General features: G+C 39.7%; 5 protein-coding genes, 1 non-coding gene and 1 pseudogene across 11 annotated transcripts; 4 read left to right on the top strand and 3 right to left on the bottom strand.

Annotated features, from left to right (window-relative positions):
* Nucleotides 1-11,222: 11,222 nt before the first annotated feature.
* LOC102704537 (guanosine nucleotide diphosphate dissociation inhibitor 2-like) lies at nucleotides 11,223-16,835 on the top strand. The gene is made up of 13 exons (XM_006657540.2): nucleotides 11,223-11,406; nucleotides 11,783-11,845; nucleotides 12,027-12,110; nucleotides 12,474-12,581; nucleotides 12,674-12,846; nucleotides 13,542-13,653; nucleotides 13,991-14,071; nucleotides 14,150-14,212; nucleotides 14,627-14,728; nucleotides 15,507-15,631; nucleotides 15,754-15,964; nucleotides 16,047-16,121; nucleotides 16,473-16,835. Exons 1-13 carry the CDS (start codon nucleotides 11,320-11,322, stop codon nucleotides 16,527-16,529), a joined length of 1,341 nt encoding a protein of 446 aa, XP_006657603.1. The 5' UTR covers nucleotides 11,223-11,319; the 3' UTR covers nucleotides 16,530-16,835.
* A 2,031-nt stretch (nucleotides 16,836-18,866) lies between these two features.
* Nucleotides 18,867-19,463, top strand: LOC107304644 (annotated as a pseudogene).
* Nucleotides 19,464-23,816: 4,353 nt separating this feature from the next.
* On the top strand, nucleotides 23,817-27,235 carry LOC102704821 (phosphatidylinositol N-acetylglucosaminyltransferase subunit A). Of its 2 annotated transcripts, XM_006657541.3 has the most exons (9): nucleotides 23,817-24,109; nucleotides 24,190-24,335; nucleotides 24,630-25,202; nucleotides 25,484-25,638; nucleotides 25,907-25,997; nucleotides 26,079-26,195; nucleotides 26,349-26,452; nucleotides 26,674-26,764; nucleotides 26,839-27,235. In XM_006657541.3, the coding sequence occupies exons 2-9, from the start codon at nucleotides 24,210-24,212 to the stop codon at nucleotides 26,935-26,937; spliced, it is 1,356 nt and encodes a 451-aa protein (XP_006657604.1). In that variant the 5' UTR covers nucleotides 23,817-24,109; nucleotides 24,190-24,209; the 3' UTR covers nucleotides 26,938-27,235. The 2 variants fall into 2 exon arrangements, with proteins under 2 accessions (XP_006657604.1, XP_040381923.1); XM_040525989.1 differs by lacking the exons at nucleotides 23,817-24,109; nucleotides 24,190-24,335 and adding an exon at nucleotides 24,401-24,416 and having other exon boundaries at nucleotides 26,839-27,233.
* Nucleotides 27,236-28,658: 1,423 nt separating this feature from the next.
* LOC102705265 (protein MAK16 homolog A) lies at nucleotides 28,659-32,616 on the bottom strand. 2 transcript variants are annotated; one of them, XM_015839408.2, is made up of 10 exons: nucleotides 32,526-32,616; nucleotides 32,289-32,444; nucleotides 32,080-32,189; nucleotides 31,458-31,576; nucleotides 31,276-31,373; nucleotides 30,232-30,319; nucleotides 30,009-30,140; nucleotides 29,830-29,917; nucleotides 29,529-29,641; nucleotides 28,659-29,185 (listed from the first exon to the last, which is right to left on the bottom strand). In XM_015839408.2, the coding sequence occupies exons 2-10, from the start codon at nucleotides 32,345-32,347 to the stop codon at nucleotides 29,141-29,143; spliced, it is 852 nt and encodes a 283-aa protein (XP_015694894.2). In that variant the 5' UTR covers nucleotides 32,348-32,444; nucleotides 32,526-32,616; the 3' UTR covers nucleotides 28,659-29,140. The 2 variants fall into 2 exon arrangements, with proteins under 2 accessions (XP_015694894.2, XP_006657606.2); XM_006657543.3 differs by having other exon boundaries at nucleotides 32,289-32,435; nucleotides 32,526-32,575.
* Nucleotides 32,617-52,409: 19,793 nt separating this feature from the next.
* On the bottom strand, nucleotides 52,410-54,166 carry LOC102700163. 2 transcript variants are annotated; one of them, XM_006658395.2, is made up of 4 exons: nucleotides 54,043-54,166; nucleotides 53,907-53,960; nucleotides 53,735-53,786; nucleotides 52,410-53,168 (listed from the first exon to the last, which is right to left on the bottom strand). In XM_006658395.2, exons 1-4 carry the CDS (start codon nucleotides 54,126-54,128, stop codon nucleotides 52,962-52,964), a joined length of 399 nt encoding a protein of 132 aa, XP_006658458.1. In that variant the 5' UTR covers nucleotides 54,129-54,166; the 3' UTR covers nucleotides 52,410-52,961. The 2 variants fall into 2 exon arrangements, with proteins under 2 accessions (XP_006658458.1, XP_015695043.1); XM_015839557.1 differs by lacking the exon at nucleotides 53,907-53,960.
* Nucleotides 54,167-56,012: 1,846 nt separating this feature from the next.
* On the top strand, nucleotides 56,013-56,094 carry TRNAS-AGA. Its single transcript has one exon. It is a non-coding gene; the product is annotated as a tRNA-Ser (tRNA).
* A 578-nt stretch (nucleotides 56,095-56,672) lies between these two features.
* On the bottom strand, nucleotides 56,673-61,840 carry LOC102705544 (FAD binding protein). 3 transcript variants are annotated; one of them, XM_015839377.2, is made up of 9 exons: nucleotides 61,431-61,840; nucleotides 60,639-61,262; nucleotides 60,243-60,333; nucleotides 59,745-59,812; nucleotides 58,951-59,091; nucleotides 57,965-58,006; nucleotides 57,447-57,580; nucleotides 57,178-57,276; nucleotides 56,673-57,092 (listed from the first exon to the last, which is right to left on the bottom strand). In XM_015839377.2, the coding sequence occupies exons 2-9, from the start codon at nucleotides 60,805-60,807 to the stop codon at nucleotides 56,964-56,966; spliced, it is 873 nt and encodes a 290-aa protein (XP_015694863.1). In that variant the 5' UTR covers nucleotides 60,808-61,262; nucleotides 61,431-61,840; the 3' UTR covers nucleotides 56,673-56,963. The 3 variants fall into 3 exon arrangements, with proteins under 3 accessions (XP_015694863.1, XP_015694864.1, XP_006657608.1); XM_015839378.2 differs by having other exon boundaries at nucleotides 60,639-60,990; XM_006657545.3 differs by lacking the exon at nucleotides 60,639-61,262.
* Between the last annotated feature and the right edge of the window lie 3,300 nt (nucleotides 61,841-65,140).

Raw genomic sequence — 65,140 nt, 5'->3', positions numbered from 1 at the left:
TCGTTTTGAAAAATATGCGCATGAAAAAAAAAAAAGAGATCTGGGTTAACTAGCTGCACTGTAACGCGGCCTAAGTTTCTTACCAAGTCCTTTCCAAGTTGGTTGATTGACTGATTGGTCGATCGTCGTTTTGCATAGCTTGGAATTATATGATGTTGCTTCTTGTCTAGGCTTAGCTCACCTAGCTACGTCCAGGAGTTGTTTTTGGAGGAGATGGTGAACTTTAGTATAAATTATGGGTGTGGAGCCTAACTCTTATAGTAATTCAAATACGTACATGTTAGCTACAGGAAATAGATAAACGTAATTAATCACGGGGTAGTGACAGCCTTTAATTTGTGCTTTCCTTGTAATCATCTACGTTGGCTTTAGTGTGTTGGTGTTACTGATCAGGGTAGTATGTACCTCATTGATAGCCAGGACCTGCCCTTGTGCTCGAAATAGACAACTCTTTGTAGTAGTTCTAAGTTTGCCAAGTTCTACTCATGGTGAATTCTTTCGACTCTGGTAATTAACATTCTATAATTCTGTTCAACTAGATTTGCTTGTATGCTGTGTCATTCGTGGCTTCAAAATTTCTTATCATTTTGGATTTTGTACAAATTTCCATAGACAAGGATGGTAGAATTAAGAAGGATTTGTTTTATGCCATCTGTGTGTTCTTTGGTATATAAACGTGATATCCGACAGAAATTTTTACCGTCCTTTAGAAAATACTTTGAGTTACTAAATTCTTAATGTAAAATTTTAATACCTAATACCTAAATCTACTGAAGTTTGTTTAAAAAAAATACAGTAAGTCATCTTTTCAAGTATGATAAAATTGCCATGCCTTGAAATACTCCTTGGCCAAATAATACGATACGAACTCTATGGGCTTGCGGAACTTTCTTCTAAGAGAAAAACCAACAAGTATTTTTGGCGCAATTGTTGAGGATACAATTGATTTAAACTACTTTTTTTAGCCTTTTTAACATCATTAAGAAACACCTCGAGGTACCATATATTTTTCAGTATAAAAGTTTAATAACTCGAGGACTAATGTATTTTAAGATATCAAAATTTTACACTAAAATTTATTGGTATCTCAAGGTACTGTAAAAAAACCTTCTTTTTCTGTTTTTTTTCTCGGTTGAAATTTATCACACTCTTTAGTGGATTTAAAGCTGTTCTTGTTTCCTCTTGTTCTGAAGATATGATAGATTTATAGCCAGATTTTATCTCCTGGAAAACTATACGAGTCACTTCAGATCGTTAGTGAAGAAACCAAAGTACCAGTATCAGCCGTGAAGTCTCATCCGATGTCTGTGGACACTATGGTATGGTCACAATCAGAACAGATATGTAAGTCTTATTTGGCACAAGATCCAAATCCTATATCTTTATTTGATCTAAGGTTGTAAGTAAAACTAGAATTGTTTAAACTTTTATATTTCATCTAAAATAAAAAAAAATTCTATCTATGAGCGATTTATGGTCTTTAAAAAGGTACAACATATAAGCAGGTGTGAACTGAGGGTCGGTTTGGGAAGCATAATATTCTAAGTAGCCTATGAGAAGCTAGATTGTCAAAATCTAGAAAAGTTACATTTTTCAGCTTCTGGCTTCCCATTTGATCGTTTTATGGATTTTATAACTTTAGATTCTTAAAAGCTAAATATTGTTTAAAAGAGTTTCTTATTCTACATATTGCTTTCAGATATGCCCTAGCTCGGATCATAAATACAACATGGGCTTGATCGGAGTTAAAAATTGAGAAAATCTAACTAATACCATTGACAAACACTTAATTCTAATAAATGCCATCGACGAATGCGAGTTCTAAAAAATGTCATTGTATAAACGAATTTGTCTAAAAAATGTCATCGCCGTTAGAGTTCCGTCCAAATTTTCCGTTAAGTGCTATAGCATGAACAGTGTATTTAACTGTAGAAACGGACAGAACCCTAACGGCAATGGCATTTCTCAGACAAATTTGTTTGTACAATGGCATTTCTTCGAACTTGTATTCGTCAATGCCATTTTTTAGACTTAGACATTTATCAATGATATTTTTTAGATTTTTCTCTTAAAAATTTCATGGGCTTCGTCAGGGACTCTACCCATCGGCTGCGTTCGTTTTAGCCGGTCCGGCTGAACTACTACTCGTTTTTTGTTAGCACGTTTTTCAAACTACTAAAAAATATATTTCGTGCGAAAAATTTTTATATAAAAATTGTTTTAAAAAATCAAATAAATCTATTTTTCAAATTTTTAATAAGTAATACTTAATTTAGAACGCAGCCGTCGTGGCTCTCACTGCTAGTGAGAGATAGAATCATGCGCTGAGAGAGCTCACTTGACCGGTGCTCTATGCATGCTGATGTCGGCTGTGAGGCCACCGGCTCTAAGATCCAATTGTAACAAAACAAGAGATGACAAATCTTGAAGGTGGTCGGTGAACTCGATGATGCATATTAATTTGCTGTGACGAGGGTGGATTCGTGGAATTAATCCAAGGCTGGAACAACGACCGGCCGGAAAGACAATCCTTGCGGCAGATACGCAAATTCAGGCTAACAAGTTCCTAAAATTTTTTTTTCCAAAAACATCACATCGAATTTTTAGAAATCTAAATAAAACATTAAACAGAGATGAACCAAAAAACTAGTTGCACAGTTATAGAAGAAATCTTGAGACGAATCTTTTGAGCCTAATTAGTCCATAATTAGTCATAAGTGCTACAGTAACCAACATGTGCTAATGATAGATTAATTAGGCTCAAAAGATTCGTCTTGCAGTTTATAGGCTAGCCGTGAAATTTGTTTTTTTCATTCGTGTCCGAAAACCCCTTTCGACATCCGGTCAAACGTTTGATGTGATATTTTTATCAAAAAAATTTTGGCAACTACACAACACCTCATGTTTCTAGCCTCCGAACTCCAAGGTACCTGGCCCGTGGAAAAACACGCCCGGTATCTGGCGGTACCGATTAAACTCTCAATCTGTAGCTGAGATTTGCACCTCATCTTTTCTCTTTACTTATATTTGTAAGATAAAAAGTAAACTTTCGACCTTAAATTCAACGTTGATTCGAGGGTTTTCGGTTTTCACCATAGTTTATTATTCGAGCTTAACTTTTAGATCGCTAAGAATAATGTATATAAAAATGTTATTTATAAATTATTTTCAGTTTGTAAATATTAAAAAGTCAAACAATCAACGTATTTGGATATCTTCCGATCCTTACGACGCGTCCTTACGTTGTAAGGACCGTAAAATTGATATACGTCCACATGTACGTAGATTTGTGAAGTTAGAAATACCCGTACCGAAAAAATCTCAGGTATATATACCAAATAGGACCTTATTCTCTATCAAACTCGCCAAACTAGCTTATTGCTACAGAACTAATATACCTGTGGATGAGTAGAAGCCAGTGATGCGGTTGGACGAGAGGTCGAGCTCCCTGAGCTCCGTGAGCGGCGCGAGGACGGCCACATCGATGGCGCCGTCGATCTTGCCGGACTCGGTGAAGAACGGCCTGTCGAAGAGCACGACCCGGCCGCGGCCGTCGCACGTTACCCGCGGCCAGGCGCAGCAGTCGGGTTCGGCGGCGGTGAGGTTGCCGGCCCCCCAGTCGTCGAACTCCGCCGGCGTCTGGTAGAGCGCGTTGAGCCGTATGAGCGCCGCGGCTTCCTCCTCGGGGCAAGCGCCGGAGCCGGCCGCCGCCAAGGATAGCACCACCGCGACGGCGGCGGCGCACGAGAGGGTTCCCAAGACGAGCAGCCCCGTCGGCAGACACCGAAGCACCCGCGGCATGAGATTATATTTTGGCTTGGCTGGGCATGCATGTAGTGTATGTTTATGCTCGTAATTAAGCTAGTTCTCGATGGAGGAAGACTCGAAGTCCATGGTCAAATTAAAGCTCACATGCTCGCTGGAGTGGTGGACGACGGAGAAAATTTTAATTATACAGTTGTAATACTGGTCACTAGCCGGACGCTGGTGGACATACATGGCCATTTGGGCCACCCCGCACGACACCGCACGGCACGGCACGACACTGCCGGGCCTTCCAGTTTCTCGACGGCGCGTGTTGCAAATGTAAACGCTCCATGCATTCCAAGGAGCAGCGACCAACGACTTATAGAAACGATTAGGTTTAGGGTGAGCCCGTTGGTGTTGGCTTAGCCCAGGAATCAAACTACCGGGGAGCGACTTACGATCTCCGGCAAAGAGTCACGCGAGTGTACACACACGAGCAGCAAACAAGAGAAAATATACACTGAAAATACACACTGGCGACGAACACCACTTTGTTTTTTTCACTGTATTGCTTCTACCACTTACAAACTGATGAATACACGGCTTTTATAGCCTCGCACACAGGCACACGACTAACAGCCCGGCCACATCGTAAGCACGATCATGAGCCACTAACTCATGCACGATCTGCGCGCCTCACGCGCAAGCATCGCTCCTCCGAGCTGACCACAACACGTACGTGCTCCACTAACCTGCATGTAGCTAACTAATTTGCCGTTACTCCTTTTATTCTCTAGACTGACTTAGTTGCTAGTCATGCATGCAACACATGCATGCACTTATCACTAGCAATGGCTAACTCTAGATGCAACCTGAACTAATCACAGCCTACATGACACACATGCATGCATTTACTTCTAGGATCTACGTGAACAGATCAGGTGCCTATCTACCATCAACTAATACAAATATTTAAAACACGTACAGGTCAGGATTAGTGCTAACAGTTGGGGTTAGGATTCGAAGAGATCATGGATGGATGGAGAGCTCACCTGCGTTGCCGGGAATGGTGTAGAAGAGCCGATGGGCCAACGGGAATGAGGGGAGGCAGGAAGAGATTGGCGCCCGCGTGCGTCGTCCACTCTCGTGCCAACCAACGGCGGCGTGCGTCATGCCCTCGATGTTCGGCGGCGGGAGGAGGAGGAGAGGGCTAGCCGGCTAGATGGCCGATGGGGCGAGGGCAGGCGGCGGGCGGATCATGCGAGGAGATCGATGGAGAGGAGGAGGTGACGGCTGAGATGCCTAGAATTTTGGTGCCCCTTTTAGAACGAACTTTTATTTTATTTAATAAATAATGTAAAATATATATTTTTATTTCTAAAATTTACAAATCTAACCTCCTAGAGAGCGGAAAGGAGCCGGAGACAGACGATGACGCGGCGCGGATGTAATTTTGCAATTTGGCCCTTGCGCCTAGGAACTTTTTGATTGAACTATGGTTTGATATATATATTTATAACATATGTAAACATTTAATCATAAGTACTGTGGTCACCGCCACTCTCTTCTATTATAGAGACCAGAGGTCGAATCCTTACATGAGCAGAGGATTCGACATCTCCAATCTGAGTTTTGCTCAAGTCTCAAATAAACTCAGCAACATATTCAAACAAATTCTGACCATCGGTTAAATTCTTAGAATGTGACAGGCCAATCGGCTATCGAGCCGATAGGTAACTAATAATCCAACTGACAAGACGAACAGTAAAACAGGTCGATCGACTAAAAAGCTTGGATCAGCTAGAAACTTAATAGAAATAGACTTAAATTAAATATCAGACCAACGTAATCCGCCAAGTTACCTATTAATATTAGTCGATCGGACAAGCCCTTATAACCAGATCGAACCAAACATCATAGATTGGACTTAACCAACACAGTATGCAGTCGAGCACGATATAATTGTAGGAAATTTGAAGATCGATAAGGCTCATAAATAAACTAATAAATTACTTTGAATAATTTTAATTAATAATGAATGCTTTGCTGCGATTGGCTAAATCCAATTTGCATGCAATCCTCATAAGCCGATGCAATATAAATAACTGCCGATCTAACCGAATCAAGCTGATTTGTATAAAAATAATGCAGTAAAGTGATCGGCTACTCCATTGATATAAATGTGATAAACATGTAGATCGGCAAATATCATCTCAGCTATAGACGGCGGACAAATAACCAAGATCTATAAAATATCGAGCGTATATCACTAAGAATAATCATAGAAGATCGGACCCAACCAAGACAGTTCAAGATTACGTCTAGCAATGTCAGGCGAGATACTAAACAGATCTACATTGCTATCAAGCCAAAGAGCCAATGACTGATAACTTATCGACTGGTACACCGATAAAACAATGAATAAAATACGTCGATCTGATATAAACCATTTGATAAACGCAATTTACTAGATCGGACCGAACCAAGACAGTATTAGATTGAATATGTCAAATAGCAAATATCAATCTAACGTAGATCGTCCAAAGTGGTCGACCAGATCAACTCAAAACATAAAAGTGATCTAAACTGAAACTAATATGATAACTAGCAATCACACAACCAGATTAGAATATCGGACCGAACCAAGACAGTTCTAATCTAGCCGATACGATTAGCTTGGCCCGATGGAATGTAGGACTTACCCTTCCACCGGAGATCGAGACGATGTAGCCCGTGTCAGGTGGCAAGTTTCGTCGGAGTTGAAACCTCGGTTAGAAGGATGGCGATGCGCCGAGAGTAATTGATCTATTGATTGAGACGTAGATGATTTACAATGACCCCACGCATACATATTTATACCCTCGGGTGGATGCTAGTCCGTGTTGGACACGAAATACGACTCCTAATAGATAAAAAGAAATAACAAACTCTTATGTAGATTCTATCTTTAACACCCAAGTCTCGATCGGACTCTAACTCTCTTAAAGAAAAAGAAAAAAATTTAAACTAACTCTAATTAACAGATAAAATTAAATTACACAGATTCTGATATTACCGAATCTATCTGTAACATTCTAGGCCCAATCGGACTCTATTTCTTATCCGATCTAGACTTCATCGGTTGAATCTGAGTTATATTCCGCCTGGTCTTCTATCCGATTATCATGTTTCCTGCTCGATTCGGTCTTTAATCACAATTCAATCTCCAACGGCAATTATTCAAATTCTAGTGTTAATAGTTGTACATATATGTATCAAATCGCGGTTTAATCGAAAAGTTCCTGGGCACGAGCGGCAATTTTGCATTTTTGCATAAAACCTCTTGCCACCCTTACAAAGGGCGGCAAGGGGCCAAACGCAAAATTCACCCGGCCGCCGTTATTGTATTAACCGTTGTCCGCCGCGCCGTATGTCACGTAGGCTTTTCCGCCCTCCTAGAGGACGACGGAAGGTTAGATATGTGATTTTTTAAATGAAAAATCAATTTTGTGAATTATTTAATAAATAAAATTAAAAATCCAAAATATTTCTTTTATAACGGGCCAGGCCGATGCGAGGGGCGTGCCGTAGGCCTGGGCGACTGTCCTGTCCTGCTACTGCTAGACATCCAACAGTTGGAGCATGCCGTATGACGCCAAGGCCGTTAAAGTCATGCTCGTGCTGGCCTAGCGTTCCTGCAGTTTGGCCCAAGCATGGCATCTAATGTTTGGATACAGTAATTTTTTTTTATAGTTGTTTGTCACATCGAATGTTTGACGTTAATTAGAAGTATTAAATATAAACGAATAACAAAACTAATTGCATAAATAAATGCTATTTTATTAGACAAATTTTTTAAGGCTAATTAATCTACGATTAGTAAATGTTTACTATAGCATCACATTCGATAATCATGGACTAATTAGGCTCAATAAATCTGTCTCGCGAAATAGTCCAGAGTATGAGGTGGGTTTTATTAATAGTCTATATTTAATACTTCTAATTAATGTCCAAATATTCGATGTGACCGTGACAAAAAAACAGCGGAGATCCAAACACCCCAATAGTCACGGGCCGGCCTACACAACCAAGCTTAGATAAGAAAAATAAGGTCCTACATGTCTAAGCCTTATAACTTATAACTAACTAGCCAAAACAAAATAATATATCCAATATGTAGGACCAAACTCACAGTTAGTCCAGCCACAATTAACTGACTATAACAAAATCAGCTGTCCAAATAGCGAAAAATTCAGTCAGAAGTTCAAATCAAAGGAACCAAAATACTACACAACAACCTCAATGTAGTCCTAGGCATGTGCGATACACCAAAATGAGTAATTAAGCCGTTTAGAACATAAATTCCAATTTAAGTTGACTAAAATTAACCTTACATCGGGATCATACAGTGTAATTCGATTAACGGTAAGCCACAGGCCATATTTAAGTAGTAATTCACAAATAATTAAATTATTTGGGAGAAGAGCACTGTGCAACCTATACTGGTTTATTTGAATGAATCCAAATATTACATTCCCACTAAAAAGTTATTATATCGATGGATCTAGGTACAGCAGACCATAATCTTCCAACCATATTTTGCTTGCACTTACATCATACTAATTAATCTATGGAAGCAATAAAAGATATCATATTGATGGATCTATGGAAGCAAGAAAAGATAAAATCGCACAATCTTAGGATTAGGATATGTGTAAGAAGATCGTTGGTGGGGATAGAAATTTGAGCGATTACACTTTTACCTGCAATATTTAATTTCATCCATTCGTTTTTCCAACCAAAGGTGCAGATCAAATGCTACAGTACCATCACTGCAACGATGCACTTTTTTTTCATTGTGTGAACAGAGGCTCCAACAGTCTAATTAAGACCTTAGATGCAGTTTGGACAGTTCTCATGTAATTGCTTAAGTTATAGTCATACTGGTCACTGCATACGAACCAAATCACAATATTTAATGTGGACAGAAAATAATGGCCAGTAAAATATTCCTTTTTTATTTAACTAACACGGTTAAGTTTGGGATCACAGTGTTTTTTTTACCATGTCTTATTTAAATTTCTTTGCACTAACTAAATACTTGTGCTTTTGCTACAGATAAACCTATTGGTTTTTTAGAACAATCCATCCAATAGATGTCTTTACATCCTAAAATTGCACTTTATAGATGAAATAAGATTGATCCAATATGTAGAAATATTTTGCAACATTAAGTACACTAGCAATATACCCATGTTGATGTTACGGTATCATAATATTTATATTCACGCCTCATTTCAATTTCATTTTAGTTAAATTATTTTTTAAAAATAGGTCTAATTATACTTTAAGTCGATTCAAGTCATATATCAAATATACATCTACTAACGTATGGTGACATTTGATAATAAAAATCACACAATTAAAAGAAATATTATGTTTTGGACATTGCACAATTTTATCTATCCATAGCCATATTCAAACGAATTTTATAGCCATATGTGTACCATCCACTGCTAGTTATATAGCTATGCTAACGCTACGGTAATACTAGATAATGTAAATTAAATAATCAAATAAAGATTTACGTTTTGGACAAGAAGATTGTTTTCTTCTTTTGCATAATTGAATCTATCATTGAATACAAGAGATATGCACACCATCCACAATGTTTCTAGCCACTCCGCTTTGCCACATTAATATTTGGGTGTTTGTTTGTTTTTAATTTTCCTAGCAGTGTAATAAAAAAAATGAGCACCAGCTGCTGACGGTGGGATAAACGGCCAACACAAGACACAGCTGGCACGAAGAAACTCAAAACAAAACACAGCTGGCAGGGGCCAAACGCAAAATTCACCCAGCCGCCGTCATCGTCTTCACTGTCCGCCACGCCATGTGGCATGTAGGTTTTTCCGCCCTCCTAGAGAATGGTAGGATAGGAGGTTAGATCTGTGATTTTCGAAAGAAAAAATCAATTTTGTGAATTATTTACTAAATGAAATTAAAAATCCAAAATATTTCTTTTATAATGGGTCGGGCCCACACAACCAAACTTAGATATGAAAAATAAGGTCCTACATGAGCAAGCCTACACTGAGTCCAGTTATAACTAACTAGCCAAAACAAAATAATATATCCAATATGTACGACCAAACCCACAGTTAGTCCAGCCACAAGTAACTGACTATAACAAAATCAGATGTCCAAGTAGTGAAAAATTCAGCCAGAAGTTCAAATCAAAGCAACCAAAAGACTACACAACAACCTCAATGTAGTCCTCCTAGGCATGTGTGATACACCAAAATTGAGTAATTAAGCCGTTTAGAACATAAATTCCAATTTAAATTGACACAAAATTAACCTTACATCTGGATCATACTGTGTAAGTCAATTAATGGTAAGTCATAGGCCCTATTTAAGTAGTACCTCTCCGTTTTAAAATATAAGGCTTTCTAGTATTGTGATAGCAATGAATCCATATATATATATATATTCATCAATTAATAAATTTAGACAATACTAAAAACTCTTACAATATAAAACGAAACGAAGGTAGTAATTCATAAATAGTTAAATTGTTTGGGAGAAGAGCACTGTACAACCGATACCGGTCTATTTGAATGAATCCAAATATTACATTCCCACAAAAGTTATTATATCCATGGATCCAGGTACAGCGGAATCATAATCTTCCAACCATATTTTGCTTGCAGTTACATCATACTAATTAATGTATGGAAGCAATAAAAGATATCATATTGATGGATCTATGGAAGCAAGAAAAGATAAAATCGCACAATCTTAGGATTAGGATATGTGTAAGAAGATCGTTGGCGGGGATAGAATTTTGAGCGATAATACTTTTACCTGCAATATTTAATGTGAACAGAAAATAATGACCAGTAAACTATTCATTTTTTTAATTTAACGTTGCTAAGGGCATGTTCACGGTACAACTTATTATGGGCTCTATCTCAAACCACGTCAGCAGAAAAAACTCCTTATACAAAGGATAATCTTTTAAGCCGACTCTTCATAATTACTGGCTAATTACTTCCCCGTTCACGTTCTATCTGATCAGTGCAAAAAGCATATTTTTTTAGTTGTCCCCTCGTTTCACGTCAGCGAGCATGCAACGATAGAGACGATAATAAGAGCTCTTTGTACATGCCATACCTGTTGGATCACATTTTTTTAACTATTTAATGTTATTTAAATTTCTTTGCACACATGTAGAATTACAAGTCACCCTAAACTAACTTACATAAATAGACAATTACAAATTTATATATATTTTTAATAAGACTAACGCCAATAAAAAGTTATTTAAAAAAACCGTAGGCGGAAGTCGGAACGGCGAACAGGTCAAAAGGAAAGCAAGGCAGGGCGTGCACGCGCGTCGCCGCCGTGCGCGGGAGGGGCGAAATTTTCTCCGCGGCCACTGCACTTTGGACCGAGCCGCCCTCCTCCCCTTCCCTTCTTCCCGCGAGGCCTCCCTCGCCTTGCGCTTCCCCCCTCCTCTCCTCTCTCCTCTTCTCCAGACCACCTCCTCCTCGGCTCCGAGCTCAACTCGACGCCGATCAACCCACCGCCATGGACGTCGAGTACGACGTCATCGTCCTCGGCACGGGCCTCAAGGAGTGCATCCTCAGCGGCCTCCTCTCCGTCGACCGCCTCAAGGTCTCCTTCTCCATCTCTCGCTCGCCCGCGCGCACGGATCGGAGTGTTGGTTTCCATTTCTATTTGGTCGATCGATCGATCAGTCCCCCTCCCGTTTCTGATTCGTCAACCGTTCCCCTTTTCGTCCTTTGTGATGCCAGAGTTTACAAATATTTTTTTTTGGGTAAAATCATTCGAAGAAAAGGCTGATCTGGTCGTACATTGCTTTGTGATATGATTAACAGTGAAAAATTGACGATGATGTGGAACAAACAAGCGACTTTTTTTGTGTGTTTTGTACGAACGATATCGAATTCGCCTTAGCTTTGTCATGGGGATCGAAAAATATCATTGTCAGAGAATGATGTAAAAGTGTATCCATTTTGTGCATCACCAGGTGCTACACATGGACAGGAACGACTACTATGGTGGAGACTCCACATCGCTGAATTTGAATCAGGTGATGAGGCTTAACCCTCCCTACCCAAAATCTGGCAGCTTGAATCTATCAATTTCGATTTTTCGGACGTGCTTAGGGATGCCAAATGTTTAATATCCTCATCAAAACTAGTTTCAACTCCTTTTATGTGGTTACATATCAAATTAATGGAATTATCTGATCAAGCCATTGTCTGCACCAGCTTTGGAAAAGGTTCAAGGGAGAAGAGACGCCACCGGCGCACATAGGGGCTAGCAGAGACTACAATGTAGATATGATTCCGAAGGTCAGGCCTGGTTTCAATACACACACATATATATACCCCATCATCATTATGTGTATACATACATATATACATATTAACATACAAAAATGGATGGTTTTTGCGCGAATTCCCACAATCCAGGACAACAAACTACACATAATGTACCCCATCATCATTATGTGTAGTTTGTTGTCCAGCATTGCGAGGAATTCGCGCGGAAACTTATTGGAACTGAGTTTTTTTACTGTTGCACAGTTAAATGTTCTTTAATTGCAAGTGCATATGTAAACATTTGTAGGATATGCTCTGTAGAACTGCGTGATGATGAGTGTGTTCTTACCTCCTTTCTAGCTACTAATATATAATGCATGTTCTTATGACTAGTTTATGATGGCAAATGGTGCTTTGGTTCGTGTACTTATTCACACTGGTGTTACCAAGTACTTATCGTTCAAAGCTGTCGATGGGAGCTATGTCTTCAATAAGGGAAAGGTTTGATTTTTCATTCTAATGTGTGCATACTACATACTGCAATTGGTATGTCATATAACACAATTATACACATATGCTATTTTGGATCACAGATCCATAAGGTTCCCTCTACTGATATGGAAGCTCTCAAGTCTCCATTGATGGGACTGTTTGAGAAGCGCAGAGCAGGGAAGTTCTTCCTTTATGTGCAAGATTACAAGGAAAATGACCCAAGTACCCACAAGGGATATGACCTTACAAAAATGACCACTAAGGAACTTATCTCGTGAGTACCTATTTTTACTGCTGCTTTTGTGTCCCTTTTTGTCTCACATAGAATAAATACATAATTTACTTTTGATGAAAAGAAGATTTAATTTGTCTGAAATTTATATTTGGATCCTACATGTTTGCTGAGCTCTGTTCTATCTTCGGTACACATTTCCAATTATGATAATGAAGCACCTTAGAATCAAATATCAATGGCACCCTGCCAAAAAAAAAGAATCAAGGATGGGCCTCAATTGCTTTCTTTGTATTCTCTGTTCAAAAAAGCTGCAACGTGGTACTCCAGTTTGGGAGCTATAGGCATAAGGCATCCAGAACACATTCAGATACATCAATTTGATTCCTACAATACGATTCAGAACGTCCATCGACATGAATCATGCATAGTTCCCCCTCATCGTAATATAAAAAAAATGCCAGTTGCACACCTACACCAATTTTATCGTCAGAAAACCATCATTGATACACCTTCAATTCGTTTAAAGATAAGCATAACAATTAGGTAAATTTCATTCATTAGCTGTAAATTGACACAAGAAGTCAACAAACTTATTCATGCATTTCATTTTTCTTGGTCTATGATTCATACATTTTCTGATCTTTTTGTCTAGCACACTATTTTAAGAACCTAAATTAGTTGTGCAATTTATTGATTCAATCTATTGAGACTTCTTCTATCATTTCTTTTTCCAGAAAATATGGTTTGGATGATAATACTATAGACTTTATTGGCCATGCAGTGGCTCTTCATAAAGAGGATAACTACTTGACAGAACCAGCAATTGACACTGTAAAGCGGATGAAGGCAAGTCTTTCTGTCTTTCGACTTCTAAGTATTAGAAAGTAAGCTCAGATCAAAACTAGTCCTGACAATCTGATGAAATTATAATCCCTATATCACATCATGTTTTTGCGTACAAATGATGAACAGAACATTATACTGGGTTGTCTACCAGTCTATGACGTGTGAACAAAACTAAAGTCATGATATGTCAATTTCAACCACTAAACAACTTCTTGTAACAATTTGGAAACTAGATCCTTATACCGCAATGCTACATATAGTTTACACTTTATGCCTATCAGATCATTTCGCTTCTACCCAGGTATTGTCTGTTACCTAACACTTTGAATTATTGCAGCTTTATGCAGAATCAGTAGCTCGTTTTCAAGGAGGATCACCATATATTTATCCCTTGTATGGCTTAGGAGAGCTGCCACAGGTCAATACTCTTACACTTTGTCATCGATACCAGCAATCGTAAATGGTTGATATAATGATTTATTTTTCTTTGATCCAGGGTTTTGCAAGGCTTAGTGCTGTCTATGGAGGGACATACATGTTGAATAAGCCAGGGTGCAAGGTACAATTTCTTAATGATGAATTGAAATGTTGAAAATCCTAAATAATTTATTTGGTGATCTGGGATGGTAAATCAGAGTGTTAGGATTTAAAGGTGCAAAAGCAAAAAAAAACAGGAATATTGATGATTATTGCTTTGAAAATGAATAATAGATCAAACTATCAAGTCAAAAGAAAAATATTATGTTAGCATAATCCAGACTTTGGATAGTTCCACTCTTTATTTGATTACACCAGTTATAAGAATAGTAGATGCTAGTGCTAATGAATTGTAGCATGACAAATTAATAATTGTTGTAGTTCTGTTCATGTAAACCGGGAGCATAGCCCTACATTAGTTCTCATGCTGTAAGGTTAAATCCATTTCATTGGTAAATATGTGATTTTCTGATCAAATATTTGTGGGCATATTCAGGTAGAATTTAATGATCAAGGAAAAGTTTGTGGTGTTACATCAGAAGGGGAGACTGCAAAATGTAAGAAGGTTGTCTGTGATCCATCATACATACCTGATAAGGTAAACAACACCCTTTTTTCCTATGTTCAAACAAATAGTTGTACTCAAAGGGAGTATTATCTCAGTGATTGCCTTCCAAATTAGTTAATTATGCCATACTTCTATCAAGATTGTTTGCAGAAAGAGACTGCTGTCGGATAAAAAACGTCCTTTTTTGCACTTGAAAGCCATTAATTACGTATTCAGCATCTAGGAGGACTATGATGTAATTTACTACTATATCCGTCCCAAAATATTTGTTTTTATAGAATTCAAATTTTGTTCCAAAATAGTTGCCACCCACTCAGTCCCAACCAAAAATTCAAATTTCTCAAAATAGTTGCCACTACTTGTCCCATCAATCAACTAAAAATTCAAATTTCTCCCTATTATACCCTTAACCACCCACTCAGTCCCAACCATGCAATATTTAATAAGAGGTACCATAGTCTTTTTTTTCAACCCTTAATATATGCCAAACAGCCTAGAAATACAAGTATTTTTGGGATGGAGGAAGTATCTCTCATGTTAGCCTCCTCAGCTCTTCTCTAAATATAAAGTCATCCTAGAACATTGAGGTACTTTTGTACATTTTCCAGTTTTGTCTTATCTACATAAATGCTACTGCTCTCATGGATAAATGACTAATTCTTTGCATTCTGAGTAGAATTGAAGAGTATCAAAGCTATTTAGCTAATTTCTTAGTTCCTGTTCACAAGTCCAAAACAACTTATATTTAGGATCAGAGGACATTCAGTTTTTTAACAGAACTAATGAGAATCATCTTATGTTATACCAGGTTAGAAAAGTTGGAAAAGTCTTTCGGGCAATTGCTATCATGAGCCATCCAATCCCAAATACTGCAGATTCTCACTCAGTCCAGATCATAATACCACAAAAGCAACTTGGTCGCAAATCAGACATGCAAGTATTCCATATATCACCTATTGTTTTATCCATGTCCAGTTGTTACATTTATAGATTATTCTTGGTCTATTTGTTATTTCTATTATTGTAACAAAAGAATGTTCACTGGTGCATACCAGGTATGTTTTCTGTTGTTCCTATTCTCACAATGTTGCATCAAAAGGGAAGTTCATCGCATTTGTGTCAGCACAAGCAGAGAGCGAAAACCCTGAGGCAGAATTGAAACCAGGAATTGATCTTCTTGGGCCAGTGGATGAGTTATTTATTGATACATATGACAGATTTGAACCTGCTAATGATCCATCTTCAGACAATTGTTTCATCTCAACAGTAAGTCGTGGAACAAGTGTAGGTTTCACATATGGCCAAAAATGCATTCAGAAAGAAACATTTAATTCAATTTGTTTTTCAGAGTTATGATGCCACAACACACTTTGAGTCCACTGTGATGGATGTTCTTTCCCTTTATACAAAGATCACAGGAAAGGTATATTTTTCTTCTTTTCAACTTTAGTTGTCTGCACTAGAGTACAGAGCCAAGTTTCTAAAAAAGGCACCTAGTTAATTCACAATTTGGTAAGGATATCAGCATATAACTCTTAGCATCATATTCAGACTGCAGCAATCAGAGTTACCGTATTCCAGGATTGCAATAATTGAACTAATATTGTATTTTTCGTTCTGGCATCGACATAAAAACATTAGTATTTTTAATGTTTTGCATTTCCTTTGTTTTGGTAGTGGTTTCTTAGTTCAAAAAAGAATTCCTTTGATTCAACCATCTTTTTCTCAACTCAGCAACATACTTATGTTACTCCACTTGCCATTTTTTTTCCAGACGGTTGATCTCAGTGTGGATTTAAGTGCTGCGAGTGCTGCTGAAGACGATATCTAATACTTGTTGAACTGTCCTTTGGTGCACAAAGGAAATTATTTGTGCATTGTTTTGCTCTTTGCGTTAGGTTTATATAAGATTTCTCTCTTTTATTCCAAACTATAGCGCCTGAGTTTTTCATCTCTTTTCTTCCAAACTATAGTGGTTGAGTTTTATTGGTAATTTGATAATGATGTATATTCTAAGATAATAGCAAATTAGCAATATTGTCAGAGCTGATACGCCAATATGCCATGTTTAGCCTGCCAGTAAACAACTGTTCCAGTTGTTCAGTTTATTTAATTTCATTCTCAAATGTTGTGGATAGTGCCCTGTTCTATATGGCTGCCCTATTCTTCAAGAAATATATGACCACCACGTTCTTTTGGTATATAGTAATCCAGTGAATATGACTTTGAGAGATTGTGTTAGAAAGAGGGAGGAAGAGGACGACGATGACATGATGCTCTTTCTTTTCCCTGTCCTTTCTCTTTTGGGTTCTAACCGAGGAGGGGAAAAACAACAACGTCATAGCCTTGAGATATCGGGTGCGGAGGAGGTCCGTCGGTTGCTCTAAGGACACGTGAGGAACTGTTTGATAGCTTTTTGGATGGAACCCTGGATCTTCAATTATTTGGCCGATTACCATCGAAGGAACGAACTTGTCCTTGATACGAAAATCAAGAATTGAGTAGAAACTTGGATTCTTTCTTTGGATGCTTAGCCATAACTCTTCCTATGAGGATCTCCGGATCCAATTTCACCACAGCAATGATACATTTCACCACCACCTAAAGCACACCTTCAAGCATGTTATGCTAGGCCTTGCTTGCGAATTCATGAAACCTCCTAACCGCAATCTGGTCCATCCAAAAATTGCCACAAATCCGAGATTCTTTTCTTTCTTCAAAGACTGTCTTGGTGCCTTTGATGTCACCCACATTCCTATTTGGTTAAATACCCAATCTAGTCCCTTAAGTTTTATCATAGGCTCAATTTGATCCTTGAGCTTTTGAGCTTTTATTTTGTTCATATGTGTCCTCTAAGTATTTGTTTTGGCTTAAAATCATTCTTGGACCCACATAACGTGCCACGTGGCTAATCACACTCAAAATTTATATTATAAAATGTCTCTTTTGACCTTAGCTTGAAATTGCAGACACTAGAAAAAATAAATAGATAACATTATATATGTACTCTCCATTATTTTAGTAAATGCACATGAGGGTTTAGCTAATTATTGCATATCTTGGAAGTAAATAATCATTTTTCATTTTTACATAAATGATTGTGCATTACCCACATGTACAAAAATTCATCATACACAAAAATTATTAGATGTATGTATATACAATGATGGGTATATCGAATTTACTAAAGATATCATTTTACTGCATAAATAGCAAGGCATATTTTTTCCCTTGTTCTTACATATGTGAATGAGGGGTATAAGAGTCATTTACCATGAAAGATGTTGATAAGGTTTAACCATGTGCTTCTCTAAGTGGGTCCAAGGACAAGTTTAAACAAAAAAAACTTTAAGGAGTAAAATGGATAGATTGAAATGTCAAGGACTAAACTGAGCCTTAGGTGAAATTTGAAAGATCAATTTAGCTATTCACCCTTCCTATTTCAATTGCCTCTGAAAAAACTACCCCTTTTAGAAATAGGAAGTCAACACTGAGCATCAATGTTATGATTGCTTGTGATTTTGACCTTACGATCACGTATGTTTCTAGTGGATGGGAGGGTTCTACTACGGACTCTAGAGTGTTGAGGTCGGCTATGAGCAAAGGATTCAAGGTGTCTCCAGGCAAGTTTTGTCTTGTTGATGGCGGGTATGCAAACACTTCTTTTCTAGCACTGTATCGGGGAGTCAGATACCACTTGAAAGAGTTTGGGGCTAGACATAGAAGACCACAAAATCCTAAAGAGTTGTTCAATCATCGACATGCGCTACTAAGGAATCATGTGGAAAGGACTCTAGGAGTGCTTAAGAAGCGCTTTCCTATTCTTAATGTCGCAACATTCCACAAGTTGAAGAATCAATTCAAAATACTCATTGCAAACGTTATATTTTACAATCTAATTAGGAAAATTGAAGGAGATGAGTTGTGGTTGGATGATCAACCAGATAATATCGACTCAACAGACTTCCTTGATTTGCCAAGTAGTGATTAGGACAATTCAGCTAGTAGTGAAGAAGGCAACACATTGAGACTCAATTGCTCAAGAGATGTGGGTCCAGTATCAGTAGCAAGTACATTAGTCATGAGTCATATAATAATTGAATAAAGCCATGTATAATATAAGTCATCATGTAATAGTTGAATAAAGTTATGTATATATATGACAACTATGGTTGAAAGTGGTTCACCAAAACTCAGAATGATTCCAAAGGGGTCTCCTAAGTTTGATAGGATGCTATTTGCGACAAGTACTAGGATGAAGATAGTCTCTCATCAAAACAAACTTGCTAAGAAGACCGCAAGCTCTCCGAAAGGTATGGTATTTATTGTTTATTTATGATTTCTCAATACTCATCACAATGTACATCTATTATGTCTGTAAATGATTATAACGATACTTCCTTTTAGGAAACCAAGTCAAGTAGAGGGCAATTTGGAACGCAGAGTTGGAGAAGTCACTTGTTGAAATCCTTTTCGAGTAAAAAGACAGTTGTTATAGAGGTGATAATGGTTGGAACACTGAAGGATGGAATAGAATGGTGAAGGAATTCCACACATGAAACAAATACGTATCATTCACCAAAAGTCAAGTTCAAGAGAAGGAGAGTTAACTGAAAAGAGATTACACAATGTTGAAAGCGGTCAGACAACAAAGCGGGTCTTCTTTGAACGAGAAGAGATGCATGGTCGAGGGATCGCCAGCTATGTGGCAAATAACTTGCAAATTGTAAGTGGATTTGTGATCAATATCTTCCTTTGCATGTGATCTGTGATTTCTTTGATGCCATACAATGATTTGTGATTTTCGTTTTGCATGTGCAGACATTCCCAAAGATCAAAAAGTTTCACAACAAGACCAACTTTCCCTTGTATGATGCACTTGGTGAGCTATATGACGGTAAGTTTCTGTTGTCTATTTCCTACATTTCCAACATGTATAACCAGTCCAGTTTCAGTAAGCAAAATCATACTTTTGGGCAGGAGATGTGGAATTTCTTTTGAAGGTAATTAATTATGGTTAAATTGAAATAGGTGACTTATTGTGTGGGTGAAAGGTATACAAATAATTTGTGATTGAGATTGAGATTATGTTGTTGCATTGCATGCAAATATGCAGCAGCAAATTTCCTTCTTTTAATTTTGTTCCTTCAATTTTGCATTGTCCTCTTCTATCTAGTTCCTTTCTACATGCCTTTCATTCAACTAACTCAATCAGTAATAAATTTGTTGGGGTTGAGTAGTACAGCTGTGAAGAGTTCTTACTGCTCCACTTTGGCCTTACACTTGAAATGGGTATAATGTTATACTTCCTTCGTTTCATATTATAAGATTTTTTAGCTATTCCTAGATACATCTATTGATCAATATATAGTAGTTGTATATATGTCTAGATTCATTAGCATCCATATGAATCTAGGCAATAGAAAGTATTACATTATGAAACGGAGGTAGTAGTATTTTAATACATGTTGAATTCACCCCCACTAAAATTAGCAATTTAAACCGTATACTGTTTCCTTGTTCTTACATAGGCTATCTTGCTGAGGGAAAATACAACTGCACCTCCCTTGATCCAATGGAAGATGAGGAACCGCTGAGGCTAGTACAAGAATTGGAAGATGATAGTCAATAGCAAGATGATGTTGTGTTGCTCGAAGACCAAAGAAACTCAAGAGTGGAAGAAACATATGTTGTGCTGCTTGAAGACCAAAGAAACCCGAGAGAGAAAGAAACTCAAGCTAAAGCTTCAAGAATTGTGACTGAAGAGCGAAGAAGACAGGCTTTAATAGCAAAGAGGAGACAGCAAAAAGAAGATAAGAAGACTAGTAAGAATTCAAGAGTGGAGAGCATGACGGAGCGATACCTTGAGATGAGGAGTAAACAAGGCGATGAAGAAGTTGCAACTAGAGAGAAGGAATGTTCATAAGTAGCAGATCATTCTGTCAAGAAGTGTGTGTCTATGTTGAGCTCAATGGATGTTACCAAACAAGAGAAGACACATGTTTATGTAGTTTTTAAGACCTCAACAAATAGAGAAGTCTTTTTGTGTGCCTGCGAAGATGACTTAGAGGCTGCTTTAATTTGACTGAGAAATGAAATGACCTAGCATCACCAAAGGTTAGGTGTAATGGTATTACCATATTTCACCTTTGATCCCAACTCACAGTAGCAAGGGGAGTTAGGAAATGTTTGGATCCAGGGACTTTTTTTTAGTTCTTGTCACATCAGATGTTTGGACGTTAATTAAGAGTATTAAATATAGACTGATAATACAACTAATTGCATAAATAAAGGCTATTTCATTAAACAAATTTTTTAAGCCTAATTAATCCACGATTAGCAAAGGTTCACCGTCGCATCACATTCGCTAATCATGGACTAATTAGGTTCAATAGATGCGTCTCGCGAAATAGTCCGGAGTATGGGGTGAGCTTTATTAATAGTCTATATTTAATACTTCTAATTAGTATCCAAACATTCGACATGGACTAAAAAAAGTATATGAAAACGAACGGGGTCTTAGTGTACTGTTGTTTGGTGTTTTGCTTTTATTAGTTTTAGTCTGAAGTATAGTGGGCGTGTAAGACAATAAAGTTTGAATGGCTTCATTCTACCTCGAACCGAATGCACTTTTTTCTTTAAAGAGGTGGATTAACAAAAGGAGTGGATTGACTTCCAGTGAATTCACCTAGATCCATTCAAACCTGGCCTGGAAAAGGTTCCTAGCCTGGATTGAAAATGAGCATACGGAAGAAGGCCTTAGTCTGTTTCTACAAACTACTGACCGTAAAATGTTTGAAAGAAATATTTACTAGCAACTTGCTTGTTTTGGCAGGCTCGTCTCGCTTGAATAGTTTCTCTCTAGCTTGAAAAAAAGCAAACAGGTAAACAACTTCTTAGCTTGGTGTGCCAAACAAACCGATTATTTATTTGCTTCGACAAAACTTCTCTTCTTCTCCTAGGGTCGTTTATGTAATTAAAAGAAAATTCTAAATGGATTAGATGTCTTCCATTCCGCTGTAGATAGGGAAACATTCTCTTTTGTTCGTATTTTATTGATAAGAATAATAAGATATATGACTATTCTATCTACTACTTTAGTAGCTTCGTCAGATACCCGATATTTATTTCTAATTATTTTAATGCTAGCTATTTCTTCTGTGTTAAAATATTACTAGGCTTATGTTCTTTTACTGACGAAGATAAAAGATAAAAAATACTTGATTTTTTCGTACATAGTATAAAAGATAAATTTAGCTAATATAAATTTAATAATCACAAAGATAAGATGATAAACTTCTTTATAAATATTTTATAAAAAATAAACCTTCAAAAAATACACACAAACACAAACGCCTAGAAGTAATCAAACTAAAACAACACAACCTAAAAAAAAATCTAGGGCCCGTTTGATAGAGCTCTGAACTCCAGATCCTAACTCCAAACTCCAACTTCAATGAGAGCTGGAGAGCTGATCAAAACTGTTTGGCTAGCTTGGTTTGCTCCAGAACTCCGAAAAGAGAGGATACCTAGTATATTGACAATAATATCTTTGTGGATCATATGGAGTCACGATTAAGCCATAATTCAATTATATTTCTTTTTCATATAATTAAATACCGATTATTTTTTTAATTTGAAAAACACAACTATATGGTTACAAAATCATATATGACAGTTAACATATAATATAAATGTTTAGTAATAATATATAGTACTACATGAGTGGCAAATTTGAGTAATTATAATAAAGTAACAAAGGGTAGTGTGTCTTTTTGACGTGGAGTGGAGCTGTGGAGCAGCAAAAACTCAGCTCCATCCCTGTAGTTCATTTTTTAGGGCATGTTTGGCACAGCTCCACTCCAACATTTTTAATTCTGCTCTAACCTTTTTCTGCCAAACGCGTCCAACTCTAGAAACTCCAAATCCAAAAAAATCCTGGAGTTGGAGGCCAACTCCATATTTTTCCTGGAGCTCCTCAAGGGGTGCTCCAAAAACCAATCTTATCAATCTAAACATGGAGTTGAGGGGTAATTACCCACCAATACCAACCATTACACACATACCCCTTCGTTAAAATAAAACCTCCCCTCCCCGTTGTCACTGTTCATGGGGTACTATTCATCGTGAACAGTACCTGTCCCTTCCCTGACCGCCAAACCCTATGGCGCCGCCCTTTCTGTTGTCATCGGTGGCCCTCCATGGATGGCGGAACAGATCTCCTTAATCTTCATGATCCCTCCAATATACATAATCGCTATCGTAAAAGGGCAAAAAAGTCATATCTCAATAAGCTCTCCTTTTCCTAGAGCTAGATACACGAATTTACCAAACATGTACTCGGGATCCTAGATTTGCTAATCCTAAAGTTGCAAATCTTGGATTTGTTGATCCTGGAGTTGATTTTCTGGAGTTGGAGTGCTCCCAAACAGGCCCTTAGGAGCAGCTCAGCCAGCTCCGCTACAAAAAAGTAGAAACTGTACCGTTTGGTACAACTTCGGCTTCAAGTAAATTGGAGTTAGGAGCTAGAGCTGTGCCAAACGGGCCCCTACTATCGAATGGGAAAACAAATGCTTTTTGAGCTCATTTGTTCGAGACGAACCAGACCGAATAACGACTGGTTTGGTTTTTGGGAACATATCAGGTGGAAACTAGGGAAGCTGTGTAAACTTGCAAACTCTCCATTAAGACTACACGTTCTCCATCCGATGGCTAGGAACAGAGGTGTGCTAATTTTGTAAAAAACTGCCCGCTAGCCCCTCTGTCTATTCTGCTTGTGCCGGAGTTCATGGCGTCGCAGGCGAGGACTCCATGCTGACTTGCTGGCGTGCGGCTGTGACTTGAGGGCCAGGTCGGCGGCGACTCTCGTACGACGGCGGCAGTCACTCACAGACGGGACGGGATAAACGAAGGGGCGCGGCTCGCAAACAGGCAACGTGCACGCTGGGGATTAGGGGGTGATTTGCAAAAAAAATATAAGTATGGCTAATGGCGGGCGCTTAAGTGCAAAATTGGGGCACCTCTGACCCTAGCCATCGGATGGAGAACCTCCCGTCTTGATCGAGAGTTTGCAGGTTTGCACAACTTTGTTGGTTTCCACCTGATACGTGCCCTTGGTTTTTTCCGGCTTCGGTTTTAACCGAAGAACGGATCTGATGAAGAAGTCCTTGGCCACCACCCTCTCCCTCTCCCGCCGCCGCCGGCGAGGGCCCTCCTCCCCACCTCGCCGTCGATAATCCGCGCGCCCCTCGCCGTCGACCTCCCGCCGCTTCCCTCTCCGCTCCACTCGGCGGAGTCGTCCCCGCCCCGCGCCGCCGGGGAATAGCCCTGGTGTGGACGGCCGCCTCCCCCCCTCCCTCCCGACCTGGTCTCCTCGCGCGCTCGATCGGGTTTCGAGGGGCCTCCACCTCGGTTCGAAGCCTTGCAATTGCTCTTGCTCCGTTCCATCTATCTTACATCGGATTGCATTTGATTATTTCGGGGGATTTCAGGTTTCCAGGACGGTCACACCATGGATGCGCAAGGGAGAAGAAAGCACAGGGTTTTGATGGTGTCAGATTTTTTCTTCCCAAATTTTGGCGGCGTGGAAAGCCACATCTATTATCTGTCGCAGTGTCTCCTCAAGCTTGGCCACAAGGTCCTAATGCCCTGGATGATCTGTTTAATGCCTTGTTCTTTTTCATGGTTACATACATAGGGATGCTGGATCCATGGATGAGTATGCTCTTGATTCTGCCGCTGGTTACATGTTGTAGTCAGAGTTATTTTTTGGATAGTGTTAATTAAGTTGTCAACAAAGATCTGAGGATGCTTCGTGTAGATATCTTGACACAGTTGTTAAATGATGGATAGAGCTATGCAACGTACTAGATTAGCGCTACTGGTTTTGTTGCGGGAGTTCTAAACATTTTTTTGTTTGTTTGATTCACAGGTTGTCGTCATGACACATGCGTACCGGAAACGTTCTGGAGTGCGATATGTTACAGGTGGCTTGAAGGTTTATTATGTGCCATGGAAACCATTCCTGATGCAGAATACATTGCCTACGTTATTCTTGACATTTCCTATCGTAAGGACCATTCTTATTCGTGAGAAGATCTCTGTTGTGCATGGGCATCAGGCTTTCTCAACATTGTGCCATGAGGCACTGATGCATGCTAGGACGATGGGGTACAAAGTTGTCTTCACAGATCACTCGCTTTATGGTTTTGCTGATGCTGGAAGCATTCACATGAATAAGGTGCTGCAGTTTACTCTTGCAGATATTGATCAGGCCATATGTGTCTCTCACACAAGCAAAGAGAATACTGTCCTGAGATCGGGGATATCTCCACAGAAGGTTTTCATGGTTCCTAATGCAGTCGATACTGCAATGTTCACCCCCTCTCCTGAACGCTTGAGCTGTGATGAAATTGTTATTGTTGTGATAAGTAGATTAGTATATCGAAAAGGTGCTGATCTTCTTGTCGAAGTGATTCCAGAAGTATGCCGTCTATTTCCAAAGGTGAGCCATAGCCATAGCACTCTTTGGAGTCATACATACATGAAATTAAAAGGTGAACTACGGATGTGGTAGAATCATTTGTTATACATCATATCTGCATCACATTTTCCTGATCACTGTCATCCTTTTATTCTTAGTCATAAAATAAATGCATGGCAATACACTAAAGTTGACTCACATCATATTGCATCGTTACTTTCCCATCCTGTTAATGTTTACATTGTTTGGGATTTAGTAAATATGGTTGTATTTGATCAAATAAGCAAGTCACGGATTGTCAGGTTCGCTTTATTGTTGGAGGTGATGGTCCAAAACGTGTGCGACTTGAAGAGATGAGGGAGAAGTTTTCCCTTCAGGATAGAGTTCAGATGTTAGGAGCTGTGCCTCATGCTCAAGTACGATCTGTTCTGATATCAGGTCATATTTTTTTGAACAGGTAGCATTTCTGTGTTGTCATTGTTTATGTCAAAATCTTTTATTTTCTTAGTTCCTCTATTTCATTGGGGATTTTTGATACACCTAAGGCCGCTTACTGTCTAACTCCTCTCAAATCTAATATCATATTTCATAATACATGTGATGATACCCTAATATCATTACAAACATATAAACAAACAAATAGCATGATATTTTAATTATTGCAAAACTCCTGCATACATATGGATGAACCATTTAACGCTGAAATTTAATCTTTGGCATTTTAGTTCACTTACAGAGGCCTTTTGCATAGCCATTTTGGAAGCAGCAAGTTGTGGATTGTTGACAGTAAGTACAAGAGTTGGTGGTGTTCCAGAGGTATGTGCTTGTAGAAAACCCTGAATTATAGTCAATTAGAAAGATTGGATTCAGTGTGAAATAACTCTTTTTCCTTTTCAGGTTCTACCAGATGATATGGTAGTACTTGCAGAACCAGCTCCTGAAGATATGGTAAGAGCTGTCAAGAAAGCTATCGATATGCTTCCTGGCATAGATCCCCAAGTTATGCATCTTCGAGTGAGTTTCAACTCTTGACACGTTACATGAACTTGCTGTGTATCTGCAGTTGACCCTTTCAGCTATGGGTCTGTGCTTTACGTTTTCCTTCTAGTTGTAAAGTGACATTCAAGTTCGTTTGTATTGATTCAGTTGTTTCTAATATGCATCTAGATGAAAAAGCTTTATAGTTGGGATGATGTGGCAAAAAGAACGGAGATTGTGTATGATCGTGCAATGCAGTCACCTAAAACAGATTTGCTAGAACGCCTTCCACGGTGAGTATACACGTAAACTTTAAACCCAGCTTTTCTCCCTAAGATAGTGTGAATGAAAGAAACAAGCAATATCAGGTTTTTCAATTTTTATTGTTGGCAACAAGTCTACCAAATAACTTTATTTTGCCATTTTATTTGCTTTTGAAGCATTAAACTATTTATATTTACATTTTTTTATGCACTGGAGGTATCAAACATATGATGTTTCTACAATGGTGTAGATACCTCAGATGTGGAGCTTGGGCAGGCAAACTGTTTTGCCTTGTTATGATCATCAACTACCTTCTATGGTGCCTCCTAGAATATCTGCAGGTGAATTTCTACCCGTACCTTTACCATCTTCTGGAGATCTTTGTGGAAATCTAACTAGTTATCTTCCTCATCAGCCTGCGGAAGCTATTGAAGAGGTCCCAGATATCGGGCCAGTGCATGCTCGTTTAGAGTCAGTAGATGATATGTGCGGAAATCAAGGGAAAGGAAATTAGAATTCGTCATTTTCCAACTCTTGTCCAGCTTCACGTTGCCTCCATTCTGAACATGTGTAGATGTCTGCAGAACTTACATTCACAATCTGCCCCGAGTCAGAAATGTTATCTCAAATTTACTTGCCCTGAAGCCCAGGAAACATTTTTTACAGTAACCTATGGGAAATCCTTGACATGCTTTTTGGAAGCTACGTTGTTTGTGAATGTTACTGCTAACCCTACCTTTTCATGGCTGAGACCACTTGGCATTACCTCTGTTGTTTGTGAATATCATGGCATCATGCTATCAGAATCAGATGTTAACCTTGGAATCATTTGTTTTTAGAATACAATTGTAACTAACGGTTCCTTGGCCAATTCCACGATAGCCAGGATTAGAGCAAGTATAATAGCCGGCTATATGTTTATGGGGAGGAGAGGGGATGAGAGAGTGTAAGCCAGTTCGGACACAGGAACTAAGTGCTTATGGGGAGGAGATAGAGTGTAAGCAGGCTATAAGCTTGGAGCCAACTCGGACACAGAAACTAAGAAATTCTGTGAGAGTAACATGTGGGTCATATATTAATGATAAAGAGCTAACTAGTATATGGGAGTTTGTTGGCTATATTATTAGCCTTCTTATAGGATAACTTATAGCTAGTTTGGTGGCCATATTATTAGCCTTCTCTTATAGGATAACTGCGATGATTCTTTTCAGATCATTGGAATCGAAAGGGAAGAAACCAACGTAGGCGTAAAGGGAAATGTGATTGATATTTTAATTATAAATATTAAATTTGAAGCCAAATGACTGGTTGAAAATTGGAACAACCTTCTATTAATAATCTCTATGCGCCCTTGTAATGAATGATCGTAAAAGAAACTCTATGCGCCCTTGTAATGATAGTAAAAGAAACTGCACCGGCAGTCGGAAGGTGGCTCGGGTCTGCTTAAAGACCATCCTCGTAATTTGAAATGATAGATATAGAATCATCAATTCCCGTCATCTTTCCGCTTACAAGATTAAAGTTAAATTTTCAATCTTAAATTTCAAATTAATTGTTAAGTTTTTTCACCGAAGTCTATTTTTCAATCTTAGCTTTTAGATTTCACTAAAAAATACGTATATAAAAATTTTATTTATAAATTATTTTTCATTTGCAACCTTCAGCAAACCATTCGTAAACGAGAGCATTTTATCCGATGTTATTGCAAAAAAATAACGAAAATTAACCTCACATGATGAGTGGACGTTGTGGCCACAAGCATATTTACCATCAGCATATGGCACGATCCATTTTCCTAGCACACTTCATTAAGCCTTATTATTGCTTAAAGATTCACCTAATCACCTCGCATATGTGCGTTTGTCCTAATCATCATAGTTCTATTTTTGTTTGTGACGTGAGTATTTTTGTTTGTCATGCGAGGGAAATAGTTTAGATGACCTCCCTGAGGTTTGGCACCCTGGATAATCCACCCCTTAAGCTTTAAAACCATCTAAACAACACCCTAAACTTTACAAAACCATCTAAAAAAACCCTGGCCTGTTTTTGGGTACGGTTTAATTTATCTCTGGATGTTTTTTGGGATGGTTTTGTAACACCCTAAACTTTACAAAGCCATCTTAAAAAAAAACCCTGACCTGTTTTTGGGTACGGTTTAATTTATCTCTGAATGTTTTTTGGGATGGTTTTGTTCATACGACTATCGGGCGAGAGAGCGTCCACAAAAATCCTCTCCCTTTGTCAACCCTCACCAATACATAGCTATATAAACTAGACACAAGTCGTGACACAAAAGTGAAAAAAACAGTTCACAAGATGGAAAAATAATAGCTCAAGGGGTGGATTAACCAGAGTGCCAAACCTCAAACGGTGATCTACACCTTTTCCTGACGTGAGAGATGTCCGCTTCAGGCCCAGGTTATATGTAGGTATATAACGCAAAACAATAGCTCATATTGGACCGTAGGCTAGGCCACCTCTTCAGACACAGAGCCCAATTGGGTCGTAGATACAGCCATCTTGGTCCAAACATTTCCCTATAAAATTCTTGCTACGTAATAATCTTCAATCTTCCGCAATTCGCTCTTACAAGACTTTACCTAATTGTTGAACGACCCAAAATTCATCTTGATTTGTCAGCAACTAATACTGAATCGCAGGTACAGCAAAAATTGACAGCACCTACGGCTTGTAATTGAAGCCAGTGCTCTCACAACTCACATTCGCGTCCTTCTTTTGATGCCCGTGTCCTCATCCTCCACCTGTTCCATACAAGGAAAAAACAAACTATAATGAGCGAGGAATTATCCTACTTGTAATAAACTACAAGAAATTACAAATTACCACAGAGGAAAAAGAGTAATTCAACACACCAAATTTATGTTTTGTGTAACAAAAGAGTTGTAAATAAAGTACGCATCATGGCAACTTTTCATTAGGAACTAGTTTTGTCATACTAACATTAAGGAATAACAAAATCTCAAGGGCTGTATAATGTCCTTGAGATCAATATATGCTATTATCAACAAGAGAGATACGTGTAATGGGAGTAACAAATGTATAAGTATTCAAGAAAGAATACTGAGATTGTGATGGTTGCTTCACCTCAGTGATAATCTTCTTTGATTTTTTCCCTATATTTGATCTCAGATCAGAACCTGTCCCTTTGGATTTCTTAGCTACTGGTTCATCTGAAAGATCATCTTCATCAGAGTCACCTGCCATCATTTCAGATTTTTCTCAGTGAAGGTCAAATTGGAAATCACAGGCTATTAACCTTTTTTGCCTGATAAAAATACAACATATGTAACATATTAGCTAGCCAAGGCATATTAAAATTTACTTTACATCATCATGGTACTCTGAAATATGTTGAAGTTAAATCAATACAAACGGAAGTCATTACCATCATCACCATCAGGGAGGCCTTCAAAGTCTTCCATATCTTCAATGTCATCCATCGCATCACCTTCAACATACTCTTCCACCTCTTCCTGTATTGACAAGTGAATCAACGATTACATGGACTAGTTCATGAAAAGTAAGATGAGCAAGTCTGCACTCAGTCTCAGTAACAATCCTTACTTCTTCCTCTTCCTCAGTAGCTAAATCATCTTTTTCCATCTCAAGAATAGTGTCAAACTCTTTGAACGGATAATTATAGATGTCACCATAGACACCTTTCTTCAGCCGTTCCTTCAATTCACTTTCAATATTCTGCATGACAACACACGTACATGTTAGAATAAGAGGTACATATTAGAATAAGGCAAATTATGAAGGACATGAATAACACAAGAAATAAAACCTTTTCTAATTGAGCTGCCTTTTCAGCTTTATCCATTCTTCTGAGATGGCGCTGAGCTGCTTTCCTGGGCACTGTCATGACCTTCTCTCTAACAAGGCAAGGAGGATGATTATAATATTTTCATTACATCAGAGAAGTCAGCAGAAGAAAGTCAAAAATAAGAGTATACATCAACAACACAAACTGGATTATAATAAAACTTTTATACTATACCACACTGCCAAAGTAGAAACAACGAGCTATGTGTACCATTATTATTGTTTCCATTAGTTTTAAAAAGGTCCTGTATCAATGTGAATGGAGTGCAAGTACAGGTATAACAAGATCTAAGAACTAGTCAACAAAAAGTGCATCTTCATTATCTATCTATAATTGAATATCACACGTTTTGGCACTTGCACTAAATTTACATAGCTCTGGTTGTGGCAGCATGAAATATATCCCCACAACCCCAACACAAACAAAACGAAGAAAAAGGAACCCTATAAATCTATTTGGAGTTCAATCTACAGAAATCCGTTATTTTATACTTTCATAACATTATAATTTTAATATTATACTTAATGCAAAAGTACAGAAAGTAACAGTAACAGTCACATCTGGAAGTCATAAATGTAAGAAAAAACAAGTAAAACAAACAGGTGTAGTGTTCTCTTTCCAGTCAAAAGATGTTTACAACAGGTAAGTAATAAGTAATTTAGAAACCATCTTCTCAATGGTACACCGCACATATCTTGCAGCACGTGTTTCAGATTTTGCACCTGACTACTTTAGCATTGTAAAGAATATTATCATGTTCAGCTTAAGATCATATGATTGTGTAATCTGCAAGCTAACCTAAATTTTGCAATAAACTGAGCAAAATCCTTGAGTTGCCTGCTTTTAACAAATTATAAGCAAGTGAATGCAACAATGCCCACATAGAGGTGTACATAAACAATGGTGATTATCAAACAGTTACACAGTATACCTCAGTTCCTATTATCGAATGGCGCAAGCAGAAAAGTCATAATGGGAACACTGAAAATGAACTGAAGTGCCTACCTCACTTTCAGTTGAAGCTTCCTCATTCTTATCCGATACTGAGTCATTTTTGTCAGGCGCTGCTTAATCTTGTGCACAAGTAACTTGGGCCAAAATTCCTACATAATGAAAGACAAGCTATGTGACTAAATAAAGTTTACATCCAGATGGAATGAAAAAATATGTAAGCTCAAAGTGCATACAAGATGCTTGTTGATGACTTCCATTGCTTTCTCATAATTCCTGGGTAGTTTGACCCTCTCCCATAATTTGTTTGGAAGATGAGCTCTTTCAGCGGTTTTCATGTATAGGTAGAAAATACCTGCAATGCCCCAAGAAGAAATTAAAAATAGAAATAGAATGTAACAAAAACTATTCAGATAATAAAACATAACTTCTATTTCGGAAAGAATTGGGAGCAGAACAATATGCATAATCAGGAAGTATGCATTTGTCAATTAAACATTAGAAAGTGCCATTTGCAATTCACCCATGAAACAAAAAAACTTCCACGGTACTCTAGAATCATTCACTTTAACATTAACTATAACGAATAAAGCTTCAGTGCTAGACCACATTATGAACAAAACCTAAAACAGTCATCTGTTCTGTTTTAAGTTTGATGTTTGATACCATCCGTGGACTCACAGTATCATCTTAATGGGAATTAACAACGACCACAGTTATGACTAAATAATTTCCCTAAAGTTAAAAGACCAATCGGCAATCGCCTCCTAGTAGTAACTGCAAATGTAACTCAGGGTATCCTAACAAGTACTCTTTTCACAAACAAAAAGAATAGAGGGAGGTGTGGGCAGTATTCACCGTCATGGTCCCGGATGGTGGCGTAGCGGCTGTTGGCGAGCGGGCAGGAGCTCCGGTTGCATATGCCGGTGGCGTTGTAGGGGTTCCGGCAGAATATCCCCGTCGTGATCCTGCGCAAACCAAACCGAACCGCTCGATTTATCGTCAGGAAGAACACTACCACCACCACCACCACAACAACAGAAGAGGAAGAAGATGGCTGGGAATACTTGGCCATGAAGCTGCAGTGGTTGTGCCGGATGCAGTGCCATATCACGTCGTCGCTCATCGTGTCTGCCGCCGCCGCGCCGGCACCCTCCCCTCGCCTCCCCTCGTCCCTTCGGCCTGTCGGTAGCCGCAGGGGCGGACCTAAACCGCTATTGGTACTAGAGGGGGTTAAGGCAAAGAGCAAAAGCTTCGATGATCCAGAGGAGAGGGATAGGGAAGAGGATGGTACGGGTGCTCACCTCACCGGCGGCTCGCGGTGCGGGTTGGAGCGGAGCGGAGCGGAGACGTGCGCAGGCGAGGCGGCGGGCGGAGAGGAGGAAGAGAAGAGGAGAGGGAGGAGATCGACTAGGGCAAAAGCAAGCCTGTTGATGGGCTTTTTAGGCCCATCCTCCAGCCCATTATATGATTGATTTCGACCCAATCTAATCCTCGCCCTTGATCCCACGAACTGTGAAGCGCCTGCTTCCATCGGGCCCTATATCATGGTCTTGTTTGAAATTACTCCCTCCATCTTAAAATCGTTACCTACTCGCTCCGACTAGTATTTTAAGGTTTCGATTTTTTTCTTTAAGAATAAGATTTTATCTAGTAATAGCTGTCGCATCTACAACTTTCATTTAAATTTCTTACCATCGTACCCCTCAACTATCGTCCCATCTCTACCACCACTCATTTAATAAGGGTATACTAATAATATCTTCACATCCTTAATCTTTCTAAATTAAAAAAAATATCACTAGTATAGTTGGACAGAGGGAGTATACGGAGTGTTTCTAATTTCATTCGTAACTGACATCAACCTCAAATCATCATGATGACGTCCTCCTTCATTGTGTCATCCCCTAGCTCCTCATAGGCAAAGTGGGCATTTTGACCATTGCCCTATCTAGGCTGCCTCCAACCATCATGCCCTACTTGGGTTTGATTGCCCTGCGAGTACATACTACCCAAAGCTAACAGCTAGCGACATGCTAGGGTATGCTTAGTTGCTCACAACGCCTTAGCATTGTTCATCTCTTCTATCCAGGTTGAGTGTGGCCTAGCCACAAGGGATCGGGCTACCATGATAAGTGAAAGACTTCACCCCAGGAAGATTAGGCACCCTCCAAGGGTGGTTGGGACATTCTCCAATGGGCCGAGCCCCTACTGCGGTCGAGGCACCACATGGGTCCTAGTAATGGGTCCTTCCTAAAGATCCTGTAGGATCCTGACAATGAGACACGTCCTGACACATTCATGGAAAAAGAGACATTTTCTCCTCACATTAACTAGGCTATCGTAGCTAGCCATCATATTTGGTATCCCTTTAATACTATAAAATAAGTGCCATGCATAGGGAGGAAAGAAAAGAACACCCGGGAAAGCACCTGAACTAAAAAGGGACATGCACGAGAGAAGGGGGAGCTCTAGTTGGAGCTACCTCCTACATGTATTCCACAGAAAATCATACTTAAGCATCCGCATAATAAGAGTAGGATATTATGCCTCCGCATGGCCCGGACATGTATAAATCACTTTGTTCATAGGATTTTTTCCACGCATCCTCCTCCCCATCCTACTCTACACTTAACGCCCATAGCCCATGACTTTCCTCGCGCTCCCTAGGCCGAACTCAAAAAGGGGTACATCGACCTCTCTGCTCGTGGTGTGGTCAACGAGCTTCATGGCTTTTTCAACATCCTCGTGATCTCAGCTCCTAAAGGGTACATAACTTCAACACTGGTAAATATACCTCTCTAAAAATTATTCTCCATTACATGTTCCGTATATTGCATCATAAAAAATATCCAACCCCTCATCCTCATCTGCCAAGGTCCTTCCTAAAACAAAAGCTTTAGGGATGGTATGACTATTTCACTAATGAATAGCATGTGGTCACAAGCAACACCCCGTATGTTGCTGATACCTTGGGGGCTCGAGCAAACCTCACAGCTAGGCAAAGGTCAGCTCCCAATGATGGGCTATGGCACCCGACTTGGCCTGTCTGGCCAAGCATGTACCAAAGATCTCTGAGCCATAAGTCTATCTTATTTCTCGAAAAATGAGGTGCTACAACCCCCTGACGGGTCAGTAGGAGGTAGAGGATGTTCAAACCAGTTCACAACATCTTATATAAAAACTACAAATATTTTTCTTGTATACAAAGCTTGGATGCAGGGAACTATGAGTTGAAACATGGGCACAAACGTTTGTGCCAAAGAATAGCATGTGGTCACGAGTAGTGCCTCGGGCACTACTAATACCTTCCGGGCTTGAGCCTTCCACACATCCATGCATAGCTTATCCCTCAGTGATGGGCTATAGAATTTGGCATGGTCCGTCTCTCCAAGCATGTAGCCAAGGACTTTGTGCTTAGAGAGAGCCCGACAAATTGGATGAGCCCCTAAGCAAGACCAGCCCGTTCTTTAATGGAGTCCATGGGTCATAAAAGTTCTTGTGTGCCACTTTACCCACATTGTTGGGGCTTTACCTGACCTCCACAAGGAGGTGGAAGTGCAGCAGAAAGGCTGGGGGCTACTGTCAGTATTATGATGTCATGCCTAGACATTTCTCACACGAATTTTTGAACTTTATTGTGTATTAAAATCTTTATCCAAGACCAGCCAAGATACACAAATAGATAATATTGATTACATAACCATCGTTCTTATAAACAACATGAAAATAGAATTAAAGTCTAACGAAATGCAGTAGAAACAAAGGTAGACAGGGTTCAGCGCAGGACAGCTCCAAACCATAGGTAACACGTTGACAGCGGACAATTTCATTCCTGAGAGTTGCCTCCATCTGAACCATACTCTATCTCTGAAGGGGAAAATTACGCAAGGCTAAGTACAAACCACGTGCTCAACAAGCAGCACGAAAAATGAGTAACAAATGATGCAATGGATCTCAAGGGTAGGCTAGGATGAGTTGCACAAAGCAACATTTAAATAGAAACAGAGATTTAAATATAATTGCGTAAATAAAAACGCAAGTAAATAAATACTTGTAAAATACTAACATCATTGTGCAACGTTACACCACGTTGCGATAGGCCTAACCACTACCCAATGTTACACCACGTTGCGGTAGTCCCAAACCCAATTAAGATTAATCAAGTTATTAATGGTTCGACTAATCACAATAAATCTGGCAGTTCGCTCTTAACCGTGGACATGTCTATTTGAATAGTTTTACTCTGATCAAAGGTGTACTACTGTACCCACAAGACACAGCTCCACTATACAAGAAGGTGTCCAACCTTCTTACAATAAAAGCAATGGTTCCCTCTTTTTTATAAGTTAAAATTTAAATTTGTAACCTTAAATTTGAAGTTGATTTTCTGGGTTTTTTCAACGAGGTTTATTTCCCGGCCTTAGCGTTTAGGTCGCTAAGAATATATCTATAAAATCTATATTCATACATTATTTTTTATTTATAAATATGTCATTTGACTTTTTCCATAAAACACCAAACAATCAACCCATCGTTGCTGCATTAGTTTGTAGGACTTGATTATTGTCAGATTATGGGTACTTCTTTGTCAGAATTTTGTTCGTTTCTGCTTCCAACGACTTGCGCGCTGTAGATTAGTGCATTGGCCACCTGATGTGGTTGCATGTACAGTTCTAAAATATACCATGTCTCATGTCTCACTTAGCGATCATGTTTTCCATATACGATTTTTGGACAATTCTCAAACAAAAGCACCCATCTTAACGCTTCTGCTTATGTTAATAAGTCAAAATTTAAATTTTAAACCGTAAATTTAGAGTTAATTTTAGGATTTAAATCGTAGTTTTTTATTTATCCTTACTTTAAGATCGCTAGGAACACATATATAAAAAATATTATTAATAAATTAATTTTCGTTTGCAAATGTGCTGTAAAACATTCACCCCAAGATTTTGACGCTTGGAAAAGTAACAATTTGAGCATTTTTCGGTCCCTGAAAAGGCACCTTCTTAGTCATAGACCCCGTACGACAAGGCAGGTTAGATATCTAATTTCTCTCGTTTACTGTACACACGCTTACCAAACTACTAATCGGTGTATTTTTTGAAAAAAATTTCTATTGGAAAGTTGCTTTAAAAAATTATATTAATTTATTTTATATTTTTTAATAATTAATAATTAATTAATTATATACTAATCTATTACTACGTTTTCCGCGCCGAATAACTTAACCCCTCCTTTACATCAGCCGAACGTGGCCATAGATCAAAAGACAAACCAACATTGGAATCTGTTGTGGACTGTGCGGTACATCTGGTACGCAAGGACCATGTAGACTAGAAAATTATCACCAAAACAATTTTGCTAATTAAGAACCTCATTTATTTCATCTCAGTTATCGACAGATCATGGTGTGCGATTTGTTTATTGTCAGCGAAAATGTATGAATAGTTTGTTTAATTCTTGCTCTAGATAAACCTAGGTGTTGTTTGTATAAGTCTTAGGACTAAAAATCAGTTCTAGGACTAAAACATAAGTCCCTTTTAGTCATACCCTGTTTGTTTGGAGGGACTACAAGGGACTAAAACCTTATTAAATGACCTACTTAATAGTACACATCACACACATAGCTATAGGCTAGAGTAGTAGAGTAGGTATACTATAGACCTTTAGTCCCTTTTAGTACCTCCCTTAGAGACTTATGTAACTAGATAGTTTGTCCCTTTTAGTCACCCCTGTTTAGTATTTTAGGGACTAAAAGGAACTAAAGTGGAGAGACTTATAAATAAGTCCCTCCAAACAAATAGCCCCTAGTGAGCCTACATGGTCAGCAAATTACTATTATTATTTTTGCAGATTTTAATTCACAGTACGAAAACATCACGGCCAGCTCGTAGAATCGACATTGCCGCTCTCTCACTTTGAGTCTACGACATGCAGTCACCAAGAAAATAGAATCTGGATGAGCATAGAGATCTGCTTGTGCCCGAAAACCAGTGTTCTTTTGGATACATCGGCAAACAAGTTCATGATTATGCTATAGTTATATTCTACTTGCAATCCGAATCTGCAGTTTGAGGTAGCTAACATTTCAATGGATGGAATTAACTACATTCCCAGTTCCTCCCATCCCTACAAAAATTAGTAGTGGGTCTTCCTTGCAGCTACTGGGGAGGCCAAATGTTTTGATGTTCATATGTACAAGAACACCTTGTTTCTTCCGCTCCATATATATTCTTCTAGCTTCCCACATTTCATTTAATGCAGTAGCTCATAGATACCAAACTACTTCAAAACATGATTTTTCATGTCACCACCATTTTACATTTTCATGTGGACTAAAAATAGAGCCTCAAGTGAAAATCACTTTTGTTTTCACTAGAGGATGACATAAGCATTTGCCAGGGATAGTCATGTTATCTTTACTGGCGGACGACGTAAGCATCCGTTAGTCAAAACCAATTTTCACTGATAGGTGCTAAAGACATCTAGCAATGAATATCTATTTTAGAAAGAATTTCTGAGATACCTGTACTAGGGGTATCCATAGTACATGTATACATAGAGTCGTATGGGTACCGGATAGGAAGATAATCATATCTGTATGGGAACAACAAGAGTTTGGTAGTTGCTGGATTGCATACCACATGTACCAGATCTAAGTTATAATTGAATTAGGATAAATCTTAATTAGTCTTATCAAATTAGGACTCTACCATATATGTAAACCCTATCCCCACTATATAAGAGAGTACGTGGCACCCCCAGAGGGACACATGATCATACATTCAATATAATCGCCAAGCTGGATTAGGGTATTATCTCGTCAGCCAAGAGCCTGAACCTGGGTAAAAAAACCTTCGTCCTCATCCTATCCATCGAGTTCCAAGCCTAATAGTCACCCTATAGTTTTATTGCCGACACCGATCATCGACAATATGTATTTGTACTTAACATTTTCATAAAAAGTCAAAATAAAAATAAATTTTATACCAAACATTAGACCTCAAACTTTTAGTTGAAATCCTTCTCATTTGATATTTACGATTCCAAATATTTGTTATAAAATTGAGAATCAATTTTGAAAATTTTAAATTTATGATTCAAATAACCTGTGATCGACACATGGTCCATGTCAAATTGCAAAACTCTATCTGATTTACAACTTTGTAGTTCATGCCTTTTTTATTTCAAAATATTTAGAGAGACAAATAAGTATCAAGTCTCGATCAAGTGTTTCATACTGAGGTGATAATGGGTTCGAATCCTAAAAATCACATAATACTGAATTTAATTTGAATAATTGCTTAAATTGTCGATTAGGATACTCGGTTAAAATTATGACATTTTTTATTTTATTTTTGCAACTAAAAACCAACTAAAAATGTAGAAATTGTCGGATACCACCAATGAAGATAGTTGATTTTCATTGACCTTTATTTGCTGGCGGGGCATCTGGCTGCCAGGAAAAATATGTTTTAGCCACATGTAAAAGTATCTTTTGTAATCAGGAGCAGATCTAGCATGGGGGGCTGTAGGGGCTCTAGCCCCCCTACACGCTAGATAAAAGGGCTGTAGCCCCCTACACGCTCGATCCCCCTTAGAAAATAGGGGAGAGAGGAGGGGAAGAAGAGTTGAGGAAAAAGAAGAGCGGGGCTAGAGGAAGAAGAATGTAACCAACCCCCTAACCTTCAAATCTTGGATCCGCCCCTGTTTGGAGTAGTGCCATTTCAGTCATAGAATTTTATGTATTATATTTCTCTTATGAGTACATTGCAAAATGGGCACAATAATTAGGCAAATGGGTTTGGTTTAATACAATACCTCGAAAAGATTCTCTTGTCTTGTGAACTTTACTATACCTAATCGGTTGTGTTCATTTTGTTGCAGTCCAACCTGGTGCTATCCAATCTCTAGCCGTTTCTTCATGTTGTTATTTCCCCTCTTTTGGGTGCTTTTACAATACCTTCCACTACTGAGTAGTAGCGTACTAATTTAGATATGATTGTTAATTTTGAAGGGTATTCTAAATATTTTATTAAAGCATTGATAGGGTATACCAAACCTAGATTTTACATACAGATCTGAAGAGCGAGTTCAATTATTCAATTGATTCAGATCATACATTTGGGTGCCTGCATATCCTTATCGAGTGTACGGTTGTGTAAAAGCAAGAAAACAAAAAGCATTTCATGGCCGGAATCATCTATGCATATATACATGATGAACATGGACGATCCTAATTCCACTTCTACAAATTAGAAACTAAGCCTACCAAAAAAAAAATAACATCTCCTATGTGTATGGACTAGCCATCTATTAAGAGCACTCCTACCTGCCATCCAAGAATTAACTCGACAAAATACAGGAAATCACCTCTTTGCTATGAGTTTATTTCCAATTATACCCTTCCACCAATACACTACACACTTAATTGGGTGTATTATAGGTGATTGTGGTATATTAGATCGAAACAAATGGATGGTTCATATCCATTCAAAGGTACCCTTAAAAAACCCCTTTTATAGTGTTGTTTATTTTCTTCCATTCAATCTCAAATGAACTTGCTTTAATCATGCATAATTTTGTCTTCTTTATGCACCCGTCGCCGTTCTGCTAAGCACATGGTATCATCTATTATGAAGGAAAACAATCCTAGTCTTCACGCCCTTTAACTGCAACACTAGTTTTCTTAATGACGTCCAATCTTCTGTCTGCAGCAAGCATGGCAGATGGTAATGCCATACTATGGCTATAAGATTTCTTGATTCCTAATGCTTCACATGCCTACTGTGCAAACTGTCTCTTACAATGGACAGGCCCAAATGCTTTCTCTTGTTCTGTTTTTTTTTTAACACCAAATGCGTTCAACTGTGCTTATATTCATTGAGAGCAACAGAAGCATATGAGTTCTGTCTATTTTATTAACTTCACTTGCTGGGGTTGGGGCATTATGCTCTTTTGCTGCATGAGTAAGAGAAATGGTTTCATCAACTGGCCCTGACTGTGAAGGAGAGGACTTGAGACATGTTGTCTATTTAGTGCCTCTTGATTATTGTCAGATTATGAGCAGTTATGTGATATTAGTGAATTCGTGCTTCACAATAATTTTCAGCCTTCAGAATAGTACATTGACCACCTGACATGGTTGCATGTAAATTAATGCTGAATTTCCCTTTTCAATCTCTTTTGAATGAGAAGTGCAGCCTAGTTTGTTGTTTTTCACGTCCGTCTTTTCTCTTCTGCTTATGCTTATAAGCCAAAATTTAAATTTCTAACCTTAAATTTAGAGTTGATTTTTAAGTTTTTTTTTCACCAAAGTTTTTTTCCCAGTATTGGCTTTTTTCCAATTTTTTTCTGTTTGCGAATACGTCGTTTGGCTTTTTCCATGAAAAACCTACACAATCATCCATTTTATGTTCAGAAAGATTTGACATAGAATTCCTTTCACTTACCATTTTTCAGTTTGAGCAAGTCCCAAATGAATGTTATGATACTTGGAAAAGTATATCATTTGATCATTTTTCAGTCTTTAATGAGGTACTGCTAAATTAACACTAACAACTAGGGTACATAACGAGACAGGACATAGCAACCAGTTCCCAGGCCATACAAGATTCTCGCTTAGCTCGACTGCTCATCTCAATTTCAGACTTTTCAGTTCCCCACAACCAAGCAGATATGAAGTCACCAACCACATTGAATCTGGGTGAGCATGCAGTGATGTGATGATTCATTGAGACTGGCCTAGGAGCAAGTATAGTAAGTTGACTCTAAGACAACTAAATAATGAGGTAGAGGAGAGATGAGAGTAGAGAGAGCAGAAGCGGATTATAAGCTTACAACCGGCCTAGATATAAGAAGTAAGAAACTTTATAAGAGAGACAAATGAGTTATGTATTAATGACGAAGAATTAAATACTATATGGGTAAACTAAGAAAAGACCTTACAGAGTCTAAAAACACGTGCATATTTGGATACTCCAGGAAATTAGTTCATGGTTTTGCTGTAGTTTCATCCTACTTGCGATCCGAGTCTTTTGTCGTAGGTAGATAACGTTGAAAAAGTTGGAATTAACTAGATTCCCAGTCACTTCTAAGCCTACGATTAGTATATCTTTATTGCAGCTATTGTTACGCAAAAGAACATGTTGTGTATTTAGCTGAGCCACCATATATGTGTTGTAGCTTTCTATGTTGCTCGAATTTGAACACCTAAGAAGTAAGAACAATAATTAATGTTTCCAATCAACCTTTCATTTAGTGCACTTACTTATCATGGGGTTCTGTCACGCCCTGAGTTTTACCCAAGCCAAGAATTAATTAAATAATGCGTTAAAAATAATTTGTTAATTAAAGTTCAGGAGAAACCCAGTGTAATAAATTAATTTAATTAATTGGAAGCTTTTCGGAATGTTCTAAAATGTCCCAAAAGTATTTTAAATGATTAACAGGATTTATATTTGAATTGCAGTCAATAAAATTTGCTCTAATCAACTTAATAAAAATCAGCAAAATTAGAGGCAATTTCTTTTTTTTCCCTCCTTCCTTTTTCTTTTCTTTTTCCCTTCTCCCTTTTTTTTCCTTTTTCCTTTTTCTTTTTCTCTTTTCCTTTTTTTTTCTCTCCTGGTCACACCTCCTCTTCCCCTCTCTGTTGTACGGTCCTCTCCCCCTCCTCTCCAAGCCATGCAGCCTCATCTCTATCTCCACCAAAAAAATCAATTCCAATTAATTAGGATTCTAAATCTTATCTCTTTGAAACATTATCTATTCCTTGTTAATAGGGAATGGATAACAAGATCTATCTCTAACTTCCCCCTATAAATACCCCCTACACCATTGCCTCTTTTCCCCGTCTCCCTCTCTCGTGCACCTCCTGCCACCTCCTGTCCAGCAGCTGCGCAGCAAGCCGCTAGCAGCCCTACTGCATCTCGCAGCACGTCGCCGGCTGGTCTCTCTCCACCAAATTTCAGGTTCGCATATATTTTATTCTTGCGAATCAATCTAAATTAATCTACTGTTTAATTGTTCAGGTTTTCTAACCTAACAGCGAGGAACAACCGCAATCCGTCGCTGATCTCTCCACCAAACCTCAGGTTTGCATACGTTTTATTCATGCAAATCAATCTATCGTTAATCCACCGTGTAATTGCTTAGGTTTTCCAATCTATTAGCTAGCGTGAGATTGATCTACGGTGCGGAATTCAATTTCGTAAGCGTAGATTGGTTTAACGTTAAAGTCGTCTAATTCTAGTTTAGCGAGTCGTTAAATCTCAATTTAACGGGTCGTTAACTCATGCCGTTGTGTCGCTAACAGTTCACGGTTTCACGTATCAGATCTAATTTGTCGTACGAATCTCTAATTTGTGCATGATTTGGTTCTGTCGTGTGAATGCGTGTACTGTCTGCAATTTCCGAGTCGTGTCCCAACCGACGCTCAAAGTCCGCATCACCTCCCTCGGCCCACTCCTCATTTTCCCTCTTCTCTCGGCCCAACAGCGCCGGCCCACTTCTCCCTTCTGGCCTGCTCTCCCTCCTCTCCTCCCTTCCCTCCCGCTGGGCCGGCCGAAGGCCACGACCGAGACGCCACCTCACTCGCACCAAGTCTAGGCCACCTCCCTCTCCTCCTCCGGGCCACTGACAGGTGGGGACCACCTGTCAATCCTGTCTTCCTCCTCTAGCCGCCGCACTGCGTCGTCGCCTCGCCTCGGCTGCCCGCACCACCATCCACCTGCGCACGCTTCCGCTCTGCCTCGCCGCTGCGCTCACCACCGTGCGCCGCATCCGCGCAATCGCGCTGTGTCCCCGCCGCCTCGCCGTGCTCGCGCCCGCGCCGCGACTTGCCACCTCGCCGTCACCGTGGCCGTCCTCGCACCCGCGCTTCGCCGCGTCGCGCGCCACGTCCTCGCACCCGCGCTTCGCCGCCGCACGCGCTCGTCGCCGTTGTCGCGCCGTGACTTGGCCACCGAGCTGGGTGCCACTCACGTGCGCCGAACCGCTTCGCCACCGCGTCGACGCCATCGCGCTGCTGCTCTCCCTCACCGCGCCTGTGTCGCCGTCGCTTCGGTTGCGCCGTCGCTCCGGTTGCGCCGCCATCGTGCGCCGCCGCTCCGGTCACGGCCGCCGCTCGGCCGCCATGCTGCGTCGCTGCTGGGCCGACGCCAATACCTCACTCTTCCCTCGTGCTCCCTTTCGTCGCCGCCGCCTTCGGCGCGTTCCGTGCCCGCATCCTCACCTCCGCATCCGCCTGCTGCGTGCCCTTGCCGCTGGAAGACGATCGCGCGCCCGCGCCGTCGCTCTGCCGCTTTGCGCCAAGCCGCCGCTCTCGCCAAGCCTATCGCGCCCTCGCCGCCGCGCCGTCGCGTCCCGGCCACGCCACCTCTCCCACGCCCGCGCCGCTGCCAACTATCGCGTGCAACCGCCGGCCGCATTCCACGCCGCCGCTAACAACCTCCCCCGCCTCCTCCGCGTCGGACACGCCGTCGCCGACCACCGGCCACAATCCGCGCCGCCGCGCTAACGACCTCCCTGCCCTACGCGCGGTAGCCGCCACCTATAAATCCCCCTCTCCTCGAGCCGCCGCCGCCTTTATTCGCACGTCCCCGAGCCGTCGCTGCGCCCTTTGCCTCGCCGCCGCCAGTCGAGCTCGCGCCTCACCTCCGGTCACCGTCGCGGAGCCGCGTCATCACCCATTCCCGCTCGACGCCGACTCGCTGCCGCCCTTCGCATCGTCGGTGAGCATCCTCTTCCCCTCTCCCTCCTTTTTTCCCCTTCGGTAGCCGCCGCCGGCCCATGTGCCACCGCCATGCGCGTGCGCCACTGTTCGTCGCTGACGTGCCATCCTGGTGTCGTCTCCCTCGCCTCATCATCGCTGCAGCGGGCCCCCTCGGTCGTTGCCACCGCACCACGTGACGCCAAGCCGTCGTCGCGCCGACACCGCCGCTAGTCCCCGGCCGCCATCGCCACGGTTTCCCCTCCCTCCATCGTCCTCTGCCTCCCCGCGCACACGCCATGACGCCAAGCTGTCGTCGCGCACCGCTCCTCCCTCCTCTCCCCGTCGGATTCCTTTTCTCTTCTCGGCCGTTGCCGTCGCTGGCTGTTGTTCGTCGTGCCACCGCGCTAGCGTGGCCGAGCGATCTCCATCGCTGCCGCCGACCTACCTCGTGCTGGCCGTCACCACCTGTCCTCGGCCCTCGCCGACTTGCCGCCGCCGTCCTCGTCGCTGGTAAGCCGTTGCTGTCCTCTCTATCCCTCTCTTTTCCTCTCCGCCCGTGGCCGCCAGAGCCGATGCCGCTCCCGCATTCTTGCGCACTTCGGCCGTCTCCGTCGCCCGTCCGCCAGCCGCCACCCTCGCCTTGCTGTCGCCGACGCGACCCCACCACCGTCGGAGCGCCGCCGCACTCGTCGCGTCACTGCCGTCGCTCTCCCCGAGCTGCCACCGTCCTCCTTCGGCGCCGCCGCCGGTTCTCGCATTGCCATCCGCTGGACGCCGCTCTCCGTGCTGCCCCTCGCCGGTCTGTGTCACCCGCCGGTCGCCGCTCTCCGCGTCGTCCCCGGACGCCGCCCTCCGCCCTGCTCGCTCGCTAGCCGTCGTGCTGTACACCCGCTCGGCCATGCGCGGTCTTGCGCCGCTGGCCTTCGGCCGCGCGTCGCTCGTCGTCGGTCCCTGTCCCCGTCGTCGGCCTTCACCGCCGTCCACCACCACAGCATCACCGCCTCCCCGCCGCTCGAGCCCGCGCGCCGCTCGGCTCGTCCAAGCAGTCCCCTCCCTCTCCTCTGCTTTGACTCACTGACCGGTGGGGTCCGCTTGTCAGCAAGCCCCCACCGACAGCTCGGCCCACGTGTCATCCCCTCAATCTCTCCTCTCTCCCACTGACAAATGGGCCCCAGACGTCAGCCTCCTCTCACTCCTGTGCTGACGTCATGCCTCCAATTAATTGCACAATAATTCATTAAGGTTTTCTGTTTAGTTTAAAAACACAGATAAACTTCTAAAATTCATAAGTAATTCGTCTAAAATTCATAAGTAATTCGTCTAGTCTCCGTTTAGGTCCATTCAAGTTTCATTAAATCCAGAAAAATGCCAAGAATCCATTAAAAATAGTTTCTTTTTCTGTTTCAGTAGATTTATAGTCTGTTTTTCTTGTTTTGCCTCGTTTGTCGTAGGTTTTGACCCCGTCGCAGCGCCGTTCGTTCTCGAAGTCGTCGCCGAAGTTCCTCGTGGGTCTAAGCAAGGCAAGTGGCACCCTTATTTGATCATATTGAACCTATATTTATAAAATCCCCCGCTTTTACATTCAAACATGCATTGTATTCAAATGTATTTACTTTATTTATCTATTGGGCATTTACCTTTATACCCGTTGATCCCCATTTATTATTATTATCCCAGGGTTAATTTGACTAGACTTAGGGTTAGGCAATGCTTAGCCATGCTTAGTTCAACTAGCTCACCAATTATTATTTAATTACTGTTACACTTTAATAGACCTTTAATGGTTGTAATCATTATTAATATCCCTTTGAGGATTAATACAACTAAAATATTGCTTATGGTGGACTGTGGGTGCATGATTTTGAGAGTCGTGCCCATGACAATTAAGGACCGGTTCTCAGGAAACCCTGAAAGTCTTACACGTACTAACTATAAGCCAGAATGGGCAACGGTGAGACTTGTAATCTAGCTTGTCCCTATTCGACGTACCAAGGCAAGGGTGAGCATGATGGAGTATGGACGGGCAATCGTGGTGTAACGAAAGCCTCTGCTGCTTCCGGATTCACCAAGGCACAAGAGGGGACTGCCCGACTTGGTGTAAAGGAGGGGGTGAAACCTGAAGTGCGTGCGATTGTCTAGGGAGGGTTAGGTGAAAGGTCTTATCATGGTTTCCGTACTGAGGTATCGTGGTGATACGTTCGGGCATGGTAACATGCTTGGCAGCCATGTCTTGTGGGTAAAGTTGTACACCTCTGCAGAGTAGAACTATTCGAGTAGCCGTGCCCGCGGTTATTAGGCGAACTGACAGATTCACTGGGATTAGTTGAACCATTAATAACCTGATTAATCTTGGAACTGGTTTGACCCTGCGCAATGTGGTGTAACATTGACAGTGGTTTGGGTCTGTCGCAACGTGGTTTAACGTTGGACAGAGGGTTGACCCTGTTGCAACGTGGTGTAACGTTCGACAGCGGTCTAGGCCTGTTGCAACGTGGTGTAACGTTGAACAGCGGTTAATTATTTTAAATGTTTACTTTACTTTTATTTCAGTCTATTCTATTTACTATTTTGCTAAATTACTGTAGCTTTGTGCAATTTAACCCTAGCCTATCCTTGATACCCTATTGCATTTCATTATTCTCCCTCTCTTGGGTGTTACTTGTTGAGTACGGTGGTTTGTACTCAGCCTTGCTTAATTTTTTCCCCACCAGAGCAAGTGCCAGAGTTTCAATCAGAAGGTTGTTCCCAAGGTTGAAGTGAGGTTCAATCCGCTGTCGAGAATGCCTGTGGTGTGGAGCCGTCATCGCCAGCTGAAGCTGAAGATTAGATGGTTTAGTTTGTTTTCCTTTTCCGCTGCATTTCGATAGATAATTGTTTTTATTTGTTTTTAAGTCGTGGAACTGTGTATTGATTTGTCATAGTGTGTACTCGGGCTGATGCCTGGACCGAGATTTAATACATGATATTGTTCAGAAATTTGGTGTAAATTTCTGGGCGTGACAGATTCCAATATTCCATTTCAGTCATTTGACATGTCACAATGTACGTAAATTCCTGTAATTACCTTACAAACATTCTAGGTTAGACTGCATAATGTGTTATTACTGCTGTTATCGACCGACCTTAATAATGTTGTGTACCTGGCAATCCAGTAATCTCTCATATCGATGTAGAGTTAATTCAACTTGAATCTTGTCTTCCCATCATCCCAACATACTCATGGGTTTATATTTACTTCCAAAAGGGATTCATCACAAAACACTCTCTATTATAACTAGGTTCTATTCGGAAGGGATTGGAGATGAAAGGAACTATCACATGATTAGATGATTTAGTCTTGCTTTTCCTAAAGGTTTTGGAGGGTTAGGTTTCACTAAAAATAGATAAATCAATAGTTCCCTCCTCTCAAAATGGATTTTTTAAAATAGAAATTGAGACATCACAACTTTGGGTATATAGTTTTTAATGAAGTACATGAATAGAGCAATTTGAGAATTTACGAGGAGGTATCATATTTTTAGTTAAAACTTCAGTACCTCGAGGTACTAGGTGCCTAAAAGTAACAAAATTTTGTATTAAAAAATGTAGAACTTCTAGGTATTTTCTCAAGGACCGTAAAATTTATAACATGAATAATGGAGGTTTGTTTCAATTGATATAGTCGGGAGGCTTCCAATAGTAGAAGAGTTTGCTAAGTATTAAAGAGTGGTTTAGAATTGGGGGTGAATGAATAGTGGGGAAGAGAGAGATTGTTTACTTCTAGGGAGACATGGATAGGACATTGCCCACTCAAAATTTCTTTCTTGTGCCCGTACAATATCTATCACAAACAAGATTGCTTCGTAACTGAGACGATTAACAATGGCATTGAGTTTCAAACCTTCATGGGAGCTTTTGGTCTAGCAGAGATGGCTACTTGGTGTGAGCTAGACGCCATCATAAGATCTATTAAAACCAATGAAAATCCTGATAGAGTTAATTTGGCTCTAGAAAAGAATCCAAATATATATTCTCAGAATTTGTATATCTGAGATAGTAGGAGAATAAGCATGGGAGGCATTAGGACGTTCAGTATGTTAAAAATCATGTCAGTTGCAGTAATCCTATCTAATGGTGTCAGTGTGGCAAAATAGGATAGTGTCAGCGTCTTCTCAAGAACTCTTTACTTAGTAATATTGGAGGCGGGAATCAAAGGATGATCAAGCATTTGATGAATGATCATCAACGCTAGTTCCACTTAAGCCTTTCGGGCTCTTCTAAGCTCGAGACTTGGTTAGACTTAATTATTAGCATATAGCTATTGTTTTTTCATTAATTTTGTATGGAACAACTATTGTTTTTTTATTAATTTTGTATGGAACATGCCTACAAGCTGGAAACAGTAGGCCGAAGTTTAAAAATACACCCTGACCTTAATAAAATATGCAAGGGAATGCTTAACAGAAATTAAAACATATATCTTAAGGACAGTCTAGATTTGAATATGTCATCTCAAATATGTTTGAAATCGCCATCTCACATAACTGGGGATGCAATGTACCATCATGAAAATCTTCAGAATTTTTCTTCGAAAGTTGTCTCAGATATGTTTGGAATGACCTTGTCCAACAAAAGGGGATACAAATGCACTGTGCCATGAAGAAACTTCACAAATTTCAAATCATCTTTATGCCAACTATCTGTAGTGGTCGAGTTCAAAAAGAGAATACAACAACGATCCTGCTCATTGTCTCCTTGTGCCAGGGACAGACCAGAACACAAAACACAACTAGCGGCGTACAGTTTTGAATGGGGCCTTGTCGGCCCCTGGCAAAGGAATCCAAGTTAAACGGCACATAATCACATTGGTGGCGCTCCATTGATAATGCTCAACTGGATGACCACACAGTCGATGTTTGATGGTGTATGAAATGACCAGGTTCTCAACGCCTTCCATACCTACAATTTACACTGCATATTTTTGTTTCAGAAGCCAAAGATAGATCGATGCAGATATAGGAGCATGTACTCATGTGCTCTTTATGTGCTAGCTTTTGGTTCGCTAACTGACCCAATTTATTCATGGTACTTAATTTTATATAAAGCGCATGCGCACATGGTATGTGTTATCACCACTTGTGTCACGGATATCTCAGGGGTTATTTTACGGTATTGGAGAATGTGCACGTAGAGTTTGCAATTCTGGATCTCAAAATTCCCAAAATTTCATGTTGATCATTCACCCTGGTAGTAATTAACCTCTGGTCAATTATTTTTGTCAATCATCCATCCTTCATCCGATGCCTTGGCTTTTTTTCAGGGTTGCGTGGTAGTGTGACACCTATTATGGATTATGTTGTACCGTCATTTGTACTGAGTAAAGGCACAGATAGAGGTCTGGGTATATAATGGAGTCATAGTAATAAGTACTGGCTAGCACGGCCATATGTTCAATCAACAATGCTAACATGTGTACTCCTGTGAGCCGCTCACCTGATAAAATGCAAACTATGCCTCCAAATCAGTCTTTGGATGTGTGCTCGGGAGGCACCAGTAACACAAGACTTGCAACAGAGTATGTCCATCGGTGTTTCTGGTTATCTCCTGGCATGTGCACACCGCACACTAGTACACCTAGTGCAGCCCAAGTGCTTTGCTCTTAAACTGAAATGCCAATTGATAGTCATATATACTCCATAAAGGTCAGCTGCATGATTTACCTGTGATGGGTCAAGCAATTGGGCCTCATCTATAAGTCAAAGTTGAGGCTTCCCATAACGAGACATCAACCCATCATAGCTTTGAGTGACTTATGGAAGTCATTGGAACTGAGTATAGCGACCACTACCACTCAGTCTAAAATCATGTGTTTCATCTGTTTGTATTAAGTATGTTCTTGTGTGTTCTTTATCCTAGAGTCATCGAGAATTCAATATGCACAACTACGTAGAGGGTTTGTGAATTTATGTCATATAGGCCTACCGAAAAATTCCGAAAAGTTTTCGAGAAAAATTCCGGAAAGATTCCGACCGATTTCGATTTCCGACGGATAGTGCCCTTACCGTATCTGTTTCCGTTTCCGAGAAAAAATTCCAAATCCGTTTCCATTTCCGATAAATTCCAAAAAAATTTTGACTGACGATTTCTGTTTCCAAAAACTGGTCCGGAATCCAGAAAGATTCCGAACCGTTTTCATCCCTATATGAGTTTAAATGGCTCTCCTCTGTTAGTACTCCAAGTTATTTAATCTCAAAATCTAACGTGAAGCATCCATAGTTCGGTTTGGCTTGTAATCGATGCATCTGAAATCTATGGTGCACAAATATAATGTCTTATGCGATTTACTCCTTTAGTTTCATATTGTAAGACTCTTTAGCCATATCTAAATTTAAATTCATATGAATACTAATAAATCTAAACAAATAAACATAATATTAGGTGTTTTATAGGGCTTGGGACATGTTAGGTACCTCTGAAGTGAGTTAGTATTCACCATTCATTCTTGGAGGGTATATTAGCAATAGAAAATAACATTAAGAAGGACAGTTTAGTAATTGCATATCTTGCTTTTACGGTGGCCCAGTTTGGTATAGTATTGGCCTAGCACCTCCACTTGGTGTCTCCTTCCTAGTTGTTGGCCTACGTGTGTCTAGCACTTCGACTTGTGGTGATGTCTACTCTCATATTTTTGCTTTTGTTTATGTTTATATGTTAAAATTTGAATTTTTAACCTTAAATTTTGAATTAATTATATTGGTTTTTTTATCGAAGTTTATTTTCTGACATTGACTTCTAGATTGTTAGTAATACATATATAAAAGTTTTATTCAAAAATTATATTTTCCTTGTAAATATGTCGTTTGGTTTTTTTCATGAAAAACCCAAATAATTAAACGGCGACCACTGGCAAGTGGAGACAGGAGCCATAATTGCAGGTATTATGTTCTTTTCCTTAACCCATTATTACAACTGCATCCCTGTACCATAGAATTAAACCACAATTAGTAACAACATAATAGAAGTCTTGATCCCTCCCACGTCTAATGTTGAAGAAACTACTAATATATGCATCCTTGGACTATCAGTCCCACAACTTCTAGTTAGCAGCAAGATCATGTTGGATCCTGAAGGGCCTTTCTCATATCATGTCTATTAAACATCCTTGGACTACCAGTAATTCCTCCTCAGCAGGTAATTCATTATCCTATTTAGTTTCCAAAAAATTTTAGAAGAGACGTCACGTCTGACGTTTAACCAGATGTTGGAAGGATTTTTTGGAAACGAATGCAAAAGCAAATTTTATAGCTCGGCTAGAAACCACGAGATAAATCTTTTGAGCTCAATTAATTCATCATTAGCATATAAGTGTTATTGTAGCACCTATAGCTACCCATGGATTGATTAGGCTCAAAAAATCCATCTCACGATTTTTCCCCTAACTAGCCAACTAGTTTTTATTTTCATTAATATTTAATGCTCTATTTAGATGTTTAAAGATTTAATGTGATGTTTTTAGAAACCAAAAAGTTCCATTTTCGTCAACAATCAAGCAATTAATAGAGAGATAGTGCTTCCCAGATCCCAGCGATGAGTAGGCATCTCTGGTGTCTACATATTACAAGTGCTGTAGTTGGTTCACTAGTAAATTTATTACAGTGCTGTAGACTGGTAGATGAGGGGGTCATGGTCACATCAACTTTGAATATGATTTTAGAACCTAACGCTTGGGGTGTTTGGGACAACCCATCAATATTATATTTGTTATAAATAGTAAACATAGACTATTAATAAAACTTATTAATAATCTTGGACTAATTCGCGAGACAAATCTATTAAGCCTAATTAATTCATGATTAATTAGCCTATGTGATGCTACAGTAAACATGCTCTAATTATGGGTTAATTAGGCTCAAAAAATTTGTCACGCAAGTTAGCTCTCATTTCTGTAATTAGTTTATGTTTAATATTTATAATAAATGTCCAAACATCCGATGTGACATGAGGCTAAAAAGTTTAGCCCTATCTAAACACCCACCAATGAAAAATAATAGAAAGACGACAAGTTCGTGCAGAAAGAAAGACAACTTAAGGCAGTAACTTATATATACGTACATAGGAAGGATGGACTGGTGCTCCTACACACCATATCCTTCATTTTATAGAGTAGGAAGGTTAGAGTTGCGAAAATGCGTGAGATTATAGGCTAGTAAAACTGAAAAGCCATCAAAATCTTGTACACTCTAGCTAAGTCAACCAAATGGAATTATTTGGTAATGCTAAAAAAATATTTAATGACTGTCTCAGTTGATCCAATTAGGTTAATGTCTTACAACATTCTTTGTTTTTCTTTTAAATACAATAAATCATATAAACTTTGTGTGCATAGTGTGTATATATATATATATATATATATATATATATATATATATATATATATATATTCATATCACTGAATTAGTATTGAGCCACCTATTGCAACTTTGCAATGCTCCAGATACCCCAACATTTAATTATGCTATCATTTGTTTCAAACTGCTTACACAGTTACACTCCATGTTCAAGTAGTTCCACTGCTTACTAATCAGAAGAACCAGATGGCGCAGTTATAGACGCTCGTCACCTATAGTAACACAACTCACCTGGAATACAAGACAGGAACAGAGGGTAAACTGAATATTATTTTGAACTTCCTATAGCATTGCAGCCAAACTTTGGGCAGCAATGTTTGGTGTTATCTGCGTCCCTTATTTTGAATTAGAAAATAAAATTTGAAAAACTAATTATGAACTCTCTAATTTCAGCAAAGTATGATGGTGAAATCTGACCTCTCACCTGGCCGACCATCAACAAACTCATGGCATGATTTTAGCAAAACTTTACCTAATTGCTAAAGAGCTTCATGCTTTCTTAAAAAATGAGACAAAAGAGACAGACAATGGGCTCCTTGATAAAATTTCAAGAATTTGACATAAACAAATAGGAAGTAATGTATCATACACAGAACCTAGGTATTCAATTAATTGATGATTCCATGCCTTGTCAATCAATGACCATCCGTGCTCATACACTCCAAGCTGCACTGAGTTCTGCATGGTACTAACTTCGTATCAGCTATGACTCCAACATGCTCAAGTTCACGAAACCATGTTTGCTGCCTCCTCTCCAATGATAGGGCAGGAAGATATGCTATAGGAGATGAAATTTCAGAGCGCTTAAGAGTTCGGCTAACCGAGTCTGCCGCACAGGTAACCTGAAAAAGAAAACAAGAGCGGCCATCAGATATTGGTTGAATAGACTTCAACATGGATAGCTGGAATCAATTGAAGAAATAACCTTATCTGCTGATGTTGTTAACTTAAATCTAGCTAATTGTTCAACAGTTTTGTACAGATAAACAATATAATACAAAATCCCCACGACACAATCCTGATGACTATAAACAACCAACGACAAATTACTCTCTCCATTCAAAAACATTTATCGTTTAGGACAAGAATTTGGTCAAATTTCTAAACAAACAAATTGCTTTGTTCAAAAAGTATTACTATAGTATCATAAACATATTAGGTTTTCTAAATTTAGTTTAACATTAAATTGTTCGTTGGAATTTTATAAGTTTAACCAAATCTTATCCTAAACGACAAATACTTTTAACTGGAGGGAGTACATGGAAAAGATGAGCAAGAAACTAATGGCAAAGCCATCTGTGTAGCACACAATCAGAAGATTAACTCAGGGCATTCCAAGCATAAGACTAACAGAAATATGCCAATTTGAAGGGGTTCTCAGATTTGGGCCAAAGATTAGAGGGTATACCGAGGACACGGCGAAGTCCAGCAGCGACCGCGCCATGGGAAGCACGCAGAACCTGAAAGAAACGCGAGGAGGGGCATGAATGAGCACGCGGGGCGTGGGGGGAACGAAAGTGGCAAGATTTCGGACAGGGACAAGGAGGACTCCGGCCGGACGGTGCATCTAGAGTACATACATCCCCCTGCCTCCGGCGAGGGCGGCGTCGGCGGGGTCCGTCCACTCGTCGAAGCTGCGTCACCGAGATATCAGCGGGTGAGCAGAGCACGAGAGAGGGAGGGGAAGGAAGTAGGAGGATGGGCGTGCGTGCGTACATCCATCCGTAGCGGCGGTCGAAGACGAGGCGGCGGCGGCGGCGGCTGTGGCGGCGGAGGGATGGACCGGAGTCGGAGGTCACCATAGGCGTGCGTTTGTGGCAGCTCCTACGGCGCTCATTAAGCCAAATTACCTATTTTTTAACAAACGTACCCGGGACGCGTTCATTAAGGAGGTGTTTTAGTTGGGAAAACGAAAAATTTTTAGGTATCAGATCAGATATTTGATAGGATGTCGAAAGGGGTTTTCGGACACAAATAAAAAAAATGTCACGGCATGGCTGGAAACCGTGAGACGAATCTTTTAAACTTAATTAAATTGTCATTAGCACATATTGGTTACTATAGCACTTATGATTAATTATAGACTAATTAGGCTTAAAAGATTCGTCTCACGATTTCTCACATAACTGTGCAATTAGTTTTTCGTTTCATCTATGTTTAATGCTCTATTTAAGTATCCAAAGATTCGATGTGATGTTTTTGGATGAAAATTTTTGGGAACTAAATAGGGCCTAAGACAAATTACCTATATTTTTTTATGCGCACTTCTCCTGTACCGGTAAGTAGGGTGTTTTTTAAAAAAATTATAGAAAATTTATTTTAAAAAATCATATTAATCTATTTTTTAATTCTTTATAATTAATAATTAACTAATAATATATACTCTAAGTAGTTGTTTGGTTATGTCGTTTTGGCCTATATCAGTTCCAAGCATAAAATGGATCACGCTACACTCGTTTGTTTTAGATGGGCCATAATCGGATAGCCCGCAAACGAATTCCAGCCCAATACAAACATGATTACGCTTCTAGGTGAGCTGAAATGCGATACTGATACAGAGGAGAGCGGCTCTGCCCACGTCATCTTCTCCCTCACAGCGCGCGCGTCGTCGTCTTCTCCCTCGCAGTCGCAGCGCACCAAGGGCATCCAGGGGGCCGTGCGAGGTGGGCGACCGTACAGGGCCCCTAAAAATCATGGGCCCCAAGATTTACAAAATATACTAATTATATGTAATAGTTTTGGGTTTTGTAATTAGAAATCAGTCTAAGTTGTCTTGTATAACAAGTATATATCAGCAGTTTAGTTTTTCAAGATTTTATTCTACAAGAAAATAAAGGTCCAGTCTAAATTCTAAATTTCTTGAAGCGATATAAGTGTTTTTTCAGTATAACCATTGCATAAGCGTCATTAGTTTTTTGTTTTGGTACTCAATATTAGGCCTCTATTTAGTGCTCTGAACTGGACCTCATATTTCATGGGACGCCGTTGAACGCACACGTCGTCAGCGCCGCCCCCACGCCTCGCGCCTCGCGCCGGCGTCGCCCCTCTATCCCTTCCCCGGTGCCGACACTGCCCCCTCACTCCGCGGCCGTCGCCGGCGTTGTCCCTCGCCCCACGCCCATCCCCGGCGCCGGCACTGCCCCTCCCTCCGCACCCATCGCTAGCGTCATCTCCTCGCCCCACGCCCATCGCCAGCGTCGCCCTTTCCCCCGCACGCTCCGTTGCTTCCTGTCTTGTGCGCTCCACCACTGCGATTAGATCTTGACGGGAAGAACTCCATGGAGACTAGATCTAATAGTTTATTTGTTAATAAATCTGGGCAGTTTCACTCATATCAATTTTTCATCCAATCCTTTGATTGATTTTGAAGGTGTGTCATTGATTATATTTTACAAAATATTATCTCTTGTTTTGAATTCTTACGGTCAGAATTTGCATCCAAATATATGTGACAGTGTTGTGCTTGTTCACTGCATTGTAATTAGTTTTGCTTGTACCTGTTAGTCTGTTACATGGCTGCCTAGCCAAACAACGGGAATGAATCAGTATCCATTAAAGCAACTATCCAGACAAATCTTGTAATCGGTTACATCGTAAATTTGTAATAGTTTCCGGTGGAAGCATTCCCAACTACGTTAACGTAATATTATATCTATAAGAAAATTAGAAACTAAAAATAGCAGAAAGTGGTCGTGCCGGAGTGGTTATCGGGCATGACTAGAAATCATGTGGGCTCTGCCCGCGCAGGTTCGAATCCTGCCGACCACGTTTTTTCTTTTTCTTTCTTGAAATTCACTGCTATTGTTGTCTTCTTTTAGGGGTTTTTTTTAATTCTTTCGTGTAATTCACTGTTACTATTGTCTTCTTTATTGAACTTCACTGCTCTGCTATTCTTCTGGGTTTTCCATTTTTTTAATTCACTAATATTATTTTGGGTTTTCTTCGATTTTCTTACTGAAATTATACGCAAAATTCACCAGTAATATTTTGGGTTTTCATAAATTTTTTAATCTGATTATACACATATTTTTAGAGCTACTATTTAAGGAATTCTTGAAATTTGTACTCACTATATGCAGAGATCTATCAAGAATTTACTAATTTCCATTACACCTTGTCACCTATTCAAACTAGCAATTTGTTTATATTTTTGCTCAACTTATGAGCAAAGATTCCCTGCAAATAAAAAACTTATAAGAGTTATTACACTAATTTTCACTAATTTTCATTTCACCTATTTATATTTGCACTTTGTTTTTTATTTGGCTTTCGTATATTTTTTACTCAAATGATTTATGGTATATTCCCTAACTTGTTTTTGGCTTGCAGAGATGTGCAACAAAGTATGGACAAAACAACATTTGCTGACATTGACAGATCCATAACTTGTTACAGCTTGGCCTCTTAAAAGTCCTCTTCATACCAAAAATTTAATTGGTATAGTAGTATAAACCAATAAGCATATCTACAATAAATGCACATTCTTTGATCATCATCACTCAACTGGTCCACTACTCAATGTTGACAATCAACTGCTGCTCATGCAGCAGCAACATAACTGCTGCTCGCAGGAAAGTCGCCAGCCGATCAACATGGCGTGCTGCTTCTGTTCATCTTCTCCAGCGTTTCTGGAGCTTCTAAGGAACAAACTGCCAGGCAAGCCGCATAACATTATCATCGATGTATGGCCGCAAATCCCACATTTGGCAGTAGACCTCTAGCTCTGATGAGGATGTTTTAATGCATAATGCGTGAACTATCTTCTCCTGAAAAGTGGTATTAACTTTTGTAAGAAGAAAAGGTAAGCAATCAAATGAAATTCAGTTACATGCAGATGCTTGTGTTGCTAACCTGCATCATGTAATCCATTTTTAACATATTATGAACCAGGACCATCACACTTGCACAAGACACTGCGCTGTCCAGCAAATCTCCAGGTTGTTGTTCATCCTGCTTACACAAAATATCATGTCATATCTATCAAAAAACAGAAGAGCTAACCATCCTGTCATACAGCTCTCAGCTTCTTTCAGTGAGCTCTTTTTAATTCTTGTCATTTTTGCACAATTGAAAACCAGAACGAATGCAGGGCCTAACAACACTAAAATGAGAATGCGCACCTCAGAATATTCATTTGTGACATTATCATCATCAGAGCAATCATCTGTATGTCTTAAAGAACTCAGACAGGCTGTCAGTGCAGTACTGTAAACATCTTCCTCCAGAAACTGAAGTTCCTCAAGCAATAATTTGGCTGAGAAAAAACAAAAACACAATATGAATTCATAGAGAAGTGACAGATTATTAGTATCACTAACATAAGCATCTAGAACCAATATTTCAACACATGCAGGTGACAAGTCGAAATGGCATGGCAGCGAGATGTAAGCTTTGCTCATGTGCATGTTCCATAATGCTCGTGCGAATAAAAATAGATGGAAAAACAAGGAAAGGCTGCACACTAGAAACAAAATGCAAATAATATATGCTGTACCAGATAGTTAAATACTTAATTTCTCCTTGTCAATAGCTCTACTGCAAATATAACAAATCAGCACAAGTGGAAAACTTTTTTTCTGAAAATATAGAATAACAAAGTAAAATATTATTATGGTGCAACTGAGAAAGATGAAACTACCTTTATTTATGTGGCCATTAAGTTGCTCCTGACAAGAATGTACTGCAACAAAAAATTGTGCTGTCAAATAGACATGGTTGAAAAAGAACATCGAGTTATGACCAAATAAAAACAAAATATGTAATTGATGAAAGATGGTCAACTGTTGAAGCAAAAAAATAGATCCCAAAATTCCCCACACTTCCGCAGAAACTGCTGTATATTAGCATTATTGTTACAACAAAGGATAACTAATGACCTAGCTATCAGTGCATTATCTTTCTACTCTAGTTTTATTAGGCTAATTAGTAACAAGAAGGAATTATCATAGCACCAAACATTCAATATTTCAAGCTGGTAAAAATAAGAAAAATTCAAATAAAACAAGGAAATTTTGTGTTTTGATGTTTCATATTATCTCTAAACAAATAAAGAAGAGGTGGATTCCACGGTTACAAATTTCAACTAACAAGAATTGTAGTATACTAGTATAACATCACTCAAGATGTTCATACCAGTGATTCATTGCAATTGCCAAAAAAGGCATGATACACATGGAAATGGCTGGTTTGAAATTTGAACTATTTCGACCTAAGTCACAGCCCCATGACTATATAGTAAGAAATACCTGAATACTTCATAAGACAGGGATAGCAAGGAGTAATAAGTAAAAGTGTAAAATAAAAGGGAACAAAGTAAAAAAGTGTGAATTAAATTTTGGACTACTCATGCTGACAATATAACTTGGCGAGTTATATTACCCAGATCTGAAAATAAAATATGTAGGAGTTGCATCATTACAGGGCACTTTATAAGGCAGTGGTGGCAATGGTTTATCTGACTAGCACTATATTAGGAGAGAAGAAATTGTATGAATGGAAAGCAATGTTTCAAAAGGCTTTTAATAATTAGTTACAGATAATGCAGTTTTCCAATATAGCTGAACATCACTAGGTGCAATTTGAAATTTGATGACTGGGCACAGATAAATGATCTACATGACTTACACTCGTTCAGGTTCTGGATGCTTTCATCATGGTGGGTGCAGCCAGCTTCAAGATAAGACCTCATTCTGTCACTGTAGTTAGATTTAACTATCTCACTTATGGCACCTGACTCTGTGACGAGTTTTGGTCTTCGAAAATGTTCTGAAATAAGTGAGTGCATTCAAGTTGACTGTAAGTATGAAACTTAATAGTGAGCCAGTGCAATATTTATCAGCATTCTTCAGAAAGGTTAAGAACAGTGTTTGCAGACCAGAAATAAGAATTTATGCTCTCTACAGAGAGATCCCACATGAAATCCACGTAATAATGAGAGTAAACAAATAAGTGGAAGCATACAAGCTTGCAACAGAAATTTAATTTAGTATTCAACCTCTGTTATCCAACAAATAGAAGCACAGCTGTTCTAAGGTAGAGGTGAATAAAAATACAAAGTACAAGATTACACAACAAGTGTTGAAACAAAAGAATGTAGCAAAATGAATATTGTTTACTACAAATTTGCCAGCCAAGAAAGCGTATTAAAACTTGACCTTTCTAAGATAGTCTTAGTAAGACCAAGTGTTCGGAATTATACGTCTTCTCATTTTCATATAAAAGCTGAAAAATCCCTGGTCAATTCTATGACTGAATTTTGAACATATTCCAACCTAGCACAACACTATCAGTAATTCAGTAGTGATCAGCAACATGGGGAATCCCTGGGATCAGTAATTATGTAATAAAATTTTAGAAGATTTAGAAATTAGAAATGAAACATACTATGGAAGATCAGGTGGAAAGAGAAATGAACGTACCGAGCTCTTGATGAAACTTCAGAAGAATCCTTTTTCCTGCATCAGTTAGATCATCATACTGTGCAACCCTAAAAGGAATAACAAATCAGAGGATGTCTTTCCACAAGTTTCATAGACAAAAGAAAGAAACAGTTAATGAATGTGACTGTGAGTATAAGAAAATTAAGGAACATAACCACACATAACAATATCTCCTAGGCTCCTATAAAATTAGGTATGCATAAATACCTACAAGAAATTTCAAAATATTCACAGAGAAATATTATCGAAAGAATTTAGAAAAATGAATACCGAATGCTTGCACAGAGTTAAATCTGTTCAAGCAGTCACATGAAAGAGGTCAGAATACATTAACTAAATTCATGTGCACTGATTTTGAAATAATACATCACAAATACGGCTGTTCTAAATTCTAGTGATCTATTTCTAAGGCATAATACATCTGAGCTACTCAAAAAATAAAGTATATCAGGACCGCAGCCAAATCAAACTTATTACTTGGTCATGAAATCCAAGAATATGCGATGAGCTTTGTCCTCAGATGACTCAGGTGATGTCATTGCTGCTTCATTGGCCATGACGAGAGCCCCTAAAAAATTTTAAGAATACGAAAAATCAAACTCCAACAGCACTCCACTATCAACTAAAACAAATCAGCACAATACAACATTGGCGGATGTAATCTAGGATATAGGGGTTCAGTTGAACCCCAAAACATTTTGGGAACAAACATACTGTTATTAGTATCAAGGTTAGAGACACTTCCAGATCTGGAGGAGAACCTATCTAAGGTTCATGATGCAAGTTACAGAAGGAAAAACAATAGTGTGGGTGGATAGAGAGATGAGAGAGAGAGAGAGAGAGTATGTGGCTGCGTAACGGATGGATGCTCACCGGTGAGGATGCAGCGGGAACAGCAGGACGGACGACGGAAGATCGGCGCAGGCGGCGAAGCCACGCGAGGAAGAGGAGACGGAACAACGCCAGGGGAGAGAGCAACGCCGGCCATGGTGAGCCGAGTTGGCCGGCTTACGGCCCACGCAGGCGTTAATGGGCCAGTCATGATTTGTCCTCATTAGGATGGTTTTCCTGGCCCCTTTTTGTTGGCAGCAGAGCAAGTTCTTTTGGGCTTTTGTATTTTTCAGTGCATATTCCCTTGTGAATTTTCATTGTTTTCCCTTTATGATGCATCGATACTATTGGTGAAAACGGGTCGGGTTCGGTCAGATTTCGCCCTTCCCATATCCTAACCCACATCTTGCAATCAGATTTGGATCTAACACGGATATTCGAATATGGATACAATCACGGGTAATACCGGGTACAAATATGATACAAATACATACCAAGATGGGTACAAACACTCAAAATATTTATGCGGATATCAAGTCAAAGCAACAACCATATATACCACATAGACAATAGCTAATGAACATTTGCATATACCCAAAATGCAACTGTATTAGGGGCCAGCAGCATATTAATGTCTAACGGTACCGAAATAGTAGTACATTTATCCTGCAACCAAACATCACAAGATAAACTTAAGGAAATCAAATGGAAACAAATATAGATGCAAACACTGATTGCTATTTGCTAGTAGATCAACCGTAGCTATATCTAGTCAGTAACAGTCTAGCTAGAAATTTATTTTTTTAATTTTTTAATTTTTTTGCTATGCCATACCTCTGCGAGGGACAGGGTCACAGGAGGCCGGGCGACGGAGGCTGGCCGGTCGGAGGATGCTGGTCGGCGCCTCGGCGACGGTCGGCGGAGGCCGGACGACGGAGGATGGCCGGGCTGCGGCGGACGTCGGGCGGCGACGGACACCGGGCGACGTAGGACCGCAGAGCGGCGGCGGGCACTCGGAGGAGGGAGGTTGCTGGTCAGCGCCTCGGCGGCGGTGAGCGGGGGCCGGACGACGGAGGACGGCCGGGCGGCAGCGGCGGATGCCGGGGGACGGAGGATGGATGGGCGGCGGGCTGGAGACCAGGCGGTGGCGGACGCCGGCCGGCGGCGGGGCTGTGCGGTGTGCGGCCGTGCGTGCTGTAAGCCTATGCTGCTGTGCTTGTGTTGTGTGCCCGTGTATGCTAGGGTTGGTATGGATGGGCTGTGTGGTGAACTGGTGACTTTTGGGCGTGGGCCTTGTTTCAACTTTCAGCAACAGGCCACATACTCAACCGGTAGCAATCCGGTAATATCTGTCTTATATACCGGATAATCCGTATCCTCTCTAACCCGATCTCATACCTTCTACAAATCTGAATTTAGCTCCAGATCCGAATCGGTGTAAATTTCTAGGTATCTGAATTAATTTGGGTAGGTGGACGGACGGAAAATACCCGACTCGTTTTTCCCGAGCAGTCAATTTGATAGTAGACAAAACTAATAATAATTTTACAGTGTTTCTCACTATTTTCATCTCCATTAGGCATATTACTTCCTCTATCACAAATTAAAAGTATTTCTAGGATTTGAATCATGAGGAATTTTTTACACTATTTACCGTTCTTACTACTTGTTCATCAATTATTTTTCATTCAAAATCTTTCCCATTTTATCTCCGTCTACTATTTCACCATCATTCATTTCTCATTTATTAAAGGACATTATAGTATTTTCTTCTCAGCCTTAATCTTCATTAAACAACCTAGAAATACTTAGATAGAGATAGAACAAAGTAAAAGAAAAGGCAAGTTAGGAATCAGAACCATACATGAAAAAAAAGAGAAAATCCATTATGTGTCGCTGACTTTGTCACTTGTCTATGATATGCCACTGAGTTTGTCAAGTTCTACAATATGCCCTTCATTTTATTGAACCTCCATAGCATACCACTGACAGTAGCAGTTTGACTGTTAGCCTCTATTTGAACTCGAGAAAGGACAAATTTGCCCTTGTGACCCTTGTTGCACCCTCTAGTGCACTGTCGATTTCCATTTGTGATAGTGATGATGATAGTGATAATAATTACGTAGAATCAACAATATGAAAAAAAAGGATTTAAGAAATTTACGAGAATATATTTTAAATATAAATCTGTATGATAAGTCAATTGTATAGTTGTAATTGAAAATATATGATAAAAACACTTAATACAGTAAACAATGTGAAAAAACATGATTTATGAAACTTATGAGAATATATTTTAAATATAAATTTTGTATAATAAGTCAATTGAATAGTTACAATTGAAAATATATGATCTAAAACACTAAATAACACTAAATAGAGTAATCGACTTTTATTAGCCCTTAGACGAGGAGATTTATCCACTGACATGGTGGACCCAACTCGCCCGACGAGATGACGCACCTTCCCGACCTTCATGCCGTTCGAACTGTTGTTTATCTGGAGGAAAAGAAAACAAAAAGAAAAAGAAAAAGAGAAGGGTATCAACGTTTGGCACAAAAAATTACATGGCGTGCTTTGACCCTTGACTGACAGCACGATATGCACCGCCGCCTGCGAGCCCTCCCCAGCACCGGCATGCTATGTTTTTGCCTCTGTTCGTTATTACGGCTATTTTTATCATTTAAGAAAAGTAAACCCTAAAGATAACTAAGGACTAATAGATTGTAAATGATGGTGGCACGTTATATAGCTTCAGCAACATGGAAAGCATATCGTAGAAAGATGACAAAGTCAGTGATACACAATGGATTTTCTCAAAAAGAAAAAACTTATTATATGATACTCTCATCATTAATAATTTACTAACATAAAATTTTGGAATGTTTAACACCAATTTATCATGGGAAAATTTGTATCCATGCCATTATAATTTTACAAAGTTAGAAATATCATTAGTATCTCACTGATACGTGGGACACACATGAGTCAATGATACGTGGGCCAGGATAGCATATCTTTAATTTAATAAAATTATAATGGCAGCCTTGCAATCAATGTTATGTAGCACAACACATGTGAACTAAACATTGGTCAGTAGTGTGCATAGCTCTTCTGACAGGATTGAGCAACTTTCTTTTGTTGTAACTAGCTTTAGGTTGTCTTCCTTATACACACCATTTCGACCACCGATCTTTTGAGCATTTCGGATCGCACTAGATGATTATCTTGTGGTTGCATTTAATTAGAATGAGATGCTTCAACCATGGCTTTGTCGATCGAATATCAAAAAAATTCAAGTGTATCCAAGTACTCAGACAATACATACATATCCCATAAGTTGGCAACATAAAAATTTCTATCGCCGCTAACTACTTAGGTAATTTAGAACGGCATCTAATCATGCGAGTTGTCAAAGTGGATGGAGGGAAAACACATCTCCCAACATAATGAATATCAAGGCATATTATATGAATATATACATTTAAAAAACTTATAAATAAGTCATCCTTTCCTCATTAGCCATCCTATATGCGTCTAGTTGGAGTACTCGGATCATCTCAAAGCTATTGTCATAAGTCTCATATGGTCAGCAAAGAACTTCGACCGATGGATATATAATCTTTGATCGAACACTATCTTTTAGTCTTTCCTTCATAATGGGGCTTAAAGTTACTAATCTGGCACATGTCTAATCAGAATAGAGTTCTAGCTAGTGGGCTCTATGGGACTAGCATGCATCTCTCTATTGAATTACGGAGCTTTTGTTATAAGCTTATTTAGTCAAGACAGGATGTAAACTAACAGAAAGCTTTTGACCATTGTCCATCTTACTGGACAAGGTCATTAAACATGTTGTTTCGTTCTATGATGGTTCTTAAATCAACTACTCAGAATAAAGCGTTAGACAATAAGCCTGAGCATGCTCAGAAGTAACAGTAACTGAAATTTTGAAAACTTTTCACTTAATAGATATAAATTATATACTTCCGTACGTTAGCCCCCAACTGTCTTCTCATAAATGTAGTTAATGAGTAGATAGTTCGAGTAGGAAAGTGGCATAAGAAATTACCAATATACTTTGACTGTCTAATGTCGTTGTCCACCATCTTGGTAGTATTAGGGCATTCCCAACCCAATGACTAGGATAGTGTCTATAACATTAAATAAGTTGCCACATAGGATGAAAAATGATGTGGCAAGTGAATAAATGAGGAAAGAGAATGAAACCATGTCTTGCATGAGACATGGTTTCTACACAACATCCAAGATATCATGTGAGATAAGTAGTATTAAATTTAAGTGTGGAATAATGGTGTTTGCATTGGAAGAGTAGTGTCTAGTACTAGTTTCTTGATGATGAAAAGTTTATAGAAACCATATCTAGTGTTATGGGTTGGGAATGCCTTTAGTGGTTGCTTAGGGCAGTCTCAATGCATAGTTTTATGGCATAGTTACCAAGACTGTAAACTAGGTAACCGAGCCAAATGAGTTTCATGGCGATAAAACTTCTTTCTCATCTCATGAAATTTACTTATTTAATA

This window comes from Oryza brachyantha, chromosome 7, assembly GCF_000231095.2.
Source record: "Oryza brachyantha chromosome 7, ObraRS2, whole genome shotgun sequence".
Classification (NCBI taxonomy): Eukaryota; Viridiplantae; Streptophyta; class Magnoliopsida; order Poales; family Poaceae; genus Oryza; species Oryza brachyantha.
Note: the sequence above shows the minus strand (reverse complement) of the source record. Positions and strands in the feature narration are given on the sequence as shown.

What these genes read in the sequence shown, in the direction of transcription:
- LOC102705265 (XM_015839408.2), bottom strand. Translation starts at nt 32,347, where the DNA reads ATGAGCGACGACGTGATATGGCACTGCATCCGGCACAACCACTGCAGC. An exon ending in CACCATCCGGGACCATGACG is followed by an intron (nt 31,577 to 32,079) that starts GTGAATACTGCC and finishes GGGGCATTGCAG; the next exon opens with GTATTTTCTACCTATACATG. An exon ending in CTACTGAGGAAGAGGAAGAA is followed by an intron (nt 29,918 to 30,008) that starts GTAAGGATTGTT and finishes TTGTCAATACAG; the next exon opens with GAAGAGGTGGAAGAGTATGT.
- LOC102700163 (XM_006658395.2), bottom strand. Translation starts at nt 54,128, where the DNA reads ATGGTGACCTCCGACTCCGGTCCATCCCTCCGCCGCCACAGCCGCCGC. An exon ending in GACCGCCGCTACGGATGGAT is followed by an intron (nt 53,961 to 54,042) that starts GTACGCACGCAC and finishes TCGGTGACGCAG; the next exon opens with CTTCGACGAGTGGACGGACC. An exon ending in TGGACTTCGCCGTGTCCTCG is followed by an intron (nt 53,169 to 53,734) that starts GTATACCCTCTA and finishes TTTCTTTTTCAG; the next exon opens with GTTACCTGTGCGGCAGACTC.
- LOC102704537 (XM_006657540.2), top strand. Translation starts at nt 11,320, where the DNA reads ATGGACGTCGAGTACGACGTCATCGTCCTCGGCACGGGCCTCAAGGAG. An exon ending in TGAATAAGCCAGGGTGCAAG is followed by an intron (nt 14,213 to 14,626) that starts GTACAATTTCTT and finishes GGGCATATTCAG; the next exon opens with GTAGAATTTAATGATCAAGG. An exon ending in ATACAAAGATCACAGGAAAG is followed by an intron (nt 16,122 to 16,472) that starts GTATATTTTTCT and finishes TTTTTTTTCCAG; the next exon opens with ACGGTTGATCTCAGTGTGGA.
- LOC102705544 (XM_015839377.2), bottom strand. Translation starts at nt 60,807, where the DNA reads ATGACTGGCCCATTAACGCCTGCGTGGGCCGTAAGCCGGCCAACTCGG. An exon ending in TTCCCGCTGCATCCTCACCG is followed by an intron (nt 60,334 to 60,638) that starts GTGAGCATCCAT and finishes AAAATTTTTTAG; the next exon opens with GGGCTCTCGTCATGGCCAAT. An exon ending in GAAGTTTCATCAAGAGCTCG is followed by an intron (nt 59,092 to 59,744) that starts GTACGTTCATTT and finishes CACTTATTTCAG; the next exon opens with AACATTTTCGAAGACCAAAA.
- LOC102704821 (XM_006657541.3), top strand. Translation starts at nt 24,210, where the DNA reads ATGGATGCGCAAGGGAGAAGAAAGCACAGGGTTTTGATGGTGTCAGAT. An exon ending in TATGCCGTCTATTTCCAAAG is followed by an intron (nt 25,203 to 25,483) that starts GTGAGCCATAGC and finishes ACGGATTGTCAG; the next exon opens with GTTCGCTTTATTGTTGGAGG. An exon ending in GGTCATATTTTTTTGAACAG is followed by an intron (nt 25,639 to 25,906) that starts GTAGCATTTCTG and finishes TTGGCATTTTAG; the next exon opens with TTCACTTACAGAGGCCTTTT.